The sequence below is a fragment of the Lotus japonicus genome, chromosome 3 (assembly GCF_012489685.1).
Source record: "Lotus japonicus ecotype B-129 chromosome 3, LjGifu_v1.2".
Taxonomy (NCBI): domain Eukaryota; kingdom Viridiplantae; phylum Streptophyta; class Magnoliopsida; order Fabales; family Fabaceae; genus Lotus; species Lotus japonicus.
Window position 1 is genome coordinate 50,233,029 of NC_080043.1, and position 60,307 is coordinate 50,293,335.

Consider the following 60,307-nt stretch of genomic DNA (forward strand, 5'->3'; position numbering starts at 1 on the left):
TAGAAAAACCCAATGGAAAAAACCCAACAAGGAAAAAGAGTACACACCTCACAAGCTAGCCTAAATAGCACTAATACATATGCTCATAAACACACACAACTTTCCTTTTCACATTTAGTCTTACTGAACCATGAAAAAACACAACATGACAGCACCCAACAGTGTTTTAAATTGCGGATGCGGTCGCGGTTGCGGTAGCGGTTGCGGTCGTTGCGGATGCGGGCAATGCGGCTACCACAATGCGGATTGCGGCCGTCGCGGTGTGATTTTTAAAATAAAATTCACAAAATGTAGAAAAAATATACACAATAATTATAAATCATTTATTTACAATAGTAGGCTTTTTTTATAGTTTATCTTATCCCAAAACATACTTTAAAAATAAAAACAATATAATGACCCTTATATTAATTTTAAATAAAACATTCAAACATATACAAGTATTACAATAGATCTTCCCCTTAAAAAAACAACAGATCTTCTAGTGCTTTTTAAAATGAAAGTATTGTTATAAAAAAAATACTCTTTAAAATTTATCTAATCATTTAAATTTAATTTTTAATCTTACAGTAAACACTACTCAACTCACACCCCTCCCACGCACCACACCTCTTCTTCCCCAATTTTCTTTGCACGTTCCTCCTACGAATCTCACGCCCCTCCCTCAAATCTCACGAATCCTTTTCACCCAAAATCAATTGCCCACAAATCCCTCCTCCCACACCCCTCTCCCTCAACTTTCTTCACCAGCAAAAACTGTACTCAACTCAACCTCGACCTCTAAAATGGCTTATCAACACAACAACCCATCATAACAGCGTCAACGGTAGTTGCGACCCTCACATAGGACAAATGGTGTGAGCTTGTGGCCTGAAAAGTTCAGATGCGGCTTGAAAGGGGGTGTTGCGGTTGGGTTGCGGCCTCGTTGCGGTGAGTTGCTGGTGAGTTGCGGTTATGTTGCGGTTGTTGCAGGAGAATTTAAATCTCACCGCAATTGCGGCCTGATGCGGTAGCGGTGCGCTCCGCAACCGCAATATTGCGGCCGCAACATGTGTTGCGGTCCGCAATTTAGAACACTGGCACCCAATATCCATGACATCAAACCTTTGCACCTGCTCAACATCTCCTGCATAAATAAATCCCCATATTGATCCCACCACACACACACCAACACAACAGCAACCTGAAATAATGCAAACACCACTAATCCTCCCATCAAAACAGGTTCCAATCCGATACAAGTCCCCACTTGACTACAAAGCCAACCATGTCCAACTCCTTCATGTAATCGTACCAGCTATTGGACCCCAAGATCACATTAAAAAAACCAGCAAGTCTTCAGAGTGTCTGTTTCTATATCTTCCCACCCCCTTAACCCCACACGCCCGATACCACCTCCTTCCACACAACCCGCCACCCACATTCCACTTATGCTGGACAATAAGTCCACAAAGCCTCCTCTCTATCACACCCAGATTTTGCCAAGAAATCAACTTGCACATTCACCTCGCGATACACATGAGAAACTTTTATGCATTCCACCTCAGGTTGCAATAAATCAATGACATGCAAATCCGACAGTAACTTCCACGGCCTGAATGATGTACGAGTCACCCACCCCACCGCGAGCGTCGAGTCACTCTCAATGAGTATCTGTCGAACCCCAAATTCCTTGCAAAATTCTAGAGCTGTTCTTTTGGCCTTTATCTTTGCCTCGTACGCGAAAACAGTCCCCACAGCCATTGAAAAAATTCCAATAATCGTGCCATTCCAATCCCGAACTACCCCGCCAATACCACCAACCCCAGGTGCACCCCTGGCTGCCCCGTCGACGTTGAATTTTACGACCCATGCGGTGGACTAGTCCATTCAGCCACCCTCGTTTGCCTCCGCTGCTGACCCAACCTCACCTCCCTAAACTGCACCATGAAATCATATAACGTATAGGGACAGTCCTGGTTGAAAGCTTTGATCCACCAAAAAATTCGAGTTAAATGAATGTCCCAAACAGCTTCCATAGAGGCCTCCTCCCCGTTGAAGATCAGGCCATTCCTTGCTAACCAAACCGACCAGCTGAGCGCATACGGCACTACCTTCCATAAACTCACATCCGTCCCTCTCCGCAAAGCCTCCCACTCCTGCAACAGTCCCAACACCGTCGCTGGAACACACCATGCCACTCCCTCCCTGTGTATCACGCGACACCATAGTCCCCACATAAAATCACAATGCAGTAAAAGATGAGCAACTGATTCAGTGGCCTGGCCGCAAAGAGCACATGCCGCTTCGGCATCCACCGCTACGCCACGCCTTTGTAAATTCACAAGCACCGCAATCTTATTATCTGCTGCTTGCGATAAGAAGAGGACAACCTTCGGCGGTACGATCTTACGCACATACGTCAGCACCACCCACGTTGGTACCCTATAAAGCTGGAGTTCAACCTGCATACAAAAACACTTGACAGAAAATTGCCCGTTTGTGTCCCCAAGCCACAACAGATAGTCTCCATCCATACCTGGAACTACAGCCCTAATCCGCGCCATGAGCTCATTGAACAACTGCACCTCCCAGTCAAAAAAAATTCGCCGAAACCCAACCTGCCAATTCCAGGAAATATTTTATTTTATTTTAGAGTTATTTTTAGTGTATAAATTAATTAGAATTTAGGTTGTTTATTATTTTTTTAAATTAATTAATACTCTAAAAAAAATCTCATGTGTCATTCTCTTGTTAATTCTCATAAAATAAAATTTCACGTGTCATTCTGATAACAATTCCGCAAGTGTACGGATTGATCGAAGTAATAAAAAGATATCGAACCACGAGGATAGTTGTTTATCAATTTGTTCTAAGAGTTTAGTGTTCAGAATGTGAAAAAGAAAGGAATATAAGTTTGAGGTTTTGTTGTGTTTAACACACTTTTGATGAAAAGCAAGAATTGTAATTTAGATAAAGAAGTACCCTGGGTAAAGTTTCACTTAATCCAATTATGTTTCTTACAACCAAATCCTTATATGAAATTTAGAACCCCTTCTATGGTGATGTAGCCTTTATCTTCACTTGTTAATACCCTAATCAAGCAAATCATTCAATCTCAGGTTGCTAAGCCTAATACCTTAGTGCCTAGTCAATTCAATTGAAGAATTAATGTTCTACATTCAGAGCAACACAATAAGTTCCCACCCTTATACCTAAGTGGTAGTAAACAAATCAATCTAATCCCAAGTCCCTTAATCCTTATCAACTACCGTTGTGCAAGAAGAAAGCCAAACACTTGCAAGCATTCAAGAGAGTATTGAAACAGAGAAGAGATACATAGAAAGGAAACTTTATTCATATAATAAACTCAGAAGTTCAAACCATAATAAGATCTAAGGTTCAGTTCACCCAAAGTACAAAGATAACTAGCCAAGCATGGCTAGGGAATTCATAATGCAAATTAAAAGAACAAAAACCTGAAACAAGAGTGCCAAGAAGCCTCCCACAAGCTCCAAGAACCTAAACTCTAAGTTTTGTTCAAAAAGTTACAAGATACCAAATGAAATGACAAAAAACCTAATTTTTAGACTTCTCATCGGTCCGCCACGCATGTGCGTGGCCCCCTCCACGCACATGCGCGGACAATCTGTCCAAACGCCACCTTCAAGTTAGCCCACCACGCATGTGCGTGGCCTAGGCGGCACACATGCGTGGCCTTCAACCAAACCTTTCTTTTCACAGAACTATCATGCATGTGCGTGGCATAGGCGGCGCACATGCGTGGCTCATCAGATTCTTCTCCGAATTTTGTAACTCCTTATTCAACTATCATCTTGGCTCATTACTTGGTCTTCAATCAACATCATTAGCCATCAAAAACACCTGAAACCTTCAAAGAATCTCAACAAACCATCATTCCACCAATGTAACTCATGGAAACACTTATTTAATCATAATAATTCAGCAACCATTCATTCAATTCATCAAACAAAACTCTCAATATGCAATCAACACTCATGAATTCAAAGGACTTCAGCTCAAAACTGACCAAAGGAATTACCCTCTAACTAAAACTAATAAAAAGACCAAATAAATATACTAAAAACAACTAAACTAATGCAGATGCAAATATGAATTAAAAAGGGACTCAACTTGACTTAAAACTCAAAAAAAATGACTCAAAAAGGAAAAGAAAGAAAGAAGAAGGACTCGACAAACATAGAATATATCTCGGGTCATCATACCACTATACTCAACGGCAGCTTGTCCTCAAGCGTAAACTCAAGATTGCTTGTCCTCAAGCACAGAATAAATCACCCCTTCTTCAGCTGCTTAAGCTTTTCAAAACAAGATACTTCACAATACAAAAGAAAGGTCAAATGTACACAACTAAAGATGAGAGGTCAGCAAGAGTAAGCAAGACTTCCAAGCAAGAGCTCATCAACTTCCTCACATATCAAGCACTCTCCTCACATTTTGGGTGCTCTAACATACAAACACAATACTTCAGCCCTGATAATCAATCAATTCAAAGTTAGTTGCAACAATAACAAGAACAAGAGAGACTTCGAAAGGTTGTAACTTTGGCTAAGGTAAAGTGTAGGTAGGGATGCAATGAAAAGGGAAACACAAGGGCTCAAAACAGATTTTGGGGTGAGTGATTCTTCTATTCAACAAGACCTGAGCAGAATTTTTAAGACTTTAGGACTCCTTCCTTCTTCTTTTTTTTTTCTTTTCAACTTTTTTCATTTCCCTTTTTCAATTGTCAAGGCACTTGCCTTTCTTTTGATAAGCATGCTTTTCTTTTTTTTACTTTTAGAAAGGAAGTCCTTTTGATATTTTCTCTGCTCAATCACAACCACAAATCACTCACCAATGCTCAATTCACCAAAATTCAGGGACCAAGAAAAATATTCATTCTTAAGGCTCAACTTAGGCAACTAAGGGAATATGATAACAATCCAAAGTCTGAGGCCAACAAAGAACTCCTACCAAGTTTCTTCAAAGAACAAGTATTGTGCAACAACCAATATGCATTTCAAAGCAGAGCTAAGCATGTGTAAGCATGTTAGAAATAAACATTGAGACTCTCAGCACTCAACAAAAACAATGGGGTGTTGAAGTGAAACACCCTTTCTTATGAACTCAAGCAAGTAAGATCAAGTTACCTCACCTTCCAATCACAATAGCATGTAGAAAGAACACAAGATAAAAACATGGAAGTATCATCAACTATCAATAAGAAGCAGCTAAATCAAGGGTGAAACCACTTAAGCAAGTTCAGCATAGCAGCAAGAAACCCAAGGATATTCATACCGACTCAAACATAAAAAGAAAAAAAACATGAAAAAGACTTGATGCACTAACTACCTAAAAAGAAAAAGAAAACGATTTTTTATTTTTATAGAGGAAAATAAATTAAAGAAAACTCAAATTAAAGAAAAGCAAACCTGGACTTGGGTTGTCTCCCAAGATGCTCAATTTTTAAGTCTTTGATAGACTACCCCGGACTCAAAGTTCTAGCCGGGGTTTACAGCAAATTGCATTAGATCATTTAGATCATGCAAATTTTGACACAACTGCATGATCATATTACCTGCATTTCCATATATCATGGCAACATAAATCAAATTAAGAGTAGAGGGTTTAAGAAAATTCTCACTGATTTTCTTCCATGGTGTATTGAGAAGATTCCATCCTCTTGTTTGTTCATTTCCATGCTTTCCATTGATCCACAAGTCCTTGATATTGATGCTAAGACTTGGAGTTTCCTCCTCATCTTTCTGCATTTTATCTCCAAAGACAAAATCCTTTATGGATACATCATGAACATCATCACATTCAATCATATTTTTCATTTGTTCACCCATTGTATTATCACTTTCTGTCTCAAGAACATTGGTGAAGTCTCCTTTTGGGGATTCATCTTCACTTTGTGGCTCCTCACTTTTCTCCACAATGTCACTTTCATGGATAGTAAGTGATTACTCTCCCTCCTCCAAAGCTTGAGGCCAGAAGTTTTATGGAAGTCTTTCAACTATGATTTGGGCTAATTGACCCACTAGAGTCTCCAAAGTCTTGATGGAAGCTTCTTGATTCCTTAAGCTGGTCTTGGTTTCATTCATGATACTCTGATTGGTAAGTACCAAATCAGCCACCATTTCTTCCAAGCTCTTCGTTCCGCTCCCTTGATATTGATGGGGTTGTTCTTGATCAAAAGATTCATGTCCATCCTCTTCATAGTACTGATGACTTGGTAGATCCCATGGATTGAAATTGTCATCACCTTCCCAAAAGATATCGGGTTGTCCTTCCCATCCTTGGTCATAGCATTGATGTTGGTCATATCCATGAAATCCACTCAAACCAAAAGCATCCATTGAACTCTGTAAAAATTACTTTCACACACCAGTTAGTAGAGCACCGATTCAATGAAGCAATTGTAATAAAAACTCCAAACAATAAAACTCAAGAATCAATCAACAAAACTCAACTATCCCCGGCAACGGTGCCAAAAACTTGATAGCAATTCCGCAAGTGTACAGATTGATCGAAGTAATAAAAAGATATCGAACCATGAGAATAGTTGTTTATCAATTTGTTCTAAGAGTTTAGTGTTCAAAATGTGAAAAAGAAAGCAATATAAGTTTGAGGTTTTGTTGTGTTTAACACACTTTTGATGAAAAGCAAGAATTGTAATTTAGATAAAGAAGTACCCTGGGTAAAGTTTCACTTAATCCAATTATGTTTCTTACAACCAAATCCTTATATGAAATTTAGAACCCCTTCTATGGTGATGTAGCCTTTATCTTCACTTGTTAATACCCTAATCAAGCAAATCATTCAATCTCAGGTTGCTAAGCCTAATACCTTAGTGCCTAGTCAATTCAATTGAAGAATTAATGTTCTACATTCAGAGCAACACAATAAGTTCCCACCCTTATACCTAAGTGGTAGTAAACAAATCAATCTAATCCCAAGTCCCTTAATCCTTATCAACTACCATTGTGCAAGAAGAAAGCCAAACACTTGCAAGCATTCAAGAGAGTATTGAAACAGAGAAGAGATACATAGAAAAGAAACTTTATTCATATAATAAACTCAGAAGTTCAAACCATAATAAGATCTAAGGTTCAGTTCACCCAAAGTACAAAGATAACTAGCCAAGCATGGCTAGGGAATTCATAATGCAAATTAAAAGAACAAAAACCTGAAACAAGAGTGCCAAGAAGCCTCCCACAAGCTCCAAGAACCTAAACCTCTAAGTTTTGTTCAAAAAGTTACAAGATACCAAATGAAATGACAAAAAACCTAATTTATTGACTTCTCAGCGGTCCGCCACGCATGTGCGTGGCCTCCTCCACGCACATGCGTGGACAATCTGTCCAAACGCCACCTTCAAGTCAGCCCACCACGCATGTGCGTGGCCTAGGCGGCACACATGTGTGGCCTTCAACCCTTGCTACCTTTCTTTTCACATAACTGTCACGCATGTGCGTGGCATAGGCGGCGCACATGCGTGGCTCATCAGATTCTTCTCCGAATTTTGTAACTCATTCTTCAACTATCATCATGGCTCATTACTTGGTCTTCAATCAACATCATTAGCCATAAAAAAACACCTAAAACCTTCAAAGAATCTCAACAAACCATCATTCCACCAATGTAACTCATGGAAACACTTATTTAATCACAATAATTCAGCAACCATCCATTCAATTCATCAAACAAAACTCTCAATAAGCAATCAACACTCATGAATTCAAAGAACTTCAGCTCAAAACTGACCATAGGAATTACCCTCTAACTAAAACTAATTAAAAGACCAAATAAATATACTAAAAACAACTAAACTAATGCAGATGCAAATATGAATTAAAAAGGGACTCAACTTGACTTAAAACTCAAAAAAAATGACTCAAAAAGGAAAAGAAAGAAACAAGAAGGACTCGACAAACATAGAATAAACCTCGGGTCATCACACCACTATACTCAACGGCAGCTTGTCCTCAAGCGTAAACTCAAGGTTGCTTGTCCTCAAGCACAGAATAAATCACCCCTTCTTCAGCTGCTTAAGCTTTTCAAAACAAGATACTTCACAGAACAAAAGAAAGGTCAAATGCACACAACTAAAGATGAGAGGTGAGCAAGAGTAAGCAAGACTTCCAAGCAAGAGCTCATCAACTTCCTCACATATCAAGCACTCTCCTCACATTTTCTCCTTTTATTCTTTCTCATGATCCACAATATTAAAAAAAATATGTAATGCTGAGATTATAATCCATTTTTTTTTTCAAAATCAAATTAATCTTGACCTATTTTGATTTAAAACCAAATCATCCAAAAAATGTATTACTGATTTGCCCTATTTATCTAAGATACTGCATCAGTCATATCTTGGCTAATTTAAAAAATGTAAATCTTCTTTTTTTATATATAAAAAGTATCATTATATTTTTTAAAACAATCATTATATTCTAAACTAACTGATTGATATTATGTTAAATTTCAAAAATCCAATGAGATAACAACCGAATGCATTTAGTTTTTTTTTTAAACAATCATTATATTCTAAACTAATTGATAGATATTTTTTTAAAAGATTTGATCTATTTATCTAAGATATTGCATCAGCCATATCCTCCCTATATATACCCATCAAACTCTCATCCTAAATCATCTCTCCAACTGTCTTTCATTCTTCTCGCCCTCGATTCGTCGTCCGCCACGTCGCCACCCAACCAGGTATCTTCCGTTGTCCCTTTTTCCCGATTGCATTGTTGTTCATTGTTCGATTCCATTTGATTTTGTTTTGTTGGTTTTGAAGTTTCAATTGCACGGCTCCTCTCAAGATGCAATTTCATTGTTTAGAATGCAAGAGTATGATTGCAGTTATATCAGTATTGAGAGTTTATGAAGTAAACCACATCATCACGCTTTCATTGATTTTTTTGTAGCAACATCTACTTTTCATGACTCTTATACGAAATATTAGTTTGGGGTATCATTAGACTTTTTTAAAAATTGTCCTATGTTTCAAACTATGTACATAAAGAAAGCCTGATAGCTCTCAATAACTGTCCTTTGTTTCAAACTATGTTTCTCTTTAAAATGCAGAGGTTCAATAGATAGGCAATAGATATCATGTTTAATGATGAATCTGTTTCAGCTTTCCAAAGATGTGAGATGTGCTTTGATTTTAGCATCATGTGAACTGATGCTTGCAATTTCCTTGTATAAGTATGCATTGTTACATGTATGGAGTTATGTTAAAGAAGAAAGATAATGAAGAATTTCAATAGATATTTTAGTAAGACCTCATAGATTAACTTAGAAACCCTATTTTGTTTGTGGCCGAAACTTATTTGCTATTGTATCGTGTCCAAAAATAATTTTTGGGTCTGTATGACCTGAGTTATAGCGTAGCTCTCTTCGTTGTCGAAATTTTGGCTTTGGTTTCGTGTCATTCCGAGTTCTGTAGCTCGAGTTATGCACGTTTTAGCGAATAAAGTGTTTTTGTACAAAACTTGAATCGAGTCAAAACTCATCCATTCAGGGAAAGCCCTTCCATTCGTGCTTAAATGTTGTACTCTGAAGCTTCTTGAGCTTTGTCGAACATTAGTTAGGATTGTTTCGACTGTATCGACTTGTTTTGATTCATTATTGCTTTGTTTGCTCAAAGGTTCAATTGTGGAAACTTTGGGGTTGACTGAACAAGCTTGTGAGGGAGACCTGCACCGCGAGACTGTAACAACTCGAGGTTAGGGCAACTTACTTACTAGCTATTTGTATTGTAGGCGTCGATAACTTCGACTTGAATACTGCTTGATATTGAAGATTGCAGTGAATGTTGTTTATCGCTTTGAACTGGAAAATGTTTTTTGGAGGCTTCGGCCGAGTGAACTTATATGAGACGTGTGTCTCCGTTTTCTAAGAGGCTTCGGCCGTTTACTGGTTTCCGTCTTATGATTTCCGCACTGAGTTATTGCTATATTGATATTAGTATTGAACTGAGCTATTTGCTATTATTTCTGCTGAGTTTATGATGTTTTGCATATGCTCTATTGAATTGTACTGATTTGAGATAGTACTTGATTATATGATTTCAGAGTGTGGGGAAAAGGTGATGTTATGCCATGCTAATGACGAGGTTTGAGAAATGTTAGGCAGGCTGTGACCGGAGGTCTAAGCCATAGCCATTTTAGGATCGAGACCTTCCCGGGGAATACTTGGGTTTATTGGGATCTTTTCACTTATAGAGTTTTGGAACAAAAGAGAAATGAAACTTGACTTCATAAATGAAATTCATAATGCATTAACCAAAGATAGAACATCTTCAAATAGTAATAACAATTTCTTGGAAAAGACTTAGGATCTGAAATAAGTTTGAAAACGGGAAGTGTCGGCGATCCTAGCGTTGTGACTGGGACAGTCACTGAGTGCGGATGACACTCCTTGCTCCTTGAGCATTTGGTTCAGTCTTCAAGAGGATGAGCTATTGTGACGAGAAGTCACAGAATGCGAGCAGCATTCTCTCTAATTGTCGTTGAGTTGTTTGGCCATCGAGATGGTGAGCCAGGGTAACTTGAAAGGTCACTGAGTGCGAGATGCATTCTTTTGCTCGTGGAGCAGTTTGGTTGGCCATCGAGACGGTGAGCCAAAGTGACTAGGAAAGTTACCAAGTGCGACTAGCACTTCCTTGTTTACCTTAGGGTATTGTAGAGACAATGTACTCTAGCTAGACATGCGTACCTTGGTAGGACGTTTCGTTGTTTGGCTAACCATATTGCAGTCATGCATACATTTATTGGAAAGTGTGCTGCTTTCCGAAGGACGATCTCAGATCGGACTTCATTGGAGCGAGATGCTTCACAGGAGCGAGATGCTTCATAAAAGCCAGATGCTTTGGCGGAGCGAGATGCTTGGCTCGTCCCATCCATCGAGATGGTGACATTTTATCCGGATCATCTTTTGAGCATGACATTGCATTGGCACACCATGCACCTAACTATATTTGTGATTCGATGTTGATAAATATGTTATGTATATACCTTAGGGTAGGCAATACATAAGTTATACGTATATATACAACATATATATATACCCCCTTATTCTTCAAATGTTGGTTGTATATCTATTGTATACTGTAAGTTGACCCTAGCGCCTTGGCTTTGTTTGTATGTCTGTGTTTGGGCGGTCGGCCTGCTGCCAGACGTTCGACAGCTGGTTCGTGATGATTCGTCACTCGGGGAGGACTAGGAGCGTAATGACCATTACTGAAGTTTCGACGAGGACCCAGACTGAATGCATGACCAGATGAGGGTCGATGATGGAAGTATAGGGTATGGGTGTTTAGAGCCTACTAAGGTTGGGTGTTAGTGTCATAGCTCTGATTTTCATTTCTTATTTTGGGGCAGGGTAGGTCCCCGACTATTAGCTTTTTGTGTGGTTCTCTTCCATGAGGATCACAGGGAGTTTGTCGGACGTAGGTGGTCCTTTGGAGGCCGTTTTGGGCTGACTTACTTTCTTGGAGGACTGTATTTATAAGACTTATGACTCTGGCTATGGGTCGCACTTGTTTGCCGTTGAGCAATACTTTTAGATACTTGATGTTACTTTCCGTCACTTGAGGACACTCGTGACGATGATTTTGGTTGCAGCGAGGGGTGTGCTTTTATTGTATATTAGTCGCTGTTAATCGCGAATGGGTTGAGTCTTTATTTCGACAAGTCTTTTTATTAAAAAAAGAAAACGAAAAAAAAAGTACATGCTTTTCCGCTTTATTTTATTTTTGAGTTTCTAAAGTGACACCCGGAAATCGGGGTGTTACACTCAAGAAGTCACCTTTACATCTTCTACTCTTCTCAAAGGAGCTAGCATTCAAGGTGAGGATCATGGTGGTGGTTTCCAAGTTCAAAAATGAGTCATCTTTCTCTTCATCTTTTCTAAAAACCGAGTTGTTGTTGTTGTTGTTGTGTGTTTGTGGTTAGCTTTTGGTTCCCTTGGCTTCTTGTTTGTGAAAAGAGTTTTGGAAAAAGGTTGAAGCTTGACGTTAAGGCTTTAACCTCTTGAGTTTTGAACCATAGATTTCAAAAATGGAGAGCCAAGGAAGAAAACTACTCATCGTAAAACATTTTCTTGTTCAAAAGGTTGAATCTTGATGTTTTAATGTTCTCATGAAGTAAAGACTTCAAGAGTAGGTTTCCAAGCTTGTCTCTTAAAAGCCTTGAGGCTAAAAGTTCAGTTTTTAACTCTCAAGGATCATTCAAAGTGTTGTTTCAAACTCAAACCCTTGAGCTCTTAAGACTAAGTTAATTCATGAGAAGTGCTAGACTTAGTTAAGAGTGTGTGTGATTTCTATGTGATTTTGGGTGATTAATGGTTGTGTGCACTGTGTGTTTGCGTGAAGGTGAAGAACAACTTGAAGGAAATCGGACTAGAGAAGTTAAGGAGAAAACCAACGATCGAAGTAAGGGCACTTCAGGTCTTGGACTTTAGCGTGCACGAATTGTGTGATAGGATTGCATGAACTTGTATGATGATAGTGAGAATGTTGAGACCTTGGAAGACTAATGTAAATGAGCTTAGTATGTTGTATGATCCTTATAAACATGAATGGAAACTCAAAGGTTAAGTCTTGGGCAAAAAATCAAGTTAAAAGTGAGAAAAAACATGAAACCCGAAAAAGGGACAGGGCTGCGACGCATGTGCATGGGTGAGTGGCGCACATGCGTGTGAGACTTGCCCCTCTGGCGCATGTGCGTGGGGGAGGTGGCGCACATGCGTGGAGCTGCTGCCTCTCCAGCGCCAAGTGACTTTTTTTGCTACTTTGAAGTGTTTTGTAGGCACCTATGGTTAAGAGTCATATCATTGAATAATATGCATGATATACATGAAGTTTATAAGTTAAGAATGCTTGATTATGAACATGATGAGTTAAAAGTTTCATAAATGCCAATGTTTAAGAACATGAATACTAGTTGAGAACATGATTACTTGTTGAGAACATGATTACTTGTTGAACATGAAGTGTGTGTTTGGATGAGCGTTATCAGAATTGGATCTGATCAGAATCGAATCTTGTCAGAATTGGATCTGGTAATGTGAGTTTATGTGACGTGATTTATGTTTGGATACAAAACCCATAATTGATTTTCGTAACTAAGTTATAGTACAAATACCCAAAATCGGATCAGCCAGATGGAGAAGCTACTCCAAGTCAATTCTGCCCGATCCAGATCAAACTCGTAGAATCAATTCTAAAAACTGGTTTCCAAACATCTTCAAAGCCTGGAAGATCCACGTTTTGGACTCAGATCCAATTTTGTGACCCAGATCCATGTTTCAGAAGATGAACCAAACACACACGAAATGATGAACTTATATGTTATCCATGATGAATATATGCGTTGTATTATGTTCATATGATGCATGATAAAGTATGCCTTGAAATTTATCGAATGGTACACGATGTACGAGCAACGTTGATCAAATGAGATCGCAAGTGGAACCTATGATGGTGGGGCTACCGTGGTGACGGATAGCCAGTGGTACCTATGAGATGGTGACCCCGACCACTCATGTTAAGGTGTGGGGGAGTCGTTATCGAACGACAAAAGGACTATAATGACGTTGTGTGACTAATCATGAAGCATAGCATTGCATAGTCTAAGGGTACTGCTGGAATGGGTATCGTGAGTTGGTTACTAATGATTGCTGGAATGGATCATTAGAACAAGTGGCAATTGACTGTTGGAATGGGTCTTTGTCCCGCCTGCCTGGTATGGAGTTGGCGTTTTATCCGGATCATGGTGAAAAGCATAACATGTAGGCATGAGAACTAACCCTAGGAATGGTGATTGTGATATGTCGTGTTGGTGTGCCGAGGTGGAATTATAACCTTGTTAAACACTTAAAACTACTGCAAATACATGATTAATTATTTATATGTGTGCACGTCCTACTTATGGCCTTGTGGTTTAAGAAGTTGACCCTTGTATTTTTTTCCTTCTACCTATGTACTCTTGATGACGTCAACTTAGAAGATGAGCAAGAGGCAGAGGGATGCGTGGGAGGGGAGGTTCCATTCAGGGAGTGCGACTTTTACCCTTATTGATGAGGACCCGAGGTCGTGGGAGATTGACCACCTCCGACGACGAGTGACGTGCACTGGTCGTGTAGCTGAGGACAGAGCCGATGAGTTTGGTGTGCATTTCGACCGACAGATTTATCGCTGCAGGTTGAGCTTCAACGTGCCACCTGAAGTCCTTGGGAGCACTCTTAGAGAGCCTTCTTCTTCAGCACCACCTCCGATCGTGGAGCAGACACCACCTCCACCTATGCCGGTGAAGGAGGAGCCGACGACATTACCCCCTCATCCAGCCACCTCTACCCCTGTGCGCTTTCGTATCATTCCTCGCGTGATCCGGAAGACCATCAAGGTGGTTACTACGACGGTGGACTTGGATACCGACGTGATTGATATACTGGACACTAATGACGAGGTTGAGGCGGGAGTGAGTGCGGGGACTGGAGCAGGTTCCTTGGACGAGCCCGAGGAGGCGTTAGAGGAGGAGACTGACCGAGAGGAGGAGTCCGACCCAGAGGAGGACGTGTGGCCTGATTTCTAGCTTGGGTTGGGGTAGTTTAGATGTGTCGGTCGGTGTTGAGCCACTCATTGTACATTTTGGGGACATGGTAGATCTCACTTATTTTGTACTTTTTTATTCAGATGTAATGACTTGTATTCGACTACTTATCCCTCTTTGTTGAGGTGAGTTGTTATAAACTCTTTATGTCTATTTACTTATGTTGGGAATTATCTATGCATGTTATAGAAGCATTATCCCAAAAAGAAAAAATATATATATATACCTCTGCATTTAGGACAGGTTGTATTTTAAGGTGGCTCAAGGTTACTAAGTAACCCCGAAAATCGGGGAGTTACAGGGAGCTATATTTTTCTTCAATTGTATGAATCATCCATTGTAGTTAATTGTTGTGGAAAAAAATTTATTGGATGTATTCGGCCTGAGTGTGAATATTTGATTTAAGCTTTGATTGAGATTTAAGGCTTTGTTTTATAACAGCTTTTGAGAAATGGTTTATTTGAGGCCAGACCCTATGAAATGTGATATTTAAGTTTTTTCAAATATCAACCTCTAGGTTTGCTTTTGGGTGATATTTAAGCTTAACTAACCACCTTATTTCAAACTCTAGGAGGTATGACTCAATCTTTGTAGCATTGGAGAAAATTGGTCCGGCCAATAAGAATTTGGTGGATTCTTCACCAAAGAGGAAACTTTTCCATTTTTCAACATTGACCAATGGAGCTGCTTTTAAAGGGTCTTGAAGGTCCCCTCCTTGAGCCACCAAGAGAGGCTATTGACAATTCAAACAAGAACTTGAAGATCAAATACATATGCATTATAAATTTATGACCTAAATTTATTAGTGCTAACATATTAGAGTTACGAGATGTCACAGGGAGGAACATTTCACATGAAAAATGAAAATTTGTACGAGTTAAAAAAAATAATATTTCATTTTCCTATAACTTAAGTGTATTTTTAATAATTTAAACAATAATTATATATTTATGTATTGTTACATATCTAAACCACAAAAACAATACCCTATATGCCAGGTATACATCTTCGTAAACAAAATTCAGTTATACTTCACATATGCAAAACTTAAAGATTTTGGCTTATTAACTCAAAAATTTTTATATTAGTTAATTCAGTGTATGCTTACAAAACACTAGAATTGAGTGTCTGAATTTATGCCCTTTAAATATCTGCATCTTTATTATGATTGTTCTTACATTCTTAGTATCTTAAATTTTTATAGTTTAAAATATTGATTGATGTATCAAATACAATAGACAAATTCCCCGTGCAACGCGCGGGTAAAAAACACTAGTTCTTTTGAAAGGGAACGATGTCCATATCCCGTCGATTAAATTTATCAAGTTTTTCAAAAGGCACAAACCTAGTCTTTTTTAACTTAATATGTTTTAAAAAAAAAATCTAAATTAAAAAAAAGTAATTTGGTCTGACTTGATCTCGACCTAATATAAGCTGGTCGTAACCCCCCTACAAAACGGTCTAACATATCCCACCCCTATCTCTTTCAATTGATGATGGTTAATTTTACTTAACCTATTAATGCATGTTTATTTTGACATTAGAGTCAACATAGATAATGTAAGACCTGAATTTTAAGAACAAGCTAATTTCCGACTCACGCGTAGAATCAGTGTAAGCGTGACAGGAGTTTGATATTTGAGAAAGATTAATGAAGAAGAAAGTCCAGGAATTGCTTGAGGAATGTTGTGTAGTCATTTTCAGAGTTAGTGCGAGTCGTCTGCACACCTGCCTTATGGCGAGCGTGTCTAGTATAGGCTATATCGCTTTTAGAGTAACGTTTTAAGTGAGATTTCGTACTCTTGAAAAATTTAAAGATTCTCTTTATTTTTCCTTCGACCAGCGTTTCATTTCGGAACTCTGGACTGTACGCACGATAGTATTTACTTTTCGGAAGTCCGCCGACGCTAATTTCTTTGCTTCGAAACCCTATATCCGAGCAATGGATGAAGACTTTCTCTATTCGAGACTTCTAACGAAGTTTCCGTCCGCGCTGCCAGATTTGTTTCGACATTTCCAATCTTTCTTCAGAAGGAAGTTTTGTCGTTTGAGCATCACAGCAAAAAGTAGTTTTTCGGGACAGATTAACTTACACCGCTTTTGGGATTTTAGATATCGTTTTTCCCAAATGTCAGAGATTTGTTTTGAGTTCTGGAGTTCTGACGCCAGAATCTCTCTAAGAATTCATTGGTGATCGTGCTGCGAAAATCGGAATCGCGAAATTTTCATTTTCCCGCGATTTCGCCCGCCTATAAATAGGCGAAAAAGTAAAATATCTTCCATTTTCCTCCATTAGTGGCCGAGAATTGAGGAGAGAAGGAGGGGAGGAGATTTTCGCCAAAACTCGACCAATCTTCGCGCAGTTCGTCCCTACTTCTAGGTATTGAGGTAACTAGCATGATTCCTACTTCTGTTTACTGTTTCTGTCGCGTTTCTGAAGTCGTTTCTGTGCTCACAGTTTTGAGCTTTTTCTAAAATTGTCCGATTTCCCTGATTTCTTGCTTGGGTTATGTTCCTTACGTTCCCATGAGTCTAAAACCTCTGTCAGTAATCGCTGATTGTGATCCAGTTGTTCAAGATCTGAAAAACTGTTTCAAAACCCTTTTTGTCTCACATTTCGAAACTTTATTGTCGAAAAGCTATAATCTGACTTCGCGCCTTTAGGATTTGTTGTCACGGATGTCATGAGGATCATTGCCGTCAAATTTGTTTTCAGAACTGATAACTTTGAAGTTTTGAGCCTTTATTTTGGACCAAAATGCCCCTGGATAGCCGTATTTCGACCCGATTGTCCGAAAATTGTTCTGACAGTTTCTTTGCCTTAGTTTTACCCTAAAACTACCTTGTAAACAGATTTGATCGAAGAAAAAGGGCCGGAGCTCTTTTTCCTTTGAGGTCGTGGGCTATTTTCTTTAGGGGGAGTTTTTCGTTTTCGAAAACTTGTCTTTTCGTACCCATATGTCGTATTCTGAAGCTTTAATGCTTTGTCTATCGTTTATGTATTGTATTGCGATCGAACTAATCGATTTTGTGTGGATTCTGCTTTGTTTTCTCCGAGGTTCAGTTGAAGGAACTTTGGAATCTTCAGAGGATTTGAGTGAAGGAGCCTTTACTTGCGAGACTGGAGCAGCTCGAGGTTAGGGCAACTTACTGTATTAGCTATGATTGCATGATAGGCGTCGATAAATTCGACTTATGCTTTACTATGATATTGATTATGATGATGGTCTATTGTTATGAATGTTTTCATAACTTATGATGTTGATGTTGTGATATTGTTGGATTTGTGCGTTTTGACGCGACTTCGGAGTGGAGATTCATTGATCTGGTGATCTTTGATATTTCGGGTTGGATGAACAACCCTAGGCAAGTCCAAACGAGGGGTTTGAGACTTAGCCATTTGTTGGTATTCGTTGGTTTACTTAGACTTTCCCCGGGAAACTTCTTTTGGAGGGTTTTTTTGGAAAACTTAGAATGATTAGAATTTCGAAAACTAGAGACTTTGGGAAACTTAGACTTTGAGAAATAAACTCATAACTTGAATAATTCGAATCGAAACAATTTTTATTAACGTTTAAGGATAGGAGAACTGAAGGGGAAAATATTTACGAAAGACGGGGAAAAGTCGACTTTGTTGTGGGTTTGGAGAGTTTTGGAATTGGGAAAGCCACTAAGGTGATTATTGAAAGTCACCGAGTACTCTAGTACTCTTGGGAGTGTTGTTGGAGCCGTGTTGTATTGACCGACACCTAGTGCTCTTGTTGTTTGGGCTGTGTTGTATTGACCGACACTAGACCCTGGTGTATTCTTGTTGGTGGAGTTGTGTTGTATTGACCGACACTAACTCTTGGGTTGTTTTGAGGTTGGGTTTGAGCTAAACACTTATGTGGTGAGGACGAGTCGTGGTTTTGATAATCATATTGCACACATGCATATACGCGATGAAGTGCCAAGCAGAGTACTTCGGTATAGCAGGAAGTAACGATCAGCCATGCAGAGTTGAATCGGTCCTGACTATATCTGGCACAACAGGAGGTAACGATCATCCATGTAGAGTTGTATCGTGCCTGTTGATGTTCGGCATAGCAAGCAGAAATGGTCAAACCATGTAGAGTTTGTACCGTCTTGACTATAGCCAAAGGTGATAAGCAACGCCCGAGCAGAAATGGTTAAACACGAGGCCAGTGTTACGACCGTCTCGAGGTGCCCAGCCTATAAGTGGCAATACCGTTAGTTTGTCCCGTCGCCAAGCAGAGTGACGTCGTTGATTTGTTACGTCGCCAAGCAGAGTGACGTTGTTGATTTGTTCCGTCGCCAAGCAGAGTGACGTTGTTGATTTGTCCCGTCGCCAAGCAGAGTGACGTTATTCGGGTTTGTGTCAGCATATTCTGCACCGGCACACAATACATCTTATTATGATTGACGTTGCATGACATATCATGCACTCTAATTATAGTTGTTGAGATATGATAATTTGATGTTGATAAACATCGTTAGGTATTGATGATTGAACTGTGTAAGAGATTCGAGAACATGCTATGTATATACCTTAGGGTAGGCAATACATAACTTATATGTATATATATACAACATATGTATATACCCCCTTTATCGCATGTTGATTGTATATCTATTGTATTCTGTAAGTTGACCCTCGCACCTTGGCTTTGTTTGTATGTTTGTGCTTGGGCGGTCGGCCTGCTGCCAGGCGTCCGTCAGCCGGTTCGTGATGATTCGTTGTGCGGGAAAGACCCGGAGCGAAAAGACTATTACTAAAGCTTTCGACGAGGACCCGGACTTCATGCCTGATCGAGGGAGGGTCGATGATAGTAGTGTGGGTTATGGGTGGTTAGAGTCTTTTGAGTTGGTTGTTACTGTAATAGCTCTGATTCGTTTGCTTTTGGGACAGGGTAGGTTCCCGACGCATGGCTTTTGTGTGGTTCTCTTACTGAGGGATCACAGTGAGTCAGTCGGACCATAGGGGTCTTTGCTTAGGCCATTTTGAGGCCGACCTTCTCCTAGTGGGTTGTACTTGTAAACTTTCTTACTCACACTTCTGGGTCTGTATATATTTGCCTACGGGCACACTGTTTTGGAGTCACTGCGAGTGCGCGTGACGTGGAAGTGCAGCTGAGGCTGTACATGTCTATATTTGATGTACATTGGTTAGTTAGTGGTTGGGTTATGTTGTTATTTTATATTGCTTTGATTAAAAGGAATCAATCGAAAAAAAATTACCTGTTTTTCCGCGAAAGTTTATTTTTTGGTTACTAAAGTGACACCTGGAAATCGGGGTGTTACAAATAGAATTTCACATATTTTATTATACCAGTGAAAAAATAAAAATTTATCACATTGAGTTTTGTAGTATGATTTTAATACATTAACTTCAACACATTGAGTTCAACGAAAATCTAAATACAAACTCAATTTGAATTAATGTACATCATAACAATAACAACAAAATCCATACCCGCACTTTTCTTTTCTCTATCTTATTTTCATGACACACCACATTTATTTTTTTCTCTTTTCTCATTTTTCTCTAATATCTTAAAAAAAAAATCGTAGACAAATCTTTATTAGACTTCGTCCGGAATAAAAGTGAATGAGACTGGATTCTAATTTGATGTTATTTTTTTATGGCTTAAAAGCACTTTTGGTCCCCCACTTATAGTCTATGTGTAGTTTTGGTCCTTAAAGTTTAAAAATTGCATTTTTCGTCCCACACGTTTATCTCCGTTAGCATTTTTGGTTTTCCATCCATTTTCATCCAATATTTAACTTTTTCTGGATTAAAAATAAAAATAAATAAAAAAACCCAAAATCTTCATGAGTTCTTCATCTTCTTCAAATACCTTTCATCAATAAACCCAGAAAAGTTCACAAATAAAAAACAATCTCCCCAAACTCACTCATCATCATAAAAAATATATAGTTGAACATGTAAATTCAGTACCGGATTCGCAACAATAGAGTATTTTTAATCAAATCTAATTAATGGAACACTAAGATTCAGTAGTCACTGCATATTTTAATATTTTAAAGCTCACCTACCTCTTGGGACAAAATGTTTTAAATATTGAGTAAATGTAAAATACTGTACATGGCTATGACTTGGAATAAGAGTAAAAACCCACTAAACCTCACCTCGATCTCTCTCTGGAAATCAAAGCCCACTTCTTACTGTCACTCTAAAGTGCAGAAAACTATCATAGATCTGTTCTTATTCACAAAAACCTAACCCAATTGACAGTTCCAAGTCAAGCTCATTGATTCTTCAACTGATGCAGCGACTTGGACTGGTCATAGATCTGATGTGGGAGATCGAGAGAGACGGTTTTGCGGAGGAGAGGAGAACATGGACTCGACGGTGGGTTCGATGGGTTTGTCTCCACCGTCAGACTCTTTGACCAGAAACTTTAATGGGATTTTCAATAATTAAGAAGAAGAACGAGATGGGATTTTCGGTTGATGGTTAATTTGAGATCTAGAATTGATGTTGGTGTCGCTTCCATTGCTACTATGTTGTGGGACTGCAGATGTTGGGTTGGGGTTGGATGAGAGGACGGGGGAGGGGGTTCTTGAGATTTGGGTGGAGTTGAGGACAAGGTTGATGATTTTCTGGGTTTTTTGGAGGAACATATGAAGATGATGATGGAAGTTCTTTGAAGAAGATAAGTATTCATTTGGACTGGGCGGGACATAAAGAAGATTATGTCCCGCCCAAAATGAACAATAAACCATTGACGACAGCCAAGGCGGGAAAGGCAACATGACGAGCTTCATTGCCCTCCCTTAGGTGATGGACCCACAAGCCAGCTGGAAGATTCCTTTGGATTTGTCTTATATGTACGGGGATTTGGGCCCTGATTGTCAGGCCCAAATATAGGAAAGATCCATATCATGACCACCCCCTCTATAAAAGGGGAGGTCATCCACTTGTACAAAACCAACTTTTTCAGCATTAATGAGAATATTCCTTTTATGGTAGACTTGCTATTTTAGTGCTCTGCTAGGGTTTACTTTTTATCTTACGTAAGCTTGCCCTAGTACAGAACATTGGCGCCGTCTGTGGGGAAGACTTAGCTCTTCCGGTGACAGAAGGAGGAATCGCGAGCCATGGAGACTCGTTCATGCGGCGTAGGTCGGCGCGATCATCGCCGGCGCGGTGGTGGTCGACACGGCGGTCGCGCCGGCGGACGAAACAACAACCGTCCCGTACTGGACGAGCAAGAGCAGGAAGCTTCCTCGGAGGGGGTCCACTCAGTGGCGCCGTCGCCGGCGTCATTGGTGAATGCAGCTCCGGGAAGACCTTCAGATCTGATCGCTAAATCAGATCCAGGTGTTCGGCGGCGTTCAACGCCGCCTGACTACGTGAATTTGGAAGATCTTAAAACCACTGCTCCACGGAGAGCGCAAGAGACAGTGACAGGTATCACGCCTGCGGCTTTGCAACAAATGTTAGATACCTTGCAGAAGGTGCAGTCCCAAAACGAGCAGTTGCAAGCCCAAGTTGAGTATCTTACTCAGCGGCAGGATTTTAAGCAAGAACAACGCCTGGAGGCGGAGGATGTAGTTGAATTCCAACCTTTTGTTCCAGCCATCACTAGGGTGGACATTCCAAAGCACCTGCAAACCATGGCATTAGACGCCTTTTCGGGCGAATCTGATCCTATGGAGCATCTTAGATACTTCAATACCAAAATGGTGATCGGCGGGGCGACGGATGCGGTAAAATGTCGATTATTGCCTTCCACGTTCAAGGGCATGGCGATGCAGTGGTTCATTCGACAACCGCCCTTCTCCATTGATAATTTCACTGATCTGTCCACTAAGTTTCTGACTCAATTTTCCGCCAATAAAACCACAAAAGCAACAATGTTCGATCTTATCAGCATACATCAGCAACCAGGCGAGAAATTAAAAACCTATATGGCACGCTTCAGCAAGATGGCGGTGCAGTTGGAGGATGAAAATCCAGATGTCTGTTTGGCGTCATTCAAAAATGGCCTTCGGGCGGGAGATTTGAATAGAGACTTAACAAGGCGACCGGCGAAGGATATGATGGATCTTCGCGCTCGTGTTCAAGAGTTCATATTGATCGAGCAAGATGACCAGAAGAAACAAGAAAGAGAGGAAGGACGTAAGCAGTCTCAATCTGGCGGTGTTTCACAAGACAAATCTAAGGCGGGGAAGGAAACCAGGATAGCGCAAACCCCCCGTGTACCAAGACCGGGACCATACCAAAACTCTAAACCTGGCTTTCAAAATACATGGCACAGAAATTCACAAGGTCCCGCTGCTGCCACAGCTGGTCAGCCTGGTGCTTCGCCAACGCCAGTCCCACTTACTAAGTTGAATGCACCCTTAAGTACCATTTTAAGGGCGGTTGGACAGACCAACGTTGTGCAGTACCCACCACCCCCACGGCGGCCGCCAGCTAACGTGGACACCAATAGGTGGTGCGAGTACCACAAAGCGTTGGGGCATACGACAGATAATTGATGGAATTTAAGGCGGGAAATTGATCGCTTGATTAAAGCTGGCCATTTGGCAAACTTTGTTAAAGACACAGCAGCGCCGGAGGTAGCTAAAATCACTGAAGGGGACAAAGGTAAAGGTAAAGAGATAGTTGAAGAGTTGGGCGATCCTGTTGGGGAATGCTCATCTATTGCAGGAGGATTTGGCGGGGGTGCAATTTCAAGTAAGGCTAGAAAACGCTACGTGGCGGCAGTACACTCAGTACAGGAGTCGAACGAAGGCGAGTGTTGGGTGAATCATTCCCCTATTATATTTACCCCTCAGGATTTCGCACATGTAATTCCCCATGACAACGATCCAATTGTGGTAACAATTAGGGTTAACAATTATGTGACAAAGAAAGTATTCTTAGACCAGGGATCTTCGGCGGATATCATCTATGGAGACGCCTTTGATCGCCTGGGACTAAAGGAATCAGATTTGAAACCATACAGGGGAACTTTGGTGGGATTCACAGGAGACCGTGTCAGTGTGCGGGGATACGTCGAAATTCCGACTGCCTTTGGAGAAGGAGAGTTTGTCAAGAAGTTTCAAGTAAAGTACTTAGTATTGGCATGTAGAGCCAATTACAACGTACTCTTGGGGCGAGACACCCTCAACAAGGTCTGCGCGGTTATCTCAACTGATCATTTAACTGTTAAATATCCCGCCTGCAACGGGAAGGTCGGGATATTGCGTGTAGACCAGAATGCAGCAAGGGAATGCTATTTGAGAAGCGTGGCGCTCTATGGGCGGAAGGCCGCCAAGGAGAGCCATCGAATTACAGAAATCTTCCCACAAGAAGGATTTAGCTTGGACCCAAGAGATGATGCTGATGATTTTCGCCCACAACCGCTGGAAGAAACCAAGCAGGTGCAAGTCAAGGACAAGTTTCTAAAGATTGGCAGTGGTTTGACAACAGAACAAGAGGACAGACTAATCACCCTTCTGGGTGATAATCTAGATCTCTTCGCATGGACCATCAATGATGTACCAGGGATTGATCCCAAGGTGATCACTCACAAACTAGCCATACGACCAGGGGCGACCCCGGTCATCCAACCAAGGCGAAGAATGAGTGAAGAAAAGAACAAGGCTGTACAAGTAGAGACTGAAAAATTGATCAAGGCCCGCTTCATCCGTGAGGTACAGTACCCAACGTGGCTCGCCAATGTTGTAATGGTCAAGAAGGCCAATGGGAAATGGCGAATGTGCACGGACTACACGAGCCTGAACAAAGTGTGTCCCAAAGATTCGTACCCACTTCCCAATGTTGATAAGCTTGTGGATGGAGCTTCAGGGAATGAACTTTTAAGTCTCATGGACGCTTATTCGAGCTATAATCAGATTATGATGCATCCCTCGGATGAGGAAAGTACAGCATTCATGACCAATCAGGCGAACTATTGTTACAAGACAATGCCTTTTGGTTTGAAGAATGCAGGAGCTACGTACCAACGGCTCATGGACAAAATTTTTTCAAAGCAAGTAGGCAGGAATATGGAGGTGTATGTGGATGACATGTTTGTAAAATCCGCCAGGGCTAGTGATCATGGTGGCGACCTTAAAGAAGCGTTTGATCAGTTAAGAACATATCAAATGAAGTTGAACCCTGAGAAGTGTTCTTTTGGGATCCAGGGAGGAAAGTTCTTGGGATTTATGTTAACATCAAGAGGAATAGAAGTGAACCCAGATAAGGGAAGGGCGATCTTGGAAATGAAAAGCCCAACAAGTGTAAAGGAGGTTCAGCGTTTGACAGGGCGAATGGCCGCCTTGTCACATTTCTTGCCAATGGCGGGTGACAAAGCGGCCCCGTTCTTCACATGTTTAAAAAAGAATTCAAAGTTTCAGTGGACAGAGGAATGCGAACAAGCTTTTACCAGATTGAAAGAAACATTGGCCACATTACCGGTACTCTCCAAGCCAACACCAGGCGTTCCATTAGTGCTCTATTTAGCGGTTACTGACAAGGCGGTAAGTACGGTTTTGCTCCAGGAAGAAGGAAAAAAGCAGAAAGTTATATATTTCGTGAGTCATACTTTACAGGGGGCAGAATTGCGGTACCAAAAAATTGAAAAGGCGGCTTTGGCGATTCTGAAAACTGCAAGGCGCCTCAGACCTTACTTCCAAAGTTTCCAAGTCAAAGTTAAAACTGATGTTCCCTTAAGGCAAGTACTTCAGAAGCCTGATTTATCAGGGCGATTGGTTAGCTGGTCAGTTGAGCTATCAGAGTATGACATACAATATGAGCCAAGGGGCCAAATCACAGTCCAGAGTTTAATTGACTTCGTGGCGGAATTAACACCCACTGAAGGAGAGAAGACTCAAGGAGAATGGGTCCTGTCTGTGGATGGATCCTCTAATAACACTGGAAGTGGGGCGGGAATAACAATCGAAAGTCCAGATAAAATGATCATTGAACAGTCTCTCAAGTTCGAGTTCAAGGCGAGCAATAATCAATCTGAGTACGAGGCTCTGATTGCCGGCTTAAGGTTGGCCATTGAGTTGGGAGTCCAGAAGTTATTTATCAAAGGAGATTCGCAGTTAGTGGTTAAACAAGTGAAAGGCGAGTACCAGGTGAAGGATCCGCAACTGTCCAAATATTTGGAAGTGGTGCGCAGATTGATGATGGAGGTCAAAGAAATCAAAATAGAACATGTTCCGAGGGGACAAAATGAGAGGGCTGATGTGTTGGCGAAGTTGGCAAGCACAGGGAGATTGGGCAACTACCAGACAGTCATTCAAGAAACCCTGCCTCGCCCGAGCATTGATTTGGTAGAAATAAAGTTGAAAGCTGTAAAGTCAGTCAGTGAGGGCGAGATATCTTGGATGGAATCGATTAAAACCTTCTTAGAGAACCCACCAAAGGAGGATGATTTGAACACGAGAGCAAAACGAAGGGAAGCCAGTTTCTACACACTGGTGGGTGGTGAGTTGTATCGGCGAGGAATCATGTCTCCTATGCTCAAATGTGTCGATATCAAGGACGCCCTCGGAATAATGGCGGAAGTCCACGAAGGTGTGTGTTCTAGTCATATTGGCGGGCGATCCTTGGCAGTTAAGGTGATAAGAGCAGGATTCTATTGGCCAACGATGAAGAAGGATTGTTTGGAGTATGTTAAGAAATGTGAAAAATGTCAAGTCTTTTCTGACCTACACAAGGCTCCACCAGAAGAATTAACAACCATGATGGCGCCTTGGCCGTTCGCCATGTGGGGGACCGATATCTTAGGACCATTCCCTGTGGCGAAGACACAAATGAAGTACATCATCGTGGCGGTTGATTACTTCACTAAGTGGATAGAAGCTGAGGCAGTAGCAACTATCACGGCCGCCAAGGTCAGGAGCTTCTTGTGGCGAAGGATTGTTTGTAGATTTGGGGTCCCCAGGACATTAGTAATGGATAACGGAACACAATTCACAAGTAGTGTTACCCGAGAATTTTGTACAGAAATGGGAATCGAGATGCGATTTGCCTCTGTAGAACATCCACAGACCAATGGGCAGGCTGAATCGGCTAACAAAGTTATCTTGAAAGGTTTAAAGAAGAAACTGGATGAAGCAAAAGGGCTTTGGGCGGAGGAACTACCAGGCGTTCTTTGGGCATACAACACCACGGAACAGTCAAGCAGAAAGGAAACCCCGTATCGTCTAACTTATGGAACTGACGCCATGCTCCCAGTGGAAATTGAAAACCAAAGTTGGCGAGTGGCTCGGTTTAATGAAAATGACAACGGAGAAAACTTAATAGCAAATTTAATCATGCTGCCCGAGGAACAACGAGAGGCCCACATAAGAAATGAGGCGGGAAAAGTGAAGGTGGCAAGGAAGTTCTCAACAAAAGTGGTGCCAAGAAAAATGAGGGTAGGGGACTTAGTGCTCTGAAAAAATACAATACCCGATAAACAAAACAAACTTTCACCCAACTGGGGCGGGCCTTACAGGATTATTGGCAATGTTGGAGGAGAAGCTTATAAGTTGGAACAACTAAGCGGTCAAAAGGTTCCACGAACATGGAACGCCTCTCATCTAAAGCAGTATTTTAGTTAGTAGAAACAACAAATGTAAATGAAGTCGCACTCTTTTTCCCTTTCTTTGGAAAGGTTTTTAATGAGGCGACAATCGTAATGAAGGGACAATTGTTCCCATACGAAAGAAAATTAATGAAAAGATCATTTCAACAGAATCGTATATGTTTTTTGAATTTTTATTACGAGTTCATGCAATGCAAATCGTATCAAGGTATGCAATACCGCGAGTAAACCTTTCGGAATAAGAAAGTATCGCCCTCAAAAGTTAAAAGCCTTGGCAATTCTAGTGGCCACTAGAAACCAAGCCTCGTCGAAAAATCGGCTAAGGTATATAACAACGAAAGTTGGAAACAACTAAAACAACGAATGAACTTAAGATGATATCCATTTAAAGTAGATAGAGAAAAGGGGGCGATGCCCATACATGATTTGGAATGAAAATAAAAGACAGGGCAATGCCCAAAGAAAAATTTCAACTTCACAAAATAAAAACAAATTCAAGCCAGGTTCTCGTTGTTGGCGTTGTTGCCCTGGCTTGTCCCAGCGTGAGGATCTTCCTTCCCTTGATCCTCATTCCTGTGCTGCTCATTCCCATCCTCGCCATCTTCTTCAGGCTCACTCTCATCATTGAATTGGGGAAGGAGGTCGAGGCTAATGTCATCATCACCAACTACTTGACCATCCTTGATCTCCTTCAGCCACCCAATGCGGGAAAGATCAAAGCCCGGCTCAACTACACTGATCTGCTCTTTGGCCGCCAGAAAGCCTTGAGCATATTGGAGAGAAGCACGCCCTAGGATGGAAGTATTCAGGCGATCATATTTCTTTTCCAACTTCTGATATTTGGCTTGAACGGCAGTGTGCTTGTCATTTATGGCTTCTTTAAGAGACTTGGTCTTTTGAAGAAGCAGGTCCGAAGCAGCCAAGTCTTCAGTTAATTTAGCACACTTCTCCTCAGCAGATTTCAGCTTGTTGTTGGCAGTCTCAGCATCAGTTTTAGCCCGTTCATAGGCTGTCTTGTAATCAGCTGCCTTCTTCTCAAAACGGTTCTTGGCTGAGATCAACTCTTTCACATACTGAGCCATTCCCGCCACAGTACTGGCGGCAGAAAGCGCGTGATGGATCGCCATGGAAGCAATGTTGGGGGGACCCTGACCGGAAATGTCCTTGTGAATCCGGTTGTCAAAAGTACGGGTCATGAATTCCAGCCCGTTGAAGTGAGGATCCGACAAGTTCAGCAAGGGGGGAGGAGCTTCGCCACCAATGGCTGAACTAGGGCCAGCCTGGCCAAATGGAGTTGATGGGCGGTTGATCAGCGTGCTTGAATCTTGTTGAGGGGGCGGGACATTGTCATGTCCCTTCTTTTTCTCAGCTGGACGACTTTTTGAATCAAGAGTTGATTGGTGGAGAGGCTTACCACCAGCAGCACCTGAAGTTTTTTGACGTTTAGGGTCCCTGACGTTGTCAGAACCCGAGGTACCTTCATTCTTCTTCTTCTGCTCAGTTTCGGCGGCCCTCTTCTTCGCCGCCGCAGCAGACTGGGCGAGGTACTCCTTCATCTTGAGTGGGTTCGCGTCAACCTTGCCTTTTCCCATCGTAGCTGTACGGAAAACATCAATTAGACGAGATACATGAACAAAAAGAAAAAGAAGTTACGTACAAAGATTATAAACTTACTAAAAAATTGATTTAAAGTGCCGGATTTCGACGCCTCAATCAAGTCGTGACCGGAAATTACTGGTAGTGTGCGGAGGTAATCGGCGACGCCTTGTTCAGATTCATCCAAGGCGTCGTATGAAACGGATATTTTTCGGCGAGGGTTCTTTGTCCAGTAAAAAGGGAAGAGAGGGTTATTATCAGAATCTCGGAACAAGTTCTTTATTTCGGGCGACTCCACAACTTTAAAGTATTTCTTCTGCCATACTTTGTAATGGCTTTTAAGGGCGGTAAACCGACTCATGTTCTTACGGGCTAATAGTGGAGCCCATTTCACAGATTTATAGAAAAGGAAGAACAAGGGATAGGTTGGAGTGAAACTCAAGTGTTCACAAAGAATTTCAAAGCAGCGGAGGAAACCCCAGGCGTTGGGCTGGAGTTGGCAAGGCGCCACATTCAGAAAAGAAAGAACGTGACATATAAACGGCGAGAAAGGAAGTTTAATGTTTAAGTCTAAGAAGAAATAGCCATAAACAAAGAAAAAATCGGGCGATTCATCGGCTGGTTCTTTACGCAACAGAACACAGTCATCTTCGCCACATGGGAGGACATTCAACAGATGATCTTCATTATTCGAGGTGGCGGGATTTATCTTCGTGAACCCTTGAGCAGAAATTCGAAGCGAACTAATGCTCCCAACGCTGCTCCAGATAGAATGCAACAGACATTTATCTTCAACTAAATGCACGTTAGAGCGCCATTCAGGTGAAGACAAATCTCCATTAGAGGAGAGAATTGAGTCTACAGAGCCGGCGGGACCGGAATCATCATGGGTAGAAGGCGAGGAATGAATTTCAATTATAGAGGGGGCGACAACTTCCTCCTCCGTGGAGGGTGAAGAAAGTTCTAGGGAAGAAAGGCTAGCGTTTGGTAAAGACATGCGAGGCAATTTCATAAAAAGAAGATGAACAGAGTTAAAAGTAAAAAGAAGATGAACAGAGTTAAAAGTAAAAAGAAGATGAACAAAGTTAAAAGAAGAAAGAAGATGAACAGAGTTAGAGAAAAAAGAAGTAAACGAAGAATCTCAGGAAAGAGAAAAACTAACCAGGGGAAGAACTGTGGATTTGAGAAAGGATAACGTCGGAGATAGGGGAGCACCGCGCAATGACGACGGCCGGAGGAAGAAAAGGTTCACCGGAGTTCAAAAGAGGGAATGAAAGCTGCGGTGAAAAGGTTTTCAGAACAAAGGTTTTAGGAAAGTGAAAAAATGAAAAGTGAAAAGGGGTTTTTTATAGAGAGAAAGGAGGAGAGAGAGAGTGAATGGGGGAAGATCGTGGGATCGTGGGATTTGAAATTCGAAAAGGTAGGAAGCGAAAAGACGTACTCCTCGAGACGCACAACTGAAAATTGCATTTATAACAAATGATGACGAAATCCCGGAAAATAAGGATACGTGCGTCAGTTGAAAAGACGTGATTGACGGTTATAACTAATGGCGACATATCTTTGAAACGACAACAAAGGTGGCGAAGCGTGAAAATGGCGATGTAACAACGAAAGTAAAATGGCGATGAACGAACAAACAATAGAGGCGAACTACTGGGTAACATGATAAAGACATTTCGACTCAATTACTCGAGTCTCATGTCTTGGGGGCATGTGGACTGGGCGGGACATAAAGAAGATTATGTCCCGCCCAAAATGAACAATAAACCATTGACGACAGCCAAGGCGGAAAAGGCAACATGACGAGCTTCATTGCCCTCCCTTAGGTGATGGACCCACAAGCCAGCTGGAAGATTCCTTTGGATTTGTCTTATATGTACGGGGATTTGGGCCTTGATTGTCAGGCCCAAATATAGGAAAGATCCATATCATGACCACCCCCTCTATAAAAGGGGAGGTCATCCACTTGTACAAAACCAACTTTTTCAGCATTAATGAGAATATTCCTTTTATGGTAGACTTGCTATTTTAGTGCTCTGCTAGGGTTTACTTTTTATCTTACGTAAGCTTGCCCTAGTACAGAACATCATTCTTTTTTGGGTTTTTTTTCCTTATTAATTTTTAACCCAGAAACCGTTAAATATTGGACGGAAAACCAAAATTGTTAACGGAGGTAAACGTGTGGGACTAAAAATGCAATTTTTAAACTTTAAGGACCAAAACTACACATAGAGTATAAGTGGGGACCAAAAGTGCTTTTAAGCTTTTTTTATTCACTTTCGATCCAGTTTGATGAATCTAAAACCTACTCTTTAGGAGTTGTGATACGCCCCAAGTTGATGCAAGGGCTGCAATGGATCGTCTAGGATTGATTTGGATGATGAGAACTCTGAATTGTGAAAAAAGAAGAAGAAGAATTTCGTGATGGAAGGGAAATGGACAGAAAACAGGGGAAGTTTTAGTGAAATGGAAGATGAAGACTTCACACAAAGGTGGTGACAAACCCTTGATAAGCCTAATTCTTGAATCACTCAAGAACTATGAGAATCACTCTCACAAATCTGAATCACTCAGAAAAGAAAATACTAATTCATTCATAATCTGTCTATTACATTGAAGGAGTGGTCCTTATAAAGAAGAAGGAAATTCAGCCTAGTTACAAAAAAATGATGAGGTGTAATTTCTCTAGAAGAATCCTAGGCTAGGAGTTACAAATTAAAAGAGGAAGATAGTGATATGCTTCAGCCCTGAACGTGTTTTTAGTGGCTGATTGCTTCATGTAACTCCCTTTCTTGATTGTTATTCTGACCAGGGAATATAGCATTCAATGCTCTTTATGAACTTAATTTCCCTTTCTTTGTAACTCCATTCTTGGCTTTGAAAGCTCTTCAATCCTTTGACTTTGCTGATGTAACTCCTCCATTCAGAACTTATTGAAATTCAAACACATTCAAAGAGTTTTAAGAAAGGAATGGATCCCTCCCTTTAAGCCCTTCATGCGCCACATGCAAACACACACCACTTGAAGTGGATTAAACACACTAAAATAAAATTCAGCAACATAATGCATTTGGATCCAACTTATTCAATTGGTCCTTTGCATTTTTATTGAAATAAAATAAAACAGAACATCACATGGCAGCCCCTATGCGTGGGCTGGCTCTTCTTCTTGGGCCTGAATGATCATCATGATTTTTGGTTCCATCTCTTCTACCACTTTGTCTTCAAGAATGGTTGCCACTACTTGCTGAAGAGTCTCTTTGGCCTTTTTAGCTCTAGCCCTTGTCATTGGTCCTCCAAGTCCTTTTAGTGCTCCATGACCCTTGTCCTTGTCCTTGTCCTCATCATTCCCTCCCTCTTGAAAAGGATTTGACCTCAAATCAAATTCTCCGCCATCTGCATCAAAGAGAGATAAATCAGAGACATTAAAGGTTGAGCTGATGTTATACTCACCTGGAAGCTCTATTTTGTAGGCATTGTTATTGATTCTCTCAAGCACTTGAAAAGGTCCATCCCCTCTAGGTTGGAGTTTGGATTTCCTTTGTTCTGGAAACCTTTCCTTCCTCATGTGCACCCAAACCCAATCTCCGGGTTGGAACACCACCTCCTTTCTTCCCTTGTTAGCTTGCCTAGCATAACTCTCATTCTTTCTCTCAATTTGAGCCTTCACACGCTCATGCATCTTCTTGACATATTCAGCTTTGCCCTGTCCTTCCTTGTGCTTGAAAACAGAAATGTTAGGCATAGGCAACAAATCAAGAGGAGTCAAAGGGTTAAATCCATACACTACTTCAAATGGAGAGCAATTGGTAGTGCTATGGACAGCCCTATTGTAAGCAAATTCAACATGAGGCAAACACGCCTCCCAAGCCTTTAAATTGGCCTTAAGGACAGTCCTAAGCAAGGTGCCTAGGGTCCTATTAACCACCTCAGTTTGCCCATCAGTTTGTGGGTGGCAAGTGGTAGAGAACAAAAGTTTGGTGCCTAACTTCCCCCATAAAGTCCTCCAGAAGTGACTTAGGAACTTGGTGTCCCTATCACTAACTATGCTTCTAGGCATCCCATGAAGTCTTACAACTTCTTTAAAGAACAAATCAGCAACGTGACAAGCATCATCAGCTTTCCTGCAAGGAATAAAGTGAGCCATTTTTGAAAACCTATCAACAACCACAAAAATGGAATCCTTACCATTCTTTGTTCTAGGGAGGCCTAAAACAAAGTCCATAGACAAGTCAACCCAAGGGTATTCAGGGATTGGCAAAGAAGTATACAAACCATGTGGCATCACCTTAGACTTAGCCTTCTTGCAAACAATGCAATGTTCACAAAACTTGATCACATCATGTTTCATTTTGGGCCAATAGAAATGTTCCTGTAAAGTTTCTAGAGTCTTTTGGACTCCAAAATGACCCATTAATCCCCCAGCATGGGATTCTTTAACAAGCAGTTCTCTAATGGAACTTTTAGGCACACACAACCTGTTTTCCTTAAATAAAAATCCATTGTGCCTATAAAATCCATTTTGAGAAACTTTCTCACAAGCCACAAAAATTTCAGCAAAGTTATCATCTTTTTCATACATTTCTTTCACATGTTCAAGTCCTAGCAATTTAGTCTCTAACATGGAAAGCAACACGTGTCTCCTGGATAAAGCATCAGCCACAATGTTACTTTTCCCTTTTTTGTGTTTTATGACATAGGGAAATTGTTCCAAAAATTCAACCCATTTGGCATGCCTTTTGTTCAACTTACCTTGCCCCTTCAAGTATTTCAGCGACTCATGATCACTATGAATCACGAATTCCTTGGGCAAAAGATAATGCTGCCAAGTCTTCAAAGCTCTCACCAAAGCATACAATTCCTTATCATAAGTAGAATAGTTAAGGGCAGCTCCGCTTAACTTTTCACTAAAATAAGCAATTGGGTGGCCTTCTTGAAGCAACACAGCACCAATACCTACATTTGAAGCATCACATTCAAGTTCAAAAGATTTAGCAAAGTTAGGTAAAGCAAGTATAGGTGCATGGGTAAGCTTATGCTTTAGGGCAGCAAAGGCCTCTTCTTGATTCTTTCCCCAATGAAAACCCACATTCTTTTTCACCACTTCATTTAGGGGTGCTGCCAAGGTACTAAAGTCCTTTACAAACCTCCTGTAGAAACTGGCCAAGCCATGAAAACTTCTTACATCACCCACGGATTTAGGAGTGGGCCACTCTTGAATGGCTTTGATCTTTTCCTCATCAACCTGCACTCCTTTCGAACTCACAACAAAACCAAGAAACACAACATGGTCAGTGCAAAAAGTGCATTTCTCAAGATTGGCAAACAATTGTTCCTTTCTAAGCATACTCAAGACGGATCTTAAGTGCTCAACATGCAGCTCAAGAGTAGTGCTATAGACCAAAATATCATCAAAGTACACAACCACAAATTTCCCAATGAATTCCCTCAAAACATGGTTCATTAGTCTCATAAAAGTACTAGGTGCATTAGTTAAACCAAAAGGCATAACCAACCATTCATACAAACCATATTTAGTTTTGAAAGCAGTTTTCCATTCATCCCCTTCTTTAATCCTTATCTGATTGTAACCACTTTTCAAATCAATTTTAGAAAAATAACATGCTCCATGCAATTCATCAAGCAAATCATCAAGTCTAGGAATAGGGTGCCTATACTTAATGGTGATGTTATTCAAGGCTCTACAATCAGAGCACATTCTCCAAGTCCCATCTTTCTTTGGTACCAAAATCACCGGTACAGCACAAGGACTCATGCTATTTCTTACCCACCCTTTGTTCAAGAGTTCTTCCACTTGTCTTTGAATTTCAGTGGTTTCTTGTGGGTTGCTTCTGTATGCTGGCCTATTAGGCAAAGAAGCTCCCGGAATGAGATCAATTTGATGCTCAATTCCTCTCAGTGGTGGTAGACCACTTGGAACACTTGTTGGAAACACATCCTCATAATCCTGCAAAAGAGATTTAACACTAGAAGGCAGCTCAAAATTTTCAAAAGTGTTAGTGTTCAAAATCTGATTTTTGCAAAACATCAAGTATAGGATCTGTTTTGAAGCTATCATCCTTTTCACCTCTCTCTTTTTGATCAAACAAATTTCTTTTCTCTCAAGTATTTCACTCTTTTCTTTTTGCTCTCTCTCAAGTGTTTCACTCTTTTCTTTTTGCTTTCTCTCAAGTGTCTCACTCTTTTCTTTTCTCTCTTGTTCAATCTTTTCTCTCATTTTCTTTTGATCCTCACGCACCTCCCTAGGGCTCAAAGGTTTGAGCGTAATTTTCTGGCCATGATGTTGGAATGAGATCTTGTTGGTGCTTCCATTATGATCAGAGTTGGTGTCATATTGCCATGGTCTTCCCAGCAGTATGTGACTAGCCTCCATGGGAACAACATCACAAAGAACCTTATCCCTGTATTTGCCAATGGAAAAGTCAACTTCAACTTGCTTACTTACTTGTATTTCTCCATAGTGGCTGAGCCATTGAAGTTTGTATGGCCAAGGATGTGGTTTTGTGACCAGGTTCAGCTTCTCCACCATTCTTTCGCTAGCCACATTAGTACAGCTTCCGCCATCAACAATCATCAAGCAAATCTGCCCATTGACAGAACATCTTGTGTGAAAGATATTCTCTCTTTGGCTTTCTTTCTTTGGCTTTTGTTGGCTACCAAGCATTCTTCGGATCATCAACAGTTCACCATTCATGGCTGCCTCCTCTTCTTCTTCACTTTGTTCTCCTTCGGACTCACTGGTGTAGTCTCCATCATCCTTAAGAATCATGGTCTTTTTGGAGGCACATTCATAAGCATAATGTCCCATACCTTGGCATTTGAAGCACTTGACCTCTTTGCTCTTTTTGGATGGTTGTTCAAGAGGTTTTGAAGAAGCTGAAGCTTGTGGTTTGGTGGCTGGTTTGCTAAGGGTGCTCGGCCCTTCATTCTTCATTCTGCCTCTCCAAGATGAATTGGAATTGGTAGAACTCTTCCTTGCAAGCCCTTTCCTTTTGAGTTGTTGCTCAACTTTAGTGGCCTTGTGCAGCAATTCTTCCATGTCTACATATTCCTGAAGTTCTACAATATCTCTAACATCATTAGATAGACCATTAATAAATCGAATCATGGTTACCTCTTCATCCTCCTCAAGATTGGCTTGCAACATAAGCACCTCAAGTTCTTTGTAATACTCCTCAACACTCTTGCTGCCTTGGGTAAGTTTTTGAAGTTTAAATTTTACATCCCTAGCATGGCTTGAAGGGACATATCTTTTCCTCATGATTCGTTTCATTTCAGCCCATGTTTCCACCGCTGGCTCCTCATTTCTCAATCTCTCTTTTGCAAACTTATTCCACCAAACAAGAGCATAGTCTGAAAAGTGAGCAGCTGCAAGTTTCACCTTTTGGTCCTCCTCATAGTTGTTGCAAGCAAAGACATGCTCTATTTTGAGTTCCCACTCCAAGTATGCCTCTGGATCACTCTTTCCCTTAAAAGGAGGAATTTGGAATTTGACTCCTTCAATCCGAGCAGGTCTAGGATTTTCATGAATTCGTCGTGGCCTCCCGCCTTCACTGTCACTATTGTTCCGGTTCTCCATTTGATCCAGCCTTTCGTGGATCTCTTCAGTTTGCCTCCTCATTAAGTTTTCCAGATGTTGTGTAAGAGCCCGCATTTCGATGGTCGAGAGTCGCACTGCTGGTTGCTCCTCCTCTTCTCCTGACATCTTTGACAAATGAAAAGATTCAAGTAGAACAAACAAATGTTAGTGTTTACCTCACTTCTCTCGTGTTTCCCTCAAATTGGCTTTTCTATGATGTGCACTCTTGCCTTTTTCCACTCAAAAATTCTCACAATCTCTTGAGTAAATCAAAGTTAAGACACACAAAGAATTATGCCACCAAATTTGTGTAGAGTCACACAGATTAGAATAGACTTTAGAATATGAAACAAAAGAAGACAAGACAAATCACCACAGAAATGGAAAGGACTCCAAATATTTAGAGACTAAAGAAGAATTCAAGAACAAACAGAAAGAAGAAAATAAATTGGAATGCTAGCAACAAAATTACCTTGAACAATTGAATTTGGCTAATTAAACAAGAACCATTCAGCCATTTTTTTTTTTGAATTTTCGTTTTTTTTTTTTTTTGAATTTTCGTTTTGTAATTTGTTTTTGATTCTGAACAATTAACAAGGCTTAACTTTTGCAATGGTTCAGCCAAAAGAAACAAAAACTAAAATCAAGGTAACAAGAAATGACAAAGAGTTGCTAACCAGAATTCCAGATAAGAAAAGAAACCAAAATCCTAGAACCGGAGCTCTGATTACCAAATGATACGCCCCAAGTTGATGCAAGGGCTGCAATGGATCGTCTAGGATTGATCTTGGATGATGAGAACTCTGAATTGTGAAAAAAGAAGAAGAAGAATTTCGTGATGGAAGGGAAATGGACAGAAAAGAGGGGAAGTTTTAGTGAAATGGAAGATGAAGACTTCACACAAAGGTGGTGACAAACCCTTGATAAGCCTAATTCTTGAATCACTCAAGAACTATGAGAATCACTCTCACAAATCTGAATCACTCAGAAAAGAAAATACTAATTCATTCATAATCTGTCTATTACATTGAAGGAGTGGTCCTTATAAAGAAGAAGGAAATTCAGCCTAGTTACAAAAAAATGATGAGGTGTAATTTCTCTAGAAGAATCCTAGGCTAGGAGTTACAAATTAAAAGAGGAAGATAGTGATATGCTTCAGCCCTGAACGTGTTTTTAGTGGCTGATTGCTTCATGTAACTCCCTTTCTTGATTGTTATTCTGACCAGGGAATATAGCATTCAATGCTCTTTATGAACTTAATTTCCCTTTCTTTGTAACTCCATTCTTGGCTTTGAAAGCTCTTCAATCCTTTGACTTTGCTGATGTAACTCCTCCATTCAGAACTTATTGAAATTCAAACACATTCAAAGAGTTTTAAGAAAGGAATGGATCCCTCCCTTTAAGCCCTTCATGCGCCACATGCAAACACACACCACTTGAAGTGGATTAAACACACTAAAATAAAATTCAGCAACATAATGCATTTGGATCCAACTTATTCAATTGGTCCTTTGCATTTTTATTGAAATAAAATAAAACAGAACATCACATGGCAGCCCCTATGCGTGGGCTGGCTCTTCTTCTTGGGCCTGAATGATCATCATGATTTTTGGTTCCATCTCTTCTACCACTTTGTCTTCAAGAATGGTTGCCACTACTTGCTGAAGAGTCTCTTTGGCCTTTTTAGCTCTAGCCCTTGTCATTGGTCCTCCAAGTCCTTTTAGTGCTCCATGACCCTTGTCCTTGTCCTTGTCCTCATCAAGTTGGCACGCAGTGGTGGCCCAGGGAAGAAGATACTGAACTGTGCATTGGCAATTGCAGCTGGAAAAGACGCGCATTGCCCTCCAGTCCACAGTTTATATTATAGGGACTAGTAGTAGTACAAGTAGTTTCGGTGAACTCATTCATTGTGTTTGGTACATTTCTTGGTTCATTTTGTTGTTGTTAATCACACACACGCATCGAGGGAGAGAGAGAGATCTCACACTCACAGCTTTTATTTTCACTTGACAGAGCTTCATTATCTGAGTTTTCCAGGTTCCTCACAGTGTTTAAGGTGGTGCGTGCTGTGACCCTTTTCTCTGATTTGAGAATGGACAAAGTAAAAAATGAGCTTTTTCTATTTTCCTGCGGAGTGTAAGAGCTTGATTTGAAAATGGGGTTGGTCTAAAGAGTTCACAAATAGCTTTCTGGAAGGAAAAGAAAGAACCTTGCTTTTTTTTTTTTTATTTGCAGTGAGGAATCACAAGGTTCATTTGGGGGCTTTTGCCAAAGTCCTCTGTGGTATTGGTCTGTTTCTTTCTTATGCTCAAATCAGGGGTGAAGAGATTGGAAATACTGGGAGCTTCCTTTTTGGTCCTGTTTTGTCACATCTTTAATTTGTATGTAAAGTAAGGAATTAGGATCACTAAGTGCTAATATTTGTTGGTGAAAGATATCAGCTTTAGGATTTCTATTTATTGGGTCATCTCCCACTAAGTTATAGGTTGACTAAACATTGTACTGTGAGTCCTGTTTGTGAAATTTTCAAGGTTGATCTCCAATGAGACCAAGTCCATTGAAGAAGTTTGCCTAAGATTTTTTTTCAAGGCATAGTTGTATTTGAGGTTTGGCCTGTGATTTGGATACTTCAAGATGGCAGAAAATGTACAAGAAGCACGGTCGTTGGCCTTGACTCCTACGTGGTCTGTTGCCACTGTGTTGAGCATCTTTGTTGCTGTCTCTTTGGTTGTGGAGCGCTCCATTCACCGTTTAAGCAATGTAAGTACTGCTAGCTTCTTTATTTAGCTGTGTTGGTTTTTTATGTTAATCATATTGCAAGGGAAAAATTACCTGCAAGAAGTTCCAGGCTTGTTCTACTTTGAGGCATTTTATAAACTTAAAACTTAAAAGAGATGCTATCAAACATGTAAATGAAATTGAATGGGGGAAGATTAGAGGTTCAGAAGTGAAACTGTGAAATTGGAAAAGCAAAGAGTATTTTACCTAAGAACTAGTTAAACATAGTAGGAAGCTTCATTTATGGGTTGATCTCACCCCTAAAACAAGTTTATCTGGAACTGCATCAATTGGTTTGAAAATAAGCTCTCTTTTTCAATTCTAATTTTTAAACAGTACATCCACCTCTCATACACTATCTCTCTTCCTATCTCATCACATCATATATTATATCTATCTCTCATCTGTCTTTTTCCTTTCCCAATCTTCTTATTTCGGGTGTCTGCACCCGATATGGTGTCTAACAGCCATCCTCCTTATACTTTTGACCAAATCATCCCCTTTTCAGTGTTAGCAAATAAAATGTTCTTCGTGGTCAGCTATTATTTTGGATGAGAGAATAATATATTTCACTTAGATACTCTTACAATCACTAATTTAAAGACATCATTTCCCCCTAATAATGAAATAAATCTTCCCCCATAAGTGGTAGTTATTTTCCTATGATCCGATTGGATTCAGATTTATATCAGTCTGATTCTAGTACAGATTTATCATAGGAAAAAACTCAAATATTGCAAAATCAGCTTTGATATGATTTCTGATTTGTGATTATGTTTAACTGTGATTGCAGTGGCTGGGGAAAACTAATCGAAAACCCTTGCTTGCAGCTTTGGAGAAGATGAAAGAAGGTAGCACAGATTTAAGTTCTTCTGGAAATCCTTTCAAATATATATAAAATGATTTTGATATGTTTTGTCCTCACTGACTTTTCTATGTTGTGCTAATTTTATGTAATGTGTCTCTCTTTACTAATCAATTTCATTATTTTGAAATTCATCTTCAGAGTTGATGTTGCTTGGATTTATATCACTCCTACTTACTGCTACCTCGGGCATGATAGCCAATATTTGCATTCCATCGAAGTTCTATAATAGTGCTTTTGCTCCGTGCTCTAGATCTGAGATTGATAAAGAAACTGAAGAGAATGAATCCAAAGAACGTAAGTTATTGATGGCTTCTGCTTATCCACACATACTTGGGAGGATGTTGGATGGAATAAATAGAAATTCCTGCAAAAAGGCATGAGCTACATACCTCACTTCACATGTATTAAATTTGACTATCATTAACTTTTATTAGTCACTTTTCTAAATAATGTTACTTAATGTGCAATTTATCATGTTACTCAGGGTTATGAACCATTTCTTTCATATGAGGGGCTAGAGCAGTTGCACCGATTCATTTTTATCATGGCGATAACACATATATCTTACAGCTGCCTAACAATGTTGTTAGCCATTGTGAAGGTCAGATATTGTTTTTAATATGTAGATGGGACTAGAATACCACACGTTTATCATTATAGTTTGCTTGTTGAATTTTCTTGTTCTTTTCTTTTTTTAACAATATTGGAGTAGTGGCATAAAGAGGTTTGAATAATCTAAATATGGAAAATTGATACAATGCATATTATATTTCTGTTGTCAGTGAAGGGCTACCATATGCTTTTTCACCTTATAGATCTTGGGAAAGTTTTGATGGACTACTTTTGGCTAATTAATGATAGTATTAAGGTGAAGAATTTGAGAATTGATATAGTTGTGTAACCAAAAGAATTAATTGGCACACAATTGTCTGAAGTTGGTATATGCTAACTGAAAGGATTCTTGCCGCATTCAATTCCTTTCTAGTTAGGCTTATTCAATTGGGGAATACTCTTTAGAGTGCAGAATCTATTGTTGATTTCTCCAACAATGTTATGTGACTTATTGGAACCTGTCCTTATGAGAAATGGTTCAAATTCAATACTCAAACTACCACTTAACACTTAACCAGATAAGTGGTGTCTCAATCATGTCTTATGAAGCATCACCATGCGAAATGACTGAACTGAGCAAAATTATGGAGAAATATGGGACCTGGCATGATATATAGGGTAATGCATTAGAATAAATTATACAATATCAAAAAAAGAAGTAAAGAAGCATAGAGAATTTATATTATTCTAAGTATGGTGATTACACTTATGAAAATGAACCAATCTATGAAAATGATTTGTAAATATTTTTTATGGAATAAAATTTTGTTCAGCTTATTTAACTTTAGTGTCAATTGGTATCTACCGTGCTTTTCAATATTTCTAATCAATTTAAATTTACCTTGCAATAAACAGAAAACTAATAACAAGAAACAACTCACTGAGATATTTCTATGTTTTATTTATTTAGTTGGCTTTATATTGACATAGTTCGATTTTTGTGACATAGTACACTTTTTATTTAACCAGATTCACAGTTGGAGAGTGTGGGAAAATGAAGCTCACATGGATCGACACAATTCATTAGCTGGTAAGCTCAATACTTCTCAATATGCCTTTGATCATAAGCTACTTTTTATTTGTATGATGTATCTCTTTGGTCCTTTGAAATGTTGTTTCCATTTTTCTGATTGACTATACTATTAGACTCAAGAGTTCAAACAGAGTTAGGATTTTATTGCTACCAATTACTCTATTATGAACTAGAGTTATAAATACAATTGCAAGAATACAACAACACACAAGCTTTCACCCTAACTAGGACTTTCCTCCTTCAAAAACAAATAACTGCCACACCAAATACATAATTGTTCCATAAGAAATAAAAATAACTAATCAGGCCTTGCTAGACTGAGCCTGCATCTTTTTCCTTGTAGCATACACCTATAGTGATCTATTATCTACATGAAATAAGCAAAATAAACACAAGAAGGGGGGTTGAATTGTGTTTATGAGAATATGTTTCAGTAAAGCTAGTTGTAAACAACTTTCCAAAACACTTAAAATGTGCTAGTTTAAATTCGGTGCAGTTAACACGTTCTGATGACTATAGCACGTTCTGATGACTATAGCACATTCTAATAAGACTTAGCACGTTCTATGCAGTCTTAGAAGATCTATGCAGAAGTAAATTCTTTTGAGAAAAATGATCTTCTAAAAGCTTTTAAGGAGTTCTTAAAGGATGCAGCCATCAATATATAAGCTTCAAAACTTAACTCAATTCCCCTTATGTTAGAGCATCTCCAATGGTAGTATCTAATGTTAAATACATACATCCAACCGCAGCTTGTTTTTCACTGCTGGTTCACCACCACGACTCCAAGCCTACAGTGATGCTGATTGGGCTTGATGTCCAGACACAAGGAAATCTACTACTGGCTGGTGTATGTTCATTGGAAATGCTCCAATCTCATGGAAATGCAAGAAACAAGACTCAGGCTCTAAGTCATCCACTGAAGCTGAATATCGAGCCATGTCTGCAGCATGCTCAGATTATTTGGTTGCGTGGTCTTCTTTTAGAGCTTGGTTTCTCACAATCACAACAAACTCCGTTGCATGCTGACAATACAAGTGCCATACAAATTGCAGCAAATCCCGTTTACCATGAACGAACGAAGCACATAGAGGTTGATTGTCACTCCATCTGGGAGGCTTATGACCGAAGAGTTATCACTCTACCTCATGTCTCCACATCTGTTCAAATTGCAGATATCTTCACCAAATCGTTGACACGTCAGCGTCATAATTTCCTAATTAGCAAATTGATGCCTGTAGATTCACCAGCATCAATTTGAGGGGATGTCAATGGAAGCTTGCAGAATATTGTTTATTACTTCAGCATATTTGGTCATTTAAATCAGCATATTGCATTTATGTACAGTTGTAACTGTGATATTCTGTAATTACTCCCTTAATTAGAATAGGTCAGCAGTTAAGTCAGCATATTCATGTAATTAGAATAGCCAGCTGTAGGATACATTTCTGGCAGTTTAGCTAGTTTTAACGGATAGTATTATTCTATTTATATGAGAATTCTCCAGCAGGAGAGAACACAATTCAAACATATCTTTCTCAGAGTTTAACATGAGATGCCATCCACAAAGAGAGCCACACGAGCCTTAGCTGACCCACCTCGACCCGAAAAAGCGTCCGACCCAAAACCACCATCTGCATTGCCGTTCCCATCATCATCCCCATCACCACACTCGCTGCCTTCCCCAAGACCAGAGCCCATTTTCACGAACAGAACAGAACAGAGGAGCGAGATCGGGTTGCAGAAGTCAAGCAAAAACGCCGGGAAGAGACCAGGAACAGAGCGCAAGAGGAAAGGAGTTAGAGCTCATCGTCACTGTCTCAAGCAACAGCAACAGAGATGTTGAAATGAGCGGAGCAGAAAAACAGGGGCGACACCTCGAGAAGCACAGCGAAAAACAGAGGCAGAAAGACGCGACACCACGAGCAGGGGCAGAGCGCTGCCGTCGTAGGAGGAGAGTGGCGCTAGGAGAGAAGCATCGGGAACCTTGGCGAAGGAAATTACCACGAACAGGAAGGACCAAGGCCGCGAAGAACGAAGGCAGAGCAAGGCGCAGCGCAAGTTATAAATTCATTTACCTCCGCCTAATAACTTAGGGCCTGTTAAGTTTGAGAAAATGTTTTATGTCTTTGTTCTAGTTTTCACTTTTGAATACATAAATGTCATATTATTTTCTCTATTTCCACTATTTGAGCTCATACTAGTTTCATTGTTCCCTATATAAATTCTGAAATTGAAAACAAAGTGAAAATAAGGTGACATTTTTTAATTAAAGTGAAAACAGGAAATGAAAACAAAAATGCATTTTTTCAAACCAAATAGCAAATAGATATTAAGCTTTTGGGAAAATTGGTAATTGAGAAAATACATGACCATGTAGTTCATACTGAAACCTTATTTAGGAGCTGGTTGACCTTTTCTTTTGTTGCAACAGAAATTACTAGACAGTTAACGATGCGAAGGCAATCAACCTTTGTCAAGTCTCATCCATCAAATCCATTGGTCAGAAACAGTTCCATCATTTGGCTGGTAATTTCATATCTCCACTTGTTTCCTTATTTCATTTGGCTTCATTTTATTTATGTTTGCCTTTAATTTCTTAAGTTATTTACTTGATGAAAGAAGACAGATATAAAGAATATTTCAAATCAAAATACACTCAAGGGTTTACCATCTTTTCATGACTTACTTGGCTTTCCTTCTGATCTATTTGCTTTTCTAAACAAATTGCGTTGGCTAAATCACTACAAAGTTGTTCTCTTGAGCAAGCAAATATATTTAGTAATATAAGATTAAAAGTTTAATGATTCTTTCTTTTTTTCTTTTTGTTGTAAGGCATATGAGAATTCCTTTTGTGGTTCTGTAAACACTAGCTGCTAATTATTCACGAGGGATAATTGTGTGAATCTCTTATAGCTGTCAACAACATCTTTTAAGGCCGAACTTTCTTTATATGAATCTTTCAGTATTACCATATACTCTTTAGTAACTACTCTATTTATACATCATTTGAACCATCTAGTTTTTTTTCAGCAAGCATGTATTTGCAAGAAGTCTCAAATGAACAAATCCTGGTTTTATAAATTTTGTATCTATCTAATTTCGATTTTGCTCAAGCTGTAGACATGTTTTTTCCGGCAATTTGGGCATTCCGTGGTTCGTGCTGATTACCTTACACTTCGCAAAGGCTTCATCATGGTATGAAACAATGCAATAATTTGTTTTAGGTTTAAATGGTTTTGAACTTTTATTCAAAAGGCTACCTATTGTTGTTTTTATCTCAGTGTCTGTGCGTGTTTTTCTCGAAGTTGCTTTGCTAATAAGTTATTTATATTTAGAATCCTATCTCACTATATGATAAGGTGCATGAGCTCTCATATGGCTAAACTTCTATGTTTTCCTAGTAAAAGAATAACAATCTTCTGTTCTAATTTAATAGAAAAACAAACTATACTACTTAGACTAACAATATTAATGATCTTCCTTCTTAATTTCCTTTTGTACCTGGCTTGAAGTGTCACATGGTACTTGTATGTCAGGTTTGTATACACTGCTTTTTTGTGAATGTTAACTGCTTTACTCTGCTTTCCTTGTTCTTAGCAGAATCACAACCTTTCATTAAAATATGATTTCCATAGCTACATGGTCAGATCTATGGAAGAGGAATTCCCAAGGATAGTTGGTGTGAGGTTAGTAATAGCTGAGATTCAGCAGTCACTGTAATTGCAGCTTCTTCAATATCTCTTTTGGACGTCAATTTCTTGTCCTCTAGTATAATAAGACATCTTCTGCACTTTTACGTACTGTGCTTGATCTTAATCTCCGAAGAGGACCAGTATTTTAATAAATATTGGAAAAATAAATCATCAGTTCATTTGCACAAATTATTTTAAGTGGAAGTTTTAGTTTTCCAGTCTGCAGTCATTGCAAATAATCGATACAAGGAGGAAAGAATATAGCTTAATTCAAACGTCTTGGACATTATATTGTTCTTGGTATATTTTTGTTGCTTGTTTTTCCTAAATTGGTTCTGATGAAAATTCTGAAAGCTGATAATCCTGTCTTTTTTGTTTAATCTCTTGCAGTGGTCCTCTCTGGGGATTCGTTGTTGGTTTCATGCTTTTCAACATTAAAGGTATAGATTATTATGAAAAATCTAGGTCATTGAAAGTAATTTATGATATCTTCCTTGATTTTATCGATATACTCGCTCCTACTTGAAGAGAACAGAGAGAGAAAGAGAAAGATTGAACTGGATCTTGATCATTGTATTATTGGTAAAGAGTACACACAGTGTTGTTAATGGCGGATAGCGTCGCGTAGCGGCGAGCCCAAAATCCGCAATAGCGCTATAGCGTGTAGCGCTATGGCCGCTACGCTGAAGGAGGAGGAGGAGGAAGGAGGAGGAGGAAGGAGGAAGAAGGAAGGAGCAGGTCTCTGTTTTCATCGTGAAAAACAGAGGAGAACACAGGAGCAAAGGTTGAAGAAGATTAAAAACGTGAAAGCCCCAGAATGCCCTTAAAATGTTTGAAATAATGTTTAAATCGGGGGGCATTTTGGGGTTTTCGCCCTGAACATAAGGGTTTTTATTCCTCCTTGCAACGCTGCGTTTCATTAAAGACAGGAAAACCCCAAAATGCCCTTTAAAAGTTGGCTTAAATACTCTAGAGGTCCCTGAAATTGCCTGCCGTACTAAAATAAGTCCCTGAATTTTTTTTTTCCGATTCCGAATCCCTGGAATTTTTTTTTAATCAGAATAAGTCCCTACTCGTGTTTCCAGCCTATGTGGCACAATTTTTGCTGAGTCATTTATTCCACGTGGCTTTTCTATTTTTTTTAAATACACATTGATTAAAAAAATAAAATTAAACACGTAAATTTAAAATTAAAATCTTTTTAGAGATTTAGGGTTAATTAGATTTAGGGATTTATGGTTAATTAGATTTAGGGTTAATTAGGTTAACAAGATTTTAATTTTAAATTTAAACATTTAAATTTAAAATTAAAATCTTTTTAGGGATTTAGGGTTAATTAGATTTATGGTTAATTAGGTTAATAAGATTTTAATTTTAAATTTAAATGTTTAATTTTATTTTTTTAATCCATGTGTATTTAAAAAAATAGAAAAGCCACGTGGAATAAATGACTCAGCAAAAATTGAGCCACATAGACTGGAAACACGAGTAGGGACTTATTCTGATTAAAAAAAAATTCTAGGGATTCGGAATCGGAAAAAAAAATTTCAGGGACTTATTTTCGTACGACAGACAATTTCAGGGACCTTCAGAGTATTTAAACCTTAAAAGTTTAGCCTAATGTTTAAATATGGGGCATTTTGGGGTTTTCGCACCTGAACATTAGGGTTTTTCTCCCTCTTTCTTCCTCACACCGCTATTGCGCCGTTTCAGACGCGATTCTGGCCGCGATCGCGGCCGCTACAGCGGCTACGCGATTTCCGCTCCGCTACAGCCTCCAGCGTCGCGCGGCCAACCCCTGATCCGCCACGCTCCGCCGCTATAGCGCCGCAATAGCCCGCTATTGACAACCCTGAGTACACAGTGTGTTTGATGTATAAGAAGTATTCTAACTGCTATAACTGACAGCTGTAACTAGCTTTAACAAACTATTAGTTAGATCTAACAAAACCTAGGCTAGTATCCTATACAATCAGGTGTATGTTATGTTAAGGTACACTCATACTGCTCCAAAAGAACAACATTGTTATGGATCTGTCGTTTGGCAAAAGCTCCCCCCCCCCCCCCCCCGCACTTCAATTCCTAAGATTACCTGAAACAATGTGGTCAGATCATAATTGGTTTTGCATACTGTTTTTTTTTTTGAAAGTTGGTTTTGCATATTGTTGTAACTTATATATATTTTTTGGCGGTTTATACAGGATCTAATCTCTATTTCTGGATTGCTATCATTCCTGTATCTGTAAGTACCTCAGACATTGTGAAGGGCAAGTGGTTGGCTGTGTGTAATAGGTAGTGAGTTTTAGTATGGAATTTGAATAGAACAGTATGTTTGTTGATGAACCTGACATGAATAAAAATGGCATTATTACTTAAATGGGATATTTCTTATACACAACAAATTAGTTGAATAAACTTTTGAAGACAATCTACATTTCATTCATTATGATTGTTTGATTAGTCACAAAACCTAATAGTAATTTTTAAAATTTATTTTTTTATACAAATAATGACGTATTAAGTTTGCATGAAGCTTGTTGAATAAATTTTTGAAGATAATCTACATTGCATTCATTATGATTGTCTGATTAGTCAGAAAACCTAATTGTAATTTTTAAAATTTAATTTTCTACACAAATAATTACGTATTTACTTTGCATGAAGCTTTTCTCCAATGCCGTGATGCTGAATGTTGAGCAATAAAGGACCAACAGGAACGTGAGCTCAATGTTGAAGAGATGAGAATATTACCATAGATGTGTGGTTGCATAAGACAAGATAGAATTATGAATGGAATCATAAAAGGGAAAATTGGGGTGGCTTCTACTATAAAAAAGATGGTAGAGTTCATCTTAGGTGATTGGCACGTGTGTGAAGAAGATCAATAGAAGCACTCGTTAAGCAAATGGTGGATAGTTTAATAGTTAAAGAAATTTGGAATTTAACAGTCTAAATTGAACTTAATTGACCCATCATGGCTGATTTTTTTTATTATATCTATGATATTTCCTGAGTGTCGGAATTACAATTGAAGATTATCTAAACCTTGCCCTGTCTTGTATTTCTCATATGACCATATTTTCTATTAACCTTGTCATGTTATTTCTTGTGTTAATGTTCATCAATAGCTTGTTCTTTTGGTGGGAACAAAGCTACAGCAAGTTATCGCAACCTTGGCATTGGAGAATGCTGGAATTAATGGCTTCTTCTCAGAAGTAAAGTTAAGGCCCCGTGATGAACTTTTCTGGTTTAAGAAGCCTGAACTATTGCTATCCTTAATCCACTTCATTCTCTTCCAGGTTGTTCATGGTTCGTCTACGTCCAGTTATTTCGTACTAAAATTTGTTATTTTTCTAACTTCTGATATTTTTTTCTTCCTTGGCAGAATGCATTTGAATTGGCATCGTTCTTTTGGTACTGGGTACTTCCTTATCCATGTTAAGATCTAGAATTAGACCATAGACTAATAAGGATCTTATCAAGTTTAAAGTGAATCTTACATAAGATAAACTATATTCTTGTGATTATGATTCATTATCTCCAAAGCACCCGTAAAATATAAGATTTACACACTGTAACTTCAGGTGTTTTGATTTGACTAAACTAGTTAAATGTCTTCTTTTGACTGCAGTGGCAGTTTGGATATAATTCCTGCTTTATTTGGAATCACCTCCTTGTTTATTTAAGGCTATTCTTGGGGTATGAAAAATTATGCACTTATTTTATATAAAATGTCAGTGTGAAATAGTTATTGGCTTAGTTTACCCAAGAATTTCTGCTTAAATCAACCATGTGTGGCTTTTATCTTTTCTTGCATCCGACCTTGCAGGTTCGCAGGACAGTTTCTTTGCAGCTACAGCACCTTGCCACTTTATGCACTCGTTACACAGGTAGCCCCAGAACCTAGAAGAAGGAAACAGCTTTACATCTAACTATATGACATGTTTTGGAAATCTTGAGTTATATAAATGGCATGCTTAATTCTTGGGCTTCATTTAGACATGGCTACAAGTGTGTGATTGTGATAGAACCCAGAAAATGTAGAAGTATTATTGATGAAAACCCTAATTCCCAAATATGAATTAAAGGAAGATAAAAGAGAGATGCCAAATTCTCTCCCCAGAATTACAAACTGGTATCCAATAACCAGACAACAATACTCTCGAAAACTCATCCGAATAAAGGTACACTCACCTCTTTTTATACTAAACCAAATAACCTAATAAAATATAAAATCTAATGCTGTCTTGATAAAAGATACTAAATACTAACATCTAATACTAAGTACTAACTAGCTAACCCTGAGTACCTATCAGATTGGTTCCCCGACGAAAGAAATTCATAAAGAGTAAAATCAATTCTGGATATAAAGATGTTTATGAGTCATTTTAAAGAATTGATTTCAGCCCTAAACTCAATTCTGCTAAAAGATTGGAGTTAGTAGCTTCTTTGTTCAACACAATCGATTCTGAGATTTTACAACTGGATTTCACAACATTACCCTTCAAAAACCATTTTTCTCTCCAACCATAAATCACTTCATGTTCAACTCACTTTTACAGTGATAAATTTTGCTAAAACCAATTTTGTCCAAAATCAATTGTCACTGATCAAAACACGCACTAGCATGTTCCCTTCTCAAAAAGAGCAACTATAGATGACTTTTCTTTATTAATAATGAATAATATCTCTCTATCTTGTGTTGCTTGAGAAGTGGGGTTGTTGCGGTGAGTGTATTTGTGTAACAGTTAACTGTAATGTAAATAAACTTTTATATAATCCACATGAAGAGCATTGTTCACTTTTTTTCCTTTAAGTGAATGCTAATGTCTGTACACTGGTGTCAATGGATATTCAAACACATCCTGTATCATTTCTGTGAAGGCGGTTTTTTTTTGCCATATTCAGGTCTCGTGCAATAACATCTTCCCTACTGTTTACTTCAGATGGGAACAAACTATAAAGCAGCACTGATTCCACAGAGGATAAGGGAGACAATTCATGGTTGGGGGAAGGCAGCTAGAAGGAAGAGAAGACATGGTTTGTTCCCTGATGACTCCACCATTCATACCGATACAAGCACTGTGCTGTACATTGAAGATGATGATCGATTAGTCGATACCACCGGAGAACTTGCCACAGTCACTGAAGTAGAATTACAACCTGTAACAACTGTTACATCTACCCCTTCACCCATTGCTAATGAAACTTCAAGCAGGGTTGTTACACCCCTCCTTCGACCCTCAGCTTCAATATCTTCTTCAGCACCATTCAGTTCTAGAATAGAAGTAGTTCCAAGATCCTCCTCTATGCCAAGTGGAAGATAATCACGCAATGGAAGAAAATGATGCCAATGATGAAAAATGAAACAAGTGCATTGGCAAAGATAACAGTGCTTATTGCCATTACTAATTTATGTGGGACACAGTTGTATCATATTGAGACATTGCATCTGTTGATGCCGCTATTCCCACCAAGAATCTTGCATATTAATATGAATATAAAAAAGAGCAAACCTCATGTATCATCAATAAAGTTTAGCATTTTTCAGGTTATTATTTTTGAAAAAGTAATTTTGAATTTACAAAATACGGAATTACTTTTAAAAAAGTAATACTGCATTTAAGTATATGATGTATGTAAAATGCACGAGTTATGTGAACTGCAGAGTAAATTGTGGCAGTTTAAATTTCATTCTGCATCTTAATATGCGATATGCATAGTAATTACCGCATTTTAAACTGTGGTGTACACTAAATTGCATTCCGCACTTCTGCTCATGGTATACTCCCTCCGTCACCTATTATAAGTCACTTTTACCTAATTCTCTAGGATTAAGAAAAGTGGTTAGAATTAGTTAGTTGCAATAGTTTTGTATATTTTTTCCTAAATTAACCCCATTTATCTATATATATATGTAAAGCTCACTTGAGTTATAAAGTATTAAATGTATTAAATAATGGTGTTGAACAAATTAAATTTCTATTACTTTTAATATAATGTAACTTTTGAAACATGTCAATCTGTTTGTTTTTTTGACTTTACACATCCCAATATAACATAACTTTTGAAAAATGCACAAAACCTTGATGAATTATGAGATATTTGGGTGCTACATTATACCTTTTGTAATTTATCTTCATATCTTGCATCCAAACGTAAGGTCCTCTTTAGGTTTTTCATTGGCCGAAACTACTAACATATCCTTTGTATTAAATTATGTAATAAAAAATTTCTTTTTATTAAATAAATTAAATATAAAGATTGAAAACTGAAAGAAATTAACTAGAGACTATTTAGCTACCTACATTAAATAATAAAATTATAAACTAAATTTTAAATTTATTTTTTACTTTACTCATACAACAAAAAACTACATTAAATATAAGAGTGTATTGGATGAAAACATTCTTTAAATATAATTTTTGATCTATTATATATTAGTAGAAATGACTTGAGAAAGAATATTAAAATAAAATAACTATGACAAAAGTGGAATAAATTTAAATTTAATAAATTAAAATTACTTTATTGTTGATATAAAGTATTAAAAAAATGTCATGAACACAAAAGATGCCACAAATAGTGTATTGAGAGCCAACGCTAGCCACCGTTTTGAAGTTTAATATGGATGGGGCGTCGAAAGGGAACCTTGGGGTGAGTGGTATTGGCGGAGTTTTGAGCGATCATGGAGGGAAGGTGTCAGGTTACTTTGCAAAAGGAACTGAAATGATGGGTGCTTTTGAGACAGAGGTTCAAGTAATGTTACACGCTTTATTATTTTGCCAGCATATTAAATTTTCAAATGTGGTGGTTGAGAGTGATTCCACCTTAGTGGTTGAGTGAGTATCTAGGGGAGATAGGAGGTCATGAAAATGAGAACAAGTGTTTAATCATATAGATCATTTTATGTCTGTAATTCAGTGTGTTAGTGTGGTGCATGTATTGCGTGAGAGAAACATTGTGCCAAACCAAGGGTGTAGTAGGGAACAACAGATATGGGTATATTGTGATCCAATGTTACCTAAATGAGAAGGTTGTTTCCATTTTTATTGCGTTTCAATAAAGTATCTATATATATATATATATATATATATATATATATATATATATATATATATATATATATATATGTAAAGGAGACTTGAGCTTTTGCATGTATTAAATGCATTAAACCATAAAGCTCCCATACATTTATATTAAATATATTAAAAAATAAAAATATATTAAATATATTAAAAACTGAAAAAAAACTATATAATAAAAAACTATTGAACTACTAAAATAAAATAACAACATTCATAAACTTAAAATTGACTTGCACTTTGCATTTGACAAATATTAAAAATTAAAATTAAATATTAAATATTTATAAATATCTATCCATTTATATCTTTATGTATTTGTGACTTTGCTTAAAGTGATTGTATGACTACTAAAAAAATTGCTTATTGCAAAAGAAATGTTTAGCATTAAATAAGTTATGTGATATAAATAAAAATAAGTTATGTGATATAAGATCATTGTCATGCTCATTTAAATACAATAAAATAAAACTCTTGGTTTCCTGTAACCACCATTTTAAAATAATCAATTTCTAAAAGGATTTTGTAATTTTATAAATTTAATTGCTTTAAGAATAAATTAAAAATGAAAAACTTCCATTCTCCATTATCCGTTAATGAATAGCTCATTCTTAGAGGTGAGTCTTTTCTTCTTCCACTACTCTATGGTCATTGAGAATGCAGTTGGAATTCCATATAATTGAAACTCCGCTTATCAAAAAAAATAATTAATACGGAGTAATAATAATAATTGAAACTCCAACCAATCCTTTCGTTTTCAAAAATTCTTATTATTCTCACTCTCATGCTATTTAAACTAATTATATCAATTGCCAATTCTTCATGTTTCTATTCATCCCCTTCTCAACTTGCGTTGTCAATTATTTGTATAATATTCAAGCTGTTTTTCATACACGGTTTGTCTACCCTCTACTCAATTCACCATTTTAATTTTAGGATAAAGATGATTCACTTACACAGTTTAACACATGGTACCAGTTGTCCCCTCTGTCCTCTTATCAATTTACCAGCCATTTTAATTTCAGGAGAAAGAAGAAGCAGTAGCAGGTTCAATGACCATCTCTCTTGAATGCTCAAAGCATGTATTATACTGAAAACACAAGAAGAATTAAATTAAAGCTCTGCTACTAATTAATTACTATAGAAAAGAAATTCTTCTATCTTGATTTCGCCCCCTAAATAATTTGAATTTTTTTTACTGCATTCAACCCTCAAATATGGCTTCTAATCATAAGTTTTTTTCACTTTTAGAATTATGTTATTGCCAAATTTAGGTTTCGTGAGGAGTGATATAGATTGGTTGATGAAATGGAGCCTGATCAGTTTCAGCGGACAATAAGACCATATATGGTTTGATGATCGTTGCAACGTACTTACGGAGGTGTTTGAGCAAAGATCCAAAGCAACAATATGGATTTTATTCAAATAGGATTGAGTTTTATTCAAATCTTTGTCTTTGAGTATTGATATGATGATCTTTTTCATTTTTCATACTTAATATTTTCATCAAAACATGTATATATGCTACTATTATATATACACACACACACACACATATATATATATATATATATATATATATATACATATACATGCATCCCCTTCATAGTGCTTTGATATTATTTGGATTGTAAATTTTGTAGCCCAAAATTAAAAGTAATGACCCATGAATAAACATAGAATTAAAATATCAATACATTACATTTTGATATTTGGAGTATTTTGTGTCGCAAATGACTATTTCTCTATAATATATCTAAAAGAAGAGTTTGATTGTATACTTTGACTTATATTCTCACCTTTTTTGCTTTCAGTAAATAATTATACTCAAATTTTTATGGACCAAATGCACTATAGGGTTGCCATGGGAGCTTACTATGTTTTGGTATGTACAAGATACTAAGTCAATTGTTATTTTTTTTTTTCTTATAGCAATCTTGGTTTTCAAATTCATCTTACGTCAAGGATATGATTCTTTTCTATTACTCCATTTTCTTACTTCTCTTTTGATATTTATTTCTTTCCCGATTAGCGATTTTGGGAGCATATCAAGTGAGAGCAATGTTTATCGTGAGAGATTAGAACATTAAATCGTGATCATTATATTTTAATATTGATAGATCAAATTGTCACGATTTAATGCTCTCATCTCTCACAATAAACATTGTTCTCACTTGATACGCTTCCTAGCGATTTCAATATATATATATATATATTAGTTTTTTTTTCATATGCAAGGGTTATGTCAAGGCATGAATTGTCTCATATTCTATTGCTGTAAAACGATTTCATGTCTTATGAAATTTTTTAATAAATATAAAATAACAGCAAGAATATATATTATTTCAACATCTATATGAGCCTACAAGTGGTTCACTTAAATAAGTTGTGATAGAACTTATCTAAATTTACCAAATCAGTTTTATAATGAAGATTCTCTTAGAGAAATAGAAATACGGGCTCCTTAAATTTAAATTACATAGTTGATCGATGACATCAAGTGTTATATTATTCATATGATTTAAGGGACAAAATATTATTACAAGAGTTCGTGTGAGATGGATAAAGGAAAACATAATATAATCGAACAAAAATTCATGTATTCGGTGAAGTTCTTAAGATCTTGATATTTAATAGGATATCTAAAATATTGTATGCATCTAAAAATATGAATATTAATTATGTTACTCATGAACATTAATCCAGTCATGGGAAGGCGCAATGGTAAAAGATTAACTATCAAACATATAGAAGAATGGATAATAATAGATGAAAAATACTTACAAGAAGCAATCATATCGATACCAAAACCCTTATCCCATGGATAGCTCTTACCACAAGTTATGTAAGTGAAATTTTATCTGAGAAGAAAATAATTCACAATAAAAATGTTACAACAAAAAATATATTATTGTTGAGAATAATTCACCAAAAGGATGAAAATATTATTGAGTAAGATAAAATATATGCACAATATACTTTTTTGGCCACAAATGTATTATTTTGTTAAATATATTGTTAAATAATGAATTTTGTCAATATTATTACATTTAATATATTTATATACTCTTAATCTTCTTTCATTTAATAATTAGTTTACCTTTAAACAAAATTATGTATGTTTTACAAAGATACATAATTAGAAAAACTTAAAAATAAGCCCGTGCAACGCACGGGTTTAATTTCTAGTATATATATATATATATGTATGTAAATGAGACTTGGGGTTTTGCATGTATTAAATGCATTAAACCATAAAGCTCCAATACATTTATATTAATTACATTAAAAAATAACATAAAATATTAAATATAAACTGAAAAAAATTATTTAATAAAAAAACTATTCAACTACTTAAATTAAATAAAAACATTCATAAACTTAAAATTGACTTGAATGGACGGAAAGGACTTCCAATAACTGCAAGAGTCTCACTTATAGACTCAACTTTCCACCACTATGAACATGCAGTTATTGGAACGGTTCTGACTACCTTGAATGCTGGAAGCGTAGTACTTACTATGTTTCCAAATTTCAACGTTCATCTAGCAGATCCAACAGTACCAAGAAGATTCAAGGTGCAAGTCCAGATAGTAGGTGCTCCTCAAGATTCAGAGGCTTTTGCAGCCTCCCTGAACCATCAGATTGTCTTCCGTCTACAAGATCATTTTATTGATCTTCCCATGGAGAACAAGCTTTCAGAAAATGCTTTGATGATCATAGCAAATTCTGAAAATCATGCTCCATGTATTATCCAGATTCCCAAGCAGATTCCCAGAAAGAAACTTGAAGAACTAATTCCACTTGAGTGGATTAGTAATTATGAAGTTTTTAAGAAAGATCAGCAGCCTGTGATGTACACTGAATCCACTATGAAAAGGTTCTCTGATGGTACTGTCAAGACCATTTTTAAGAGGAAGGAAAGAGTTTCATCTTCTTCTTCTAATCCTGTATTCTCCACCATGATGATTACTCTCGGAGAAAAGGAGAAGGAAATTCCTGTTCACTCCTTTAGAGAGGATGACACTCCTATTTATAGTGACAAGATAAATGGTCACTTTATATGGGATGTAGCCCCGAAAATGTGTGATGAAGATTGTGATTGCTGGATGGATCGTGATGAGGATGAAGAAGAAGAGGAAGAAGAAGAGAAACCAAAATCTCCTTGCCGACCACCACCAAAACCAAGAAAACCAAAGCCAAATAGCCAATCTTGGTCTCTCTCCTCAAGACCAAAACCTCTACCTCTTTATCGAAAGGGCCTGATGGCCTTAAGAAAAGAAAAATATTGTCCTCCACCCAATGATCCTACCTTGATTACTTGGCCTCCTCCTCCTTCAAACTGCAAAAATAACAACAGATTTTCCATTCCAAAGCCTTTACAGAAAGAAGCATGCATGATGTTCTCCTCTTCTAACTCCTATGACTATAATTTTCCTCCTCTTGAAAGGAAGAATGACCCAGTCAAGAAGGTTCAAACCAAGCCTTTTGTTACTAGTTCAGAAATGCTTCCTGATGGAGTTTCAAAACCTGTTACTCAAGCTGAAGAAGTTCTAAACTGGCAGACAGAGAACTCTTTGGCTCAAAACAAAATTTTGCAAAAGATTGACGAAAAGGTTGATTTCTTAGAACAAGAAATTAACAAGATGTCTACAAAGCTACAGAAACATTACAAGGAAGTCAAACAAAAGCTTGGGAGCCTTGAAGAGGAAATAGGCGTAATGAAAAAAGAACGAATCTTCAATACCTCCTTTATGGAAAAGGAACGAGAGTTAAGGAGGACGCAAGCTCAATATGAAGAACTGAAAGAGCATGTTTCCAAACACCAGAATCCAACAGTCTTTGAAGGTGATCCTTACTATGTCCTACCTTCAAAGATCTTTCCAAATACTACTCTGTCAAAACCTCAAATTACTACTCCTCTTTTCCCTCCTTATCTAAAAATAGACACCGGCACCTCAAAAGAAAAAAAGGAAGGAAAAGGCTATCCCTGAACCCATGTCCTCTCCAGAAACATCACCAGAACCTTCCCCAAAGAAGACTGAAATAGCCTCCACTGCATCCTCTCCAAAGCATCATCTAATGGTATCACAACCTGTTTCAAACTTCTTAGTTGGAGGTGAGATGTCTTCAGATGAATCATCAGAGACGTCAGAAAACTCGGAGGATTCTTCTCAATATGCAGATTTAACAAATGCTCTTATGGCTACCGCCATAGATGAAGAACCTTCAGTAACGATGGATTATGAGTCGACAAGACTGCATCCTCGAGAAATCAATACTCCAATTCCTCCAGGAACTCCTTTATTCTCTATTGACAACATTCCTCCATCTCAATGGAGAAAGAAGTTTTAGACTTCAAAGCATGGTTAGATGCAAAGATGGTGAAACCTGATGCTGATCAATACAAAGTTATTGAAGAATTTTGTGCAAACATGACCGGAGTCCTGAAAGAATGGTATGAAAGCCTCGGAGCAGTTCATCAAGACTCGTTCCATAGAATCTCTATTCCACAAGTAATTGCAACCTTGCAATTCCAATTTCTAAGAGATCAATCTCTCCTAGATAAAGAGGTTCGAAGAGAATACTTTGAGATGAAGTGTTGTTCCCTCAAAAAGCCAGACTTGGAACGACACTATCTAAGAATGTCCCAGAGATTCTACCAGTTGAATGGTGTAAATGATCCCAGTCTGAAGAACACCTATGTCAGTTCTCTTCCAGATGAGTTGCAAGAAGAAATTTGGAGATTACTTCAGACTATGAACAAAGAAGTCACACAGATGACTATGGGAGAAATCTATCAGGTCAGCATCGCTGCCCTTGAAAAGATTTGTAGCCAACAACAACTTTTTGAGAAGATGGTAAATGATAAAAAGAAGTACAGAGGTATTTGTAAAAAGAAATACCAAAAGATCAAATGCAAGGATGAGAATTGTCATTGCAAGACTTCAAAGCCTTTCAAAAAGGGAAAGAAATCCTTCTTCAAGAAAGGAAAAAAGAAGAACTTTAAGTTCTACAAAAAGAAATCTTTCAGAGGAAAAGGGAAAAATAGAAGATGCTTTATCTGCGGAGAAAAAGGACATTTTTCAAAACAGTGTCCTAAGAAGAAAGAAAAAGCAGCCAAGCTTGTTCAATCTCTTCTTTTAGATGAAGACGAGGATGTTGAATCCTTATACGAAGAACAAGAGGTAGATGGCCTTACAGTTTTTGGCATACAAGATTCAGATGCTGAATCTTCTGAAGATACAGAAAGCTCTGATGATAACAATGATGAGGATGGTGCTGAAATAGAACATTTTCCGGTACTAAACATGCAGGAGGTTAAACCGCAAGAAATTAAATCGGAAATCAATGTTGTAAATCCTGAAACTCCTCCATTGCCAAATGTTGAAATTCAGATACTTCCTTCAAAGTATCATGTGCCAATACGCACCATTGCTTTTATAGATACTGGTGCTATGCGCAGTATGATGAATCCAGCTATTGTACCCTCTGAATACTGGGTAAAGGAAACTCATCATTTCAAAGCAGCAAACAGGGAGACATTCAAAACTACCCTCATGACTAAAAATAAAATTGGGATTAAATTATTCCCTAATTTTATTTTTTGGACTAAAGTCATAGGGTCAGAGCTTCCAGACAAAGATATTCTTATCGGTTGGGACATTTACGTCCAGTGCCAAAAGCTTAAAGTTCTCGCGAATGGAATCAGGTACAAAAGGGACTTTAAGCCATTCTGCCTAATTCCAAGGCTTTTTACCTTGGCAGAAGCTCCGCCGGGATATGAAGAGATACAAGAAAAGCTGTTAAAGCTTTGTGCTGATAGTCATGATCTCTTCAGTCATCCAAATCCTCTCTGGAAGAAAAAAGAATTTTTTGTTCAGTTGCCTTTCAAGCTAAATGAAGATATCAATCCTACAAAGGCAGCACACCCTGGAATGACTTCTTCAGAACTCAAGGCGGCACAAGAAGAATGTCAACAACTTATCAAACAAGGTTTGATAGAACCAACAAAATCAAAGCGGGCTTGCACGACATTTTATGTGAATAAGAGATCAGAACAAGTCAAGCAAAAGAAAAGGCTTGTAGTGGATTATCATCCTTTGAACCAATTCATCAAAGATGATAAGTTTCCATTGCCAAAAATCTATTCTCTTTATTCCTACATAAAGAATGCCCACATCTTTTCAAAATTTGATATGAAGTCAGGATTTTGGCAACTTGGCCTTGATCCAAAGGACAGACCCAAGATGGCTTTCTGCATTCCAAATGCCCATTACCAATGGACAGTCCTTCCATTTGGTCTCAAGGTTGCACCATCATTATTCCAGAAAGCCATGACAAAAATCTTTGAACCAATATTGCATACCTCTTTGGTGTATATTGATGATGTACTTTTATTCTCTCCTGATGAAGAAAGTCATTAAGAGCTCCTTCAACAGTTCTATGACATATGTAACCAGCATGGTGTCATGCTATCATCCAGGAAATCTCAAATTGCAACAAAGGAGGTAGACTTCTTAGGAATGCACTTTACTGAAGGAAAGTATGTCCCACAACCTCATATTGTTGAAGAACTTCCAAAGTTCCCTGATGAAGGGCTCACTACAAAGCAAATCCAACAATTTCTTGGAATCTTGAATTACATTAGAGATTTCATTCCGCATGTCTCTAAATACACTTCAAAGCTTTTCAAGATGTTAAGGAAGAATGCACCGCCATGGGGAAAAGAACAGACATAAGTAGTAAAATTCTTGAAAAAAGCTGCCCAGAATCCTCCTCCTTTGAAGATTCCCGGAGATGGAAAAAGAATTCTACAAACTGATGCAAGTGATCACTACTGGGCTGCA

At 38.4% G+C, this 60,307-nt stretch overlaps 2 protein-coding genes across 3 annotated transcripts; one reads left to right on the top strand and one right to left on the bottom strand.

The window, feature by feature from the left end:
- Positions 1-1,841: 1,841 nt before the first annotated feature.
- LOC130744274 (uncharacterized) lies at positions 1,842-2,546 on the bottom strand. The gene has a single exon (XM_057596464.1). The coding sequence runs from the start codon at positions 2,544-2,546 to the stop codon at positions 1,842-1,844; it is 705 nt and encodes a 234-aa protein (XP_057452447.1).
- Positions 2,547-38,181: 35,635 nt separating this feature from the next.
- LOC130743231 (MLO-like protein 11) lies at positions 38,182-50,927 on the top strand. 2 transcript variants are annotated; one of them, XM_057595376.1, is made up of 15 exons: positions 38,182-39,146; positions 39,958-40,015; positions 40,171-40,406; positions 40,517-40,633; positions 41,614-41,674; positions 44,112-44,206; positions 44,801-44,875; positions 45,281-45,366; positions 45,763-45,812; positions 47,574-47,614; positions 48,501-48,671; positions 48,758-48,793; positions 49,004-49,071; positions 49,202-49,262; positions 50,319-50,927. In XM_057595376.1, the coding sequence occupies exons 1-15, from the start codon at positions 39,021-39,023 to the stop codon at positions 50,697-50,699; spliced, it is 1,662 nt and encodes a 553-aa protein (XP_057451359.1). In that variant the 5' UTR covers positions 38,182-39,020; the 3' UTR covers positions 50,700-50,927. The 2 variants fall into 2 exon arrangements, with proteins under 2 accessions (XP_057451359.1, XP_057451360.1); XM_057595377.1 differs by lacking the exon at positions 38,182-39,146 and adding an exon at positions 39,567-39,698.
- The last annotated feature ends 9,380 nt before the right edge of the window (positions 50,928-60,307 follow it).

Bases quoted from the DNA above. Each gene is read 5' to 3' on its own strand.
- LOC130744274 (XM_057596464.1), bottom strand. From the start codon at position 2,546: ATGGCGCGGATTAGGGCTGTAGTTCCAGGTATGGATGGAGACTATCTG.
- LOC130743231 (XM_057595376.1), top strand. From the start codon at position 39,021: ATGGCAGAAAATGTACAAGAAGCACGGTCGTTGGCCTTGACTCCTACG. The intron at 39,147-39,957 runs GTAAGTACTGCT...CTGTGATTGCAG, and splicing joins CCATTCACCGTTTAAGCAAT to TGGCTGGGGAAAACTAATCG. The intron at 49,072-49,201 runs GTATGAAAAATT...CCGACCTTGCAG, and splicing joins TATTTAAGGCTATTCTTGGG to GTTCGCAGGACAGTTTCTTT.